This window comes from Pinus tabuliformis, chromosome 2_2, assembly GCF_031772625.1.
Source record: "Pinus tabuliformis cultivar Carrire ecotype Pingquan chromosome 2_2, CPIR1, whole genome shotgun sequence".
Taxonomy (NCBI): Eukaryota; Viridiplantae; Streptophyta; class Pinopsida; order Pinales; family Pinaceae; genus Pinus; species Pinus tabuliformis.
In genome coordinates, this window is record NC_142300.1 from 998,219,489 (window position 1) to 998,280,436 (window position 60,948).

The 60,948-nt window shown below is 35.8% G+C and overlaps 1 protein-coding gene across 1 annotated transcript; it reads left to right on the forward strand.

Moving 5' to 3' along the window:
* The first annotated feature begins 30,402 nt into the window (after window positions 1-30,402).
* Window positions 30,403-36,225, forward strand: LOC149196716 (uncharacterized). The gene is made up of 4 exons (XM_089408400.1): window positions 30,403-31,502; window positions 31,620-31,834; window positions 32,009-32,915; window positions 33,021-36,225. The coding sequence occupies exons 1-4, from the start codon at window positions 30,403-30,405 to the stop codon at window positions 36,223-36,225; spliced, it is 5,427 nt and encodes a 1,808-aa protein (XP_089264526.1).
* Window positions 36,226-60,948: the final 24,723 nt, after the last annotated feature.

Here is a 60,948-nt window from a genome sequence, read left to right on the forward strand (position 1 = left end):
TCCAATCTGCATTTCCAATAAAGAAAAGTCAGATATCTGACATGATTTCCCACATTCAATCTAGGAGCAGAAACTAAATTTTATTACCACATAAAAAACAAGATTTATGCCAAAATCATTTTAATCATAGGAAATAGCTCATCTAGTTGACCAGAGGACATAAAGGTTGGTAACCTGGTCATTGCAAAAAAGAGAAATGTAGTGTGTGTATGTGTTTGTGGATATCTTATTAAAGGACTTAAATCAGTGTTGATAATATCGGCAATACTCGAAAATATCGCGATATTTTCGGCAAAACGATATATCGCCGAGAAAATATCACGATTGAAGGGCCCATACAACTTGCACAAGCCATACAATTCAAGGGCCCAGTTTGAGGTTGATTCAAGGGCCATACGACTTGCACAAGCCAATAGTGCGAGCAAGCCAGAGGGAGGCTGAGTTATTTTACAGAAGGAGAATTTTTCTCCTAATAATTTTTGGCTAGATTATTTGTTGGGGGATTGCCAGTTGGGCATCCAGATATTGTAGTCAGATTTTTACTACTGCATAATAATAAAATAAACCCTCATTTTCTACAACGGTTTTCCCTTCGGGGTTTTTCCGCAGACTTTTCAGTCCTATTGTCACTCGAACTATACACCAAAAGTGACAATGCTCGGAGTAGGGGTTGTCACTTTGATCTCTACCCTCTTTGTATAAGCGATCTCCTAAATGCAGGCTAAGGAAGGTAGTATCTATAGATGGAATGATGAGAGACTCATTGGAAATTGGTGAAGAGGCTAAGGCACATGAGATATCCAAGACCCAAAAATCGTTTGGGAAAATTCCACCCGAATGGAGAAATATTAAAATAATTAATATTTTTAATGAGACCCTAAGTCTAAACTTAAGAAAATTAAATATTAATGTGTATTAATATCATATGGGTGAGAAAGTTCTAAATAACGTGGATCAAGTCAAATCTAATCTTAGCCGTTGATTAGGGACTTAATCTTGACCGTTGAATCGTCAACAAGAAAAGTATAAGAGGAGGCTTGAGGGTCAGTTGGAGACACACCAAGACACCAAGAGAGATCAGTCAGATCGATTTTCTGGGGTGAGGTTTGCTAAGGAAATCGAACCAGTGATCAGTTGCAGCTAGGGGCAGTTCGACAGGAGGCTGAACAATACATATCATAGAAGCAGTAGAATACCGAAAGAGGCAACGCAAAGCCTTGGAGGGCTGACGCAGAGGCAGCAAGGGTTGATGCAGAGGCTGAGGAGGCCAGCACAGAGGACACAGAGGGGCCAATAGGCTGATGCAGTGGATGCAAAGAGATTCAGAGGCTGCGCTGAGGTGATCCAGTGGGACATACTGAGAGCTGATTGCCTAGCGCAGAGCCAAAGAGGATGACGCAGTTCCAGAGAGTGCATGGAGCAGCTTTCACTGTCCAGCACAAGGAATAGCCGGAGTCACTATGGGATCGTTCATCCGGTTGTTGATCAGCCAGAATATCTGTCTCCAGATAGAGGTATTTCTACTAAGGAAACTCTCTGAAGGGTGAGCCATTTCTGGCACCCTAGTTGTATTCAGAAATCTGCATAATAATAAAACCCTCATATCTGTTGCACCGGTTTTCCCGCATTGGTTTTTTCCGGGGATGATTGTCCAAAAATAAAGGTGTCCCTTGTGTTGTCTCAGTTTATTTCAGTTGTTGATCTGTATATATGTGAAGGTTGCATTTTTTATGTATTTAAATAACTTGTTAATGCAAAGAACAAGTAGGAGATAATAAACCAGAAAATGCAGTAGGGGTTTCTGATGTGTTAGATCCAGAAATTTTCACAAATGGCCTAGAAACTTGAATTAAAATTAAGTGACAAGTGAGATTAATAAGCACAACAAGATTAGATTCATTGAAATTATGAATGAGAGACCAGTGCCTTCAACATTAATTACTTGCACAATAGAGATTAATATATCAAGTTACCGAATAAACAGTTGCTACAAGATGTGAGATCTATCCCGGATGAAGTGCAAGACCTAATTTGATGTGAGATACAAGATCTTGGTCAATTTTAGTTAAATGCCTAATATATGTGAAACCTTCCTTTCAATTATTTTGGAGTTAGTCACAAATGCAAGTTGTAGAGAGAAATCCAAAGGAAGGAGGCTAAGGCCTCATTAATAATACTTCCCATGGAGTTCTAACAACCTAAGTGCCTATGTTCCTACAACGGATTTCCCACAAGAGAACTGCAAGGTCACCTACATTAACTGTGAATGAGGATCTAGTCTCCTCAAACTGGATGAAGAAGATGGTCCTATCTTTCTTACAACCAAGCTTATGCTTAAAGGTAAATTTTAAAAATGCACTTCTTGTCCAAGAAGGAAGATGCAAATAATATTTAAGATTGCTTCAATGAGATCACAAATATATTAAATGCTTCAGTATGACAATGTTAAACTACTTGAAATCAAGATGCTCACAATGTTACTTCTCAACTCAAGATTACAAGATGGCAATATCCGATGAATGAAGCACTTAGAGATCACTTTATCTTAATGAAACAAGATTAGCAACAATGATTACTCAATGATCCAAGATGTTAATTAATGAATTAGAATAGCTCTCTTATACTTATGTTATGCAACAATCAAGAACAAGAGAAACTCCAATGTTCTTTGAGCAAAATAACAAGCACCAATAGAACAATGAGATTGCTAACAGTGATATGCAATGTATGAAGAGACTATCAAATGCATCTAACTATGGATGTCAAAAAGAGAAACACAATGCAATGACGCAAGAATGCAAAGGTAGCACTCTCCCAATGGAGTCACTTAGGCCCCTTTTATACCATTTCAAGATGGTTGAGACAATTTTTCATGAGATTTAGGGAGTTACAAAAGTAGTTTTCTTATAAAACCCTCTTAGGAGTGCATAATTTAATGTTCTCTTTTTATAGTTTTTAGCCATTTTTGAAGACATGCACACCTTTGTTGAAGAATACTAGCATGTACACTTTCCTTGTTGAGCATGAGTAGCATGTGGATTCATAGGAAGGGATTTCCAGCTAGGAGCATAGTGGGACCAAGTTGTGTTTGATAAGGGTGTAGAGGATAAAGGCCAAATAAGAGTATCTAATGACATTAGGGTGTCAAAATATGCTCTAACTAATTCCCCCTAATTTGTGAGGTTAAAATGGGAGTTGATGGCAGAAATACATTACTATACTATGCATGAAGCTATCGAGTGTGTTGAGGTGTTGTTCACCATACTTTGAATTAGGAAAGTACCTCCAAATAAAACCAATGCATCATATGAGTTTGTTTTACTCATGTGATCATACCAATGCTTAGGTCTAGAAATGCATGGCCCCAAATCAAGTACATTATGGATCCATGAAACATATATCACTAGAGACCGTGGACACTAATGTATACATGGTGGATCCATGTCTAAAATAGATCATAGCCACAAACAAATACATAGTAGATCCAAGTATTAGTATACATTAGGAGGATAACTGGAACATTGATGTGAATATAATGATTCTCTAGAAATACCAATGTCATAGGGTTGAGTGGTACCATCTTGCATAACTTGGGTAGAAACATAAAGGGGAGATGCTACTATTGTCGCATTTCCTTCAATATAAACCCATTGAATTACAGATCCACACTATATAAAAAGGTGCATTGATGTTGAACATGGGAGAAACCATTTAATCACTAGCCATTGATGTATTTAATTAACAAATGTGAGACAACCAATTGATAATGATAATGGGAATCAAGGTACCTAGTACATTCTAGCAAGTGTGAAAAGATGAACTACCATTGCACACTCTTAGAATCTATCAATTAGGGGACATTGAGGTATTCCCACTGTTAATAGAAAGAGACCCTACCTTTGATGACTACAAGATTTAGTTGTTGTCATGGTTAGGGGATATTTTCCATCATAATAATTTAAAGTTTGATTATGTGCAACTTTGTGGGTCCATGCAACATTACACTCACTCCTTAAATTACTTGCCTTAAAAAGTATTGGTTACAGTTTATTAGTTATCCTTGAATGCATATTATAATTTTGCATGATTATCAAGTTAACTTCATTGATTTGCAGGTTGTTCATATTATTTTCATTGTTTGCAGGCTTAGTTGTTGTTGTTGTCATGTATGTCAAAACATGCTTCAATTCAAATCACCTAATCTTGTGGCTGTAAATGTTGATAATGGAGAAATTCACAACAATTGAATTTTTTGTTTGGATATTTATACAATTATGTCCCTTGAGGTTGGATCTATGGATTGGGAAAATGCAATATGTCATAATTTCATTTTGCATTTAACCATGTATAAAGGGAAAGTCATGATTGATCTATAAGCTATATTGTTTGGCTTGTAACCAAGGGTATCCCACATAATTTGTTATTGAAGGGAATTATTTAAGAATTCGATCTCATTAAAACTTTATTAGAGACTTGTATAAATATTGCATGTGCTACTCGTGGATAATGAATGAATTAATGTTACTAGAAGTTGGAAATGTGAAGAGGTATTGAAGGCATTGTAAGGTCTCATTTTGTAACATATTTTGGAGTCTTCTATTTGATAATAAAAATTTTGCTGTTCATTTTTGGGTTCTGTTTAAAGTGTTCTTAACTAATAAAATAACATTTGTGAAAAGAAATAGTGATTCTTCCCCCACCCTTCTCAGTATTTCCAACAGATAGACAAAACTGAACTATAATGAAAATGGCACAACTGAACTGAACTAAATTGTTAGAAACAACTGAACTGTAATCAAAATGAGACATTTGAATTGTAATCACAATGTAGTTCAATTATAGAATTGACTGAAAAATACAATTTTTACATACACGTGTTGAGATATAAAAAAAGTACTAAAAAATAAAGTGAGCCCATCTATAAAAAATAGAGCTCATATAAATACATAAAAAATGATGGAAATAATGGTTGTTTATGCTGCTACAATATATCACTAGAAATAAGAACACCATAATAGGAGTCCCAACATAATAACCCCAATAGAAATCATAAGAACAATCCATTCATTAACAGGCCACATATGTCGATGCCTGTCAATGGCAATTGGTGGAGCACATGTTGGCTCCTCCACATATGTTGCACATCCGCGCCCATTGGATGTTGCTTCACTGAGTATATCATCAAAAACCCTTTGGATATTTGATCGGTAAGTTATGTTAAAACTTTGAAATTGTGCAACAATGTTTTTGACTTGTTTGTGGAGGGGTTTCAAATTTTTTTTTCTAACTTGGTAAATTCCAATAATTTGATTGGTTATCAACTCTGAATTGGTGTAAATGAAAATGTCACTTGCACCATAATTCCTTGCTTCTCTTAGCCCATCAACCAGGGCAAGATAATAGGCTTCATTGTTTGTGGTTGTCCTAGGAATTTCTACTATTTTGATAGACTTGGCTTAGTGATTCATTATGAAGCACAAATATAGTCTGTGCTTGCCCTGGGTTTGGATGGAACCAAACCTGGATGATCAGTGTCCACTTTTGCACCATCTGCAAAAGAAGAAAACAATTAAATGAAAAAAATGATTTAACAAAATACTATTAGATTGTTAAAACAAGGTTGCAACAAATCACTGTTGCAGTAGCTGCAACTCACTGTTACAGTGGTGGAAACTCACTATTACAGTGGATGCAATTCACTATTACAATGGTGGTAACTCCCTGTTATAGTGGTGACAACTCGCAGTTACAGTGGCGACAACTCCCTGTTACAGGGGAAGACACTCCTTGTTACAGTAGCGGCAACTCCCTATCATAGTCGTAGAAAATCATTGTAACAGTGAGTTTTCGCCACTGTAATAGTGATTTGTCGCCACAGTAACAATGAGTTTCCACTAATAGGATAATAGCCACTGTAACAATGAGTAATAGAACAACACCACTATCAGTTTATTAATAAACCAGATGAACATGATAGCCCATCTTAACATGATATGTACTTCCACACCAGGTTAACATGATATCTCATCTTTGCAGCTCATGTTTCATCTTTAATTCTATAAAGATGATGACTTTTCCAATGCATGCATAATGTAAATATGAATCAATAAAAGTATTCACGATCTTAGCTATAAGAGATATGAGAATTGTTGGACAATGGAGATGTCCCATCAATTTTTCAATTAGAAATTATAAAAAGCTAAGAATTTTCTCATTTGTTTCTATGACACATTAATTCCATGCTCATTTACACAATTTTACTAGTCTTCTCTATATTTCTTTTTTAGAAGCTTCAGACCATTGTGAAGTTCTTTCAATAATACAACATTCAATATGGAAATGAAACAATGTCCTTATGGCAAAGGAAGACTCCTATGGATGTACCTACACCTGAGGTACCTATACTTGAATGGAGGATAAAAACAATATTCAATATGAAAATGAAACAATATATTTATGGCAAAGAGAGACTCCTATTGAAGTACCTATACCTGAATGGAGGATAAAAATGCATGTAATAGAGAAATAACAAAATCATAATGGAATTTATATTAAAGTAGGTATCAAGATAATTAGGCTATCAATGATTTTATATTAAAAACACCTTTTTTTAGTAAGATCCTTTTATTTTTCTTTGAATTCACATTATTATATATAAATATACATACCTAATTTTACAACGAATGTTATATGTAAAAGTTATGAGGGTTATTTTAATTTGTTCAATTGTCTCATTTTTAATTTCATATATTCTTTGATGTATATTGGTTCAAATACTACCAAATTTTGATGTTGAGCCAAACTAGATGACAAGACAATAAAAAGGAATAAAACAATAAAAAAGTTAAAGTAAACTAGATGAAACCAACTTGAAAGAAATACCAAAGAGTTCATGAATCCCACCAACAAATTACAATTAATGGTGACAAACAACTTTCCACGACAGTGACCGGCGAGTTGCCGCAATGACGACCTAGATACATGCCATAGCGGAAACGCACTGGTCACTGTTGTGACAACTGGCTTGTCACTGTTGCGACAACTCCATGGAACAACATCACAAAGCAAAAATAATGCAGATATTTGCAAATAATTTGTAGAAAATGCGTATAATTTGTTAGAAAAAAATTTACCTTTGCAAATGGTAACCATGTCTCGCTTAGCAGAAGAGAAATGCACTCGACAAATTTCTGATAACAATAGGAAAATCTCCCTTATTTTCTCACTCAATGGAATGAAACCAACTCTCCCTTCTTCCCTCGCTCGATGTAATGAAATTGAATTGTGAGGAGATGGAGCTTGGGGTGGAAAAATCTCAAACACGAATCAGACCTTATTTGACCTACCATGTGCGACATATTTGAGAATAATTTCTCGGCAATTAGCTGAAAAAATTAAACTACTCTCCTTTGTTTTTCTCGCTCGACAAAATGATTGCACTCCCTTATTTCCTCGCTTGATGGAACTCTCCCATATTTTCGCGCTTGACAGGAGGGTTGCACTCTCTCGTGTTTCCTTGCTCGATGGAATGAAATTCCCTCTCCCTCTCCCCTATTTTCTCACTCGACGAAATGAAACCCCCTCTCCCTCTCCCTCTCCCCTGTTTCGTCACTCGATGGAATGAAATTTAAATGAAATGAGATGGAGCTTCCGGAGGCAAAATCCCAAACAAGAATCAAGCCTTGTCTGACCTACCATGCGTGGCAGATTTGAGGATAATTTGACTCTACGCAACATTTACAGAGAAAATTTACTCCCCACCCTCTGGTTAATTTCTAATGGATTTTCTAATTCAAATTTGAAATTGGAGCCCTCACTCCGTATACAGCTCGCAGGTGGCCATTGGTGAAGGAGGGTGACCTGTCACTTCAACGAGTGTGTGGTTGCGTGAGTTAGGTGAGTCATCATATCATAATTGGCGAGCTGGTCTGCAAATGGTTGTTGGACGGTGAACCCTGAAATGATCGTTAGCTACAAACGGGAGGTGGACGCCGATTTGGGAAACATACGTTAACGATGCGCAGCTCCATTTTGTTAACGTTGGGGAGGGATGGAACTCGGTCGCTGGAAGGGCCTCACCGACAACGAGGGGGCGTGAAACCCAAAGAGTGTTTTGTTGACCCGTTAGCCCACTACAAGTGAATCTACTTAACTTTGCTGGCTTGTATCGTCCTCCAAAACCCATGATCTGATTGGTATTGATTTGATTTCACCGTGGAATTTATTTTAAGGACATGGCTATTAGAATTTGCTTTTATTTTTATTAGCGATTATCAATTTTTTAACATTTGATTTTTTATGTTAATGGTTTTAAAGTTTATTTAGTTGTAATTAATATATTCTTTTCTGTATCTTAGATGGTAAACATTTTTCTCAAAAAACCAGGTTATACAAATATTTATCTTTCCCAATGTAAGAAAACATTTATATAAAAGTTTAGAGCTATATATATTCTTCAATCGTATATATATATATATGTAGGTAGGTTTTTTTTTGTTATTATTCATAACCCTTATTTTTTATTATTATTATTATTATTTATAACCATACATTATTTAATTATTTATCTATATATTTAATATATTCAAGATAAGATAAATAATTCTTAAAATCATTTTAAGGATCCATTAAAATTTGTAGTGGGTAAGTAAGGATAGCATAAAGATGTAAAGTTATGATTAAATATTAGGGTAATAGAGGGAGATGTCATTTCAATAGGAAATACATGAAGACATTATTTTCCAAGGAGGTGGTCAAACATGATTTAGAAGATGAAAAGTATCTCTTAATTATGACTAGAGCAACAAAAGAGACTACATTGCTAAAATATGAAAAAACTCTCAGAAATTGCATAACAAAATTGGACATTAAATAGTCTGTGAAAAGAAGAAATTTGTCATATTTATAACAATAAAACAATTAAAAATGAATAACACTTTGGCCTATGATACTATGCATATATCCAAATTATATCTCTATTTCACTATATTTATTACAATACTAACATTTTTATCCTATCAAATCACCAAATTTAAAGTGATTTTAAAAAGGTTCTATTTAACATTTTTATAAAAAAAAATAAAATCTTAAATTTTTTTAATGAAAGTTAATCAACACTAACTACCATTTATTATTATTTATTTTAACACGTTATTACCTTAAACTAACTTTATCATGGTAAAAAAAGCTTTCATCATCATGAATACTAAACCTACTCCGCCCATAAATCCAACTTATGTTTTATACATATAAAAATATTCTTTTAAATTAAAATATTATTATTAAAATATAAACTTCAATAAGAGTACATGAAATTAACAGCTAAATATACCATAGAAAGAAATTTAAATCTTACAAGTATATCATTAAATCTTTTAGACCAACAACGATTTGTTAACAAAATTACTATATCGTTAATTAAAAAAATATGATCATCCCGTCTCAGTCTATATGTCCGTTGATTTTTCAATCCTTACTACCAACAAAGCCTGCCACTGATAAATACTTCCATTTTACAACCGACCAACCTTTCAATTTTTTTCTGTTGAGAGAAAGACTAGTCGGACGAGTAACGTTGTACGAGTGAATCGATATCAATGATTCTATAATTTTCCAATACTTTCGTTTCTGTCCATCGGCATAGACGCACTCGATCGTGGAAAAATAGCCCGCCGTTTCGAATGGGGACTTGTTCACAGGCCTTTTTCCTTCACTATAATCGATATCTTTATATATATATATATATATATATATATATATATATATATATGCGCAAGTAGCCATAGACACACAACTCAGAGGTTTTGAAACACTCTGTGGTTGCAAAGGAGAAATTGATTTTCTAGTTCTATTAATGCTTTTTTCTATGCCTGCCTTTCTACTTGCACTGACGCGTATCAATTTCTCAACCCATACTCATCGTTGGGGACATGCTTTATATTATCACATGGCCGGTGGATTAACTTCGGTGCAGCATCATCATTCTGAATCTGAACGTGTGGTGGAGGAAGGTGAATTCATGTTATCCTCAATTGACGCCCATGAGAAAAAGGACCCCCATGTTCTCTTATCCTTCAGAAATGGAATCATATGTGATCGAGATGACTTACTCTCCAACTAGACGACAAAAGACTTGGAGAATATGTGCTCCTGGTATTGCATTAGCTGCTGACGAGATACCAAAAGAGCGGTCGTCATTGACTTCTCTTTTTCTTGGTTGGAAGGTACCCTTTCACAGTGATTCGACAATATCTCACTATTTCACACTTTCAATGCTTTTAATAATGCATTCAATAGAGAAATTTCACTTGAGTTTGGTCAGCTTAAAGCGTTGAAAACACTTGACCTCAGTTACAATATGTTGAATGGTTAAATTTTTGTCGAGTTGGCTTGCTGCACAAACTAGAGTATGTAACTTCTTACCTCTGTCCCATTGGCCCATTCAAAATGACATCAACTTTGGAGGAATCTATTTTCAACTCACCTCCTCCAACAATATGATCCAAGTAAACTAAAGAAGTTTTTCCAAACTCACACTTTGACATTTTAAGATATAGTTCTTTCTTCAACACATCAAGTACTTTTCTTACATGCATGACATGTTCATCACGAGATTTAGTAAAAATTAATATTTCTTCTAAGTAGACTATAGCAAACTCATCAAGAAATGGCCTCAACACATCATTCATCACACTCATTAATGTAATAGGAGCATTACATAAACCAAAAGACATAACTAGCCATTCAAACAAACCTTGTTTTGTTTTGAATGCTGTCTTCCAAATGTCTCCTTCAACTATTCTAATTTGATGGTAACCACTCCTTAAGTCCAACTTGGTAAAATACTTTTCATCTTTCAATTGATCAAGTAAATCATCTATTTTAGGCAGTGGGTAACAGTTCTTTACCGTAATTTTGTTCAATGCATGGAAGTCCACACACATGCGCTATGTTCCATTCTTATTTGGCACCAAGACAATAGGTAAACCACATGGCGAGGAAGATGGCCTGATGATCCCTTTATCCAACAACTCTTGAATTTTCTTCTTAATTTATGCACTTTCCATCACTAACATCATGTACATGCCAATGTTAGGAAGAGGACAACGTTTCTGTAACTGTATCTCATGTTGGATTCCTCTCTTTGGAGGTAACCCCTTTGGTCCCTAAAACATCTCATCATATTGGTTAACTACATCAACCAATTCAGATTTTAATTTTTAATCACAACCTTTAAAAGCTTCATTATCAACATCATTCTTGGGCTTGATCATTAGAAGCACAAAATTCTTGCTTGAATTCACTAGTCTTTTCATCTGCCCCACATTAGGTGGAAGATTTAGTTTCTTGCTATGAGCTCTCACAATATATTCTACTCCATATTTGAACAAATGGTATTTTTTTCATGTCTATGAAATATATCTTTTCTGTCATAGAGGTACGGGTTGCCCAAAACTATGCCACATATGTCTAATGGCACAACATCAAGCTCCACTTCATCTATGAAATTTGCAGTAATGACGAATTTTAGTTTACACTTTCTAGTAACTTGCAATTGTGCATTGTCACACATCCATTCCTGTGGATATGGTTTATGATGTGGAATGGTTTCCAAATTTAAACTGTTGACAATGTTTTCAGAGATAACATTGGCTTGAGAGCCACTATCAAAAAGTATATCAATCTTGCTATGTTTTGAGATCACCCTTATGTGAAAAATTTATATCCTCCTCTTTTCATTTGGAGTTTCATTTTGTTAATTTGAAGAACTAGTGCTAACAATGGATTCTTTTCCTTTTATACCCATGGCTGTAATTTTAATTTCATCGCTTGAATCAGAACCCAAATCCTATTGAGTGGTTGTTGTTGTCTTTTGTTTTCCCTTGTTGTTGAATTTTTTTGGTTTCATTTCGGGATGAAGCTTCTAACAATGAGCTTCATCGTGACCCTATTTGGAACAATCTTTGCATTTTAATTTCTCTCCCTTTTTTATAGATGCATTTTTCTTTCCCTTCCCTTTGAAACCATTTTCTATTCCTTTACTCCTAAATGGATTTTTACTACTTTCTTCTGGAGTGTTTTTCCCTCTTGCCTCAAGCTGAGTGGATTGCACACACATCATATAGATTACTGGGATTAAACATTAAGATATTATGCCTAAGGTAACTGTGTAAACCCCCTATGTACTTCAGCAACGTGTCTTGTGATTACAAATCTACGCCTAACATTAAAGACATTTTTTGAATTCTTGGGTGTAATATTGCAGATTTTGACCTTTAAGTTGTCTAAAGTTCTATCAATTCATGATGGTTTTCTGCATATAGACTAGAGGGTAGAATTGTCTTTTAATTGCAGCAATGAAATCATACCAATAAATTGAAATCTTACTATGTTTTTCTATCTCCTCTTGTGTCTTTGACTCCCACCATACTAGTGCTGCACCCTCCATTCTCAAGGAAGCTAACTGAATCTTTATGTCATCCTCTTGAAGGTTTTGAATTCTACAATAGACCTCCAACTAACGAATCCAATTATCAAGCTTCTTTGCAATCACTTCACCATTGTACATGGGCAGCTCAAATTTAACATCAAGTTTTAAGAAGGGTGATTTACCAATTCCTTTTGAGGTATGTTGATGAGCATAAGTATGAGTAAGGGTTGTGTTAATGGAAGAGGGTGAAGATGCTTGTGAAGAAGAATATGAAGAAGATGGTGGAGAGAGTGGAGGCTTGTCTCCATTTCCATTACCTCCTCCTAAAGAATCTTCTCCTTTGGGAGGTTTGGAACTTTCACCTTGCAGCCTGGTATTCCTCTCCTCATAAAGGACCTTCACCATCTCTGTCATATCAAAGAAAGCATTCCTAAATACCTTCTTATCTTCTATCATGTTTGTAGGTTCTCCTTCATGAGACATGCTCTCTGGAGTCTCAACTGCAACTTGAGGATGAACTAGTGTTGGAGATTGTGGAAACCTTTCCCTCCTTCCCCTTAACCCAACTTCAGGCTTCCACCCAGTGCCCCTTCTCCTCTTTTGAGTTTTAACCTTGCAAGCATGACAAAAACTTGCAAACAGTTAAATCCTTATTACACAAAGCAAACCTAGTGCTCTGATACCAAAATGATCTGATTAAGAATATTAGATTGTTGTGCTAAGATCCTCCTCAGATTAGAAACAAATGTTTTTTCTTATGCTTAAGGATTCACAAATTTTGCAAGTGCAAAATGAGTTTTTATGTTAATTTTATGAGAAATTTTAACATAAATAAGAGATTGAACAACAACATAAAAATGTAAAGAACATCACCAAAAACACATCACAATAGGAACGTGATAAAGGAGTTCACCCCTCTTAGGCTATGTCTCCTTGGTCCAGCTTCCAATGGCTTGGGCCTCTCTATTATGCTAAAATGTGTAAAAATATGTGTTTACAATACTCAAATTCTTCTGAAACCTGCTCCAATGAGTCCAAAATGTCCAAAAATGGCTACCTAGCCTCTTTTTGTGTCCAATTTGGTCAAAGACTAGAGAAGTTATGACCTCTCCTACTTTTCCCACTATTCACTCCACAAATTACCCAAAATACATTGTCATCCTACAATTTCGCCCCATTTTCTGCTAACGGACTGCCAAATACATTGAAATCCGGGCATATTTTTTGGATGGATAACTTCGTTGCCAAGGCCTAAAAATCAGAAATTAGGGGTATATTGGGGGGCCATGCACCGAGGGGTTGCCCCCGATATTGGCCCCCTCCCTACGACGGTTACATACCAAAGCATTGGAGTGTCCACATGCCAAGGCCGTTGGCAGTCAGGCAATTAATGTTTGACGGAATGATTAATGATCGCAGTTACATACGCAGTTGGCTGACGTGTTCACATGGGGGGTGGTTAAGTCCGTCCGCCACCCTATCCCTTGTGGCATTAAAGTTTAACATTAACATGCCACCATATATTGTTAAGTGACAAAGCATTGGCGCAATGGTTAAGTTGTTGGTTTGTGTCATGGAAGGTCAACAGTTTGACTCCCGCTACCTTCACCTGGTCTATAGCCAATTTTTGGTGACCTCCCGAGTTTCCATGTGGCGACCTCCGATTGGGCTAGGTGTCAGCTCGTGGTTGGCCACCTCACCATCCAATAAAAAAACCAACAATTTCAACCGATAGGAGGGTGCCACTTGGCACGATATAACTCGTTGAGAATCTTTGACCCCATCAACTGCCTCATACCTTGCCCAGTCATCACCATGTCAGCAGCACGGACTGTTGAATGGGTTGTCCATTTTTTTTTTTAAATTACCATTTGACAAAGTGAACAAAATGCGTTTTTGGGAGCATACAGTGTTTGTTTTGTGTGAAACACGTTGTGCCAAATTCAAGTTGACAAGCACTACGCAGTCATTCAGGTTCCACACCATTCTGATGACCTTGTTTTTTTAGCGTAATTTTGAGCACCTAATCAATAGGAGTAACTTGTAGCAGCTAAATCTATTTAGAAACCAACCGGAAGGAAAAATGCATGCAAGTTTTAGTGAGATATTTATTTTGGAGCAATTGGACTTGTCAAAAAATAAATTGAGTGGAATAATTCCTCCTCAACTCTCCAAATTATCATTTTTGGCTTACTTAATTTTTTTTTCTAATAACCTTTGTAGGCCAATCCAAATAGGGACACAATTTTACAGTTTTAATAAGTATTTATTTCAAAGGAATAAATTCTAATGTGGGTTTCCTCTACCACCATGTGACCTGAAGGATAACCTAAAGAAAACCCTTGGTGGAGGCGATGTCAGTGAGAGTAATACTAAAAGCCCATGGTGGAGTCATGTAGATGAAAAGGTTTCTTTGATAGCATTAGCAATGAGAATTGGAATTGGATTTGGCGGAGTCATTGCTATGTTCATTGTTTGGGAAAAAGCAAGACATACTTGTTTTTCCTCCCAACAACACAAATAGACACTTTTATGACCTCTATAATTGGCTACATAGCTCAATTTAATGAAAATCCAATGCTTCAATATCTCAATATATGTAATCTCACGAAAGGAAATAATATTTGAATGCCAATTTTATATATGAATTGCCATATTAGTAATGTAGTTCCATTGAATGGTACAATGTTTAAATGTGGATAATTTTTCTTTATAAAGGAAAGTAAAACTAGTGTAGATTTATATTCATTAAATGATTAGATGTCAATGTATGCCATTCCTGTGTGTGTGTGTGTGTGTATAAGCATATTGTTCTTGGTTAATATAAATTATTTATACTAAATATGCAATGAAAAAGCATAATTTTTTAGTCTTACATTACATAAACTCCTATTCAATATTTTGATCAATAATTAATGTGTTTTGTTAACACCTAATCATGGGGATTGGGTAAACAATTGTAAATAATAAATAATGGAAAAGAAAGAGTCATCAGGAGATGAAACTCAAGAGTCACTCCCTCATGTATATAACTATGAACAATCTAAATGAATAAACACAATTTCATTTCAGGAGTTACCTCCTGGCCTGACATTGTAACAGAGCCAAATCCATTTTTGGCTCTCTCTGCCCTTGTAACTCCATCCTACCTATCTTTTGCCTATTTTTCTGAACTGGCACCTCTACCATACCCTAAAACCTGAACCCATCTTACCTACACTGTCAGATGTGTTTTCTATTCCACCGTCGAGTGTCGAATCTTCAATCTCAAATTCGTTTTCTATTGTGCTTGGAGTAGTCCTAGAGGGTGTTCTCTGTCATTCAACTCCATGCACAGTGCTCGGCCTCTAGGTCTACATACCACTGTGCTTGGCCTCCAGCAGACCTCCATGCCTCTGCATTAAATCTGATGAAGAATGTGCACTCTTCCTACAAACATTTCAACTTCAGTAGGCCTTTCAGCGGTCCCAGGTTCAAGTCCTATAACATTGTTGAGTAGAATAGAGATGAGACGAGTGGTGATACCTCTGGTGCAGTATGGTGATACCTCTAGTGCAATGAACTAAATTTTTCTACCAACTCCCGGTTTATATAGCTGCGTTTTTTTGGTAGTTATATGATAACTGTGTTTTTCTTTTTGGTGGTTTCGTACATACCATTGTACTAACACTCCATACATATCACTGCATTACATACCACTCCATACCACTGCAACAAATCTAGGATTCGTAAGTTTGACATATTCTCTACCTTATGGTCCAAGCATACACAAAATCTAAGCTAATACAGTGTTTTTATCTGCGCTCTCCCCACCATTTGCCATACCCACAACAGAAGCATCGTTGACCTCCATTATGGCATCACCCTCTCGGTGTGACAAACCCCATGTTGCGGTATCACAAAGCTCCACCAAACCAAAGTACCACTCCATACTCCCGACTTACCTCCTCCTCTGCCATATAATAGCCTCTGTCATTTAATACCTCCCTCAGTTCTTAACTCAAATAGTTATAACCCCATGTGTTAACGCCTCCCCCATATACTACCTTCCCCTATATAACCCCTCCCCCATATAATACCTTCCCCAAATATATATCTGTTATATACATATCAGAATTATATTTTCACAGTATTGCTACTAGAGTGCAATTTTTCTACTCAGCAAGAGTAGAAGTACATTTCTTTTACAGTACAAAAATTTTACAACGCATTCATTAATATGTATTGTGGGAGTGGTTCTGACCGGGAAGGAGAACTATCCAGAATGGTCGCGGAAGATAAAACACACTCTCATTTTTAATGAGTTGTGGAAAGGAGTGTGTTTTGGAGAAGGAGACAAAGAACTAAAAAAGCCTAACTCAGACAAGGAATTCGCCATTTGGGAAAATAAGAATAGCAAGGCTTATGCCTTGATTGCAGCATCCATAAATGAAAAGGTGAGTTGCCATATTTCACCATTTTCAAATGATTTCGAAGCCTTACAAAAATTGTAGGAACTTTATGACTAACACTCTGCACTTGAAGTTGTTCAACTCATGATTAAATTGTTCAACCTTGAATTACAAAATGATGATCCTCCTTCTCTTGCATCAAAAGTAAAACCTATTATGCATGATATCAAAGTCACTAATGCTGAACTTGACATTCCTTTGATAGTTTTTTCAAGGCACTTTATCCCACTTACTCAAATTATATTCAATCATTGCAAGCAAATGGAAACCTCAAAGAAATTACCTTTGACTCCCTTGTGAATAAATTTGCTGAGAGAGAGAAAGATTTTGGGAAGAAGACTACTACTCAGTATTCTAAAGATGTTATGTGTCTTGCACATAGAGAGAAGAATCTTGCTCAATATTCTTCCAGAGGAAGAGGTGGTCGAAAAGGAAGAGGAAGAAGAAAATTCAGAGGCAGGGGGGCCAGATACTCACAAGGAGAAAAATCAGATTTGCATTGCATACGTTGCAATAGATATGGATCACATGATGCATCCACATGCAAGTTTCCTTGAGACAAAATTGAGCAGGAAAGAAATCAACCCAAAGTAAAACCAATGACAAAGAGAAAGGTAAAGCACCTGAATCCGCTCACTATGTTGTGGCACATTGTAATATTGGAGTTAATGAAGACTTGTTTAATGCTTCACTTGCTTCTTGGAAAAATGATTGGTTACTTGATTCAGGAGCAACTTTCCACATGACTTTTAGAAGAGGATTTTTTGAAGAATTTACTGACAAGATTGATGGAGCAGTATACTTTGCAGACAAATCAAAACTCAAGCCATCAGGGCTTGGCATAATCAAGCTCAAATTGCCTGGCCTTCCAGACTTTCTTCTGCATGATGTTTTATATCTCCCACAACTGAGGAGAAACTTGTTGTCCTTGGTCGACATCCACTAGCAAGAACACTCCATTCATATGTTTGATGGCAAGGTTGAGGTAAGAAAAGCATCAGATCACTCACTTGTTATGACGGGGATAGAAGAAGAAAGGCTTCTCAAGATGCAAGGTACCTCTACTCGTGCACAAAATTTCTCATACAATTCTCATTATGATGAAGGTACATTTCCATGAAGTTTATTATGGCATGCTAGATTTGGAGACTTGAACTATGATAGCCTTCTATTGTTGAAGAAAAATGGTGTTATTGGTTTGCCTACAGTTCCTAGGAAACTTAAGCAATGTGATGCTTGCATTCTAGGAAAGCATAACAAACAACCTTTTCATGATTCACATTCTAGAGCACATATAAAACTTGAACTCATTCATTCAGATTTATGTGGTCCAATGCCTGTTCATTCTGTGAATGGAAATAAATATATGATGACATTTACTGATGATTACACTAGAATGTGTTGGGTTTATTTATTGAAGAACAAATCTGATGCTTTTCAAACATTCAAGAACTTTCATACTTGGATTGAAAATGATGCACAATATCATATTGGCTCTATTCACACTGATAATGGAGAATAATACACTTCAAATGAATTTGAAAACTATCTTCGCCAACATGGTATCAAACATCAAACAATTGTGCCTTATAATCCCCAACATAATGGACTAGCTGAAAGAATGAATAAGACAATCTTAAATATGGTGCGCTCCATGATGTTTATCAAGAATGTAAAATTGATGTTTTGGGCTGATGCAGTTTTATGTGTTGTATATGTAAGGAATAGATGTCCATCTAATGCTACTAGACACAAGACTTCTTATGAAATGTGGTATAGGCACATTCCTTTGGTAAAGCATCTCACGGTGTTTGGTTCCACCTGTTATGCCTTGATACCAAAGGTACTTCGAGAAAAACTTGGTGCAAGGAGTCATAAGTGTATATTATTGGGGTATTCAAATACCTCCAAAGCATACCATCTCTATGATGAAGTTAATAAAAAAGTTTGTTGTATTTAGAGATGTAATCTTTCTTGAATCTTTGAAATTCGACAATGTTGTTGAGCGACAACTTGATCACTTGGATAGAATCGCAAATGAAAAATTATTTCAAGAATTTGACAATCAGATTCCACATATTGAAGGGGGAATTCCCATACTGGATCAACCTGTGGAATCTTCTTTTGAAGCACTCTCCCCCACATGAAACTCTAACCACTGATGATACTTTGAGTAATGTGATTGATAGAATTGGGAGACTCAATCTTGATTCAGTCCCAACTCAATCAACTGAGCAACCTGGACCATCTTAGAAATGTCCCCCAAAGTGGCTAACAAAGACACCTGAAAGTGTTCATCCTGATGAGGTTGGAAAGACAGGAACAAGAAATTCAACTAGGCAAAATGGACGTGATGTAGATGATTCTGATTCACCTATTGATATGGATGTTTCTTATGATTGTGAATTGAATTTGTCTACAGAATTTGAACCAACTTCCTTCAAAGAAGCTGCTTCTCATGATGAATGGAAAGAAGCGATGCAAAAGGAGTATGATGCCTTGATAAAGAACGACACTTGTATGTTGGTCAATCCTCCATTGGGAACAAAACCAATTGGCTGCAATTGGGTATACAAGAACAAGTATAAAGTTGATGGCTCACATTACAAGCACAAACAAGGAAGGGGTCGATTATAAGGAGACTTTTGCTCCCACAGCAAAATGAGCTACCATTCGGACACCGGTTGGAAATTCCATCAAATGGATGTAAAAACTACTTTCTTAAATGGATATCTAAAAGAGAATGTTTTTAGGTCTCAACCTGAAGGATTTGTTGTGAAAGGACAGGAACATAAAGTATGCAAACTTGTGAAATCCTTGTATGGCCTCAAGCAAGCGCCCACGAGCCTGGTATGAAAAGGTAGTTGAGCATCTTCTGAAACTCAATTTCAAACATTATGCTCTTGATGATGAAACTTTGTTTGTCAAGAAAGTTGGTAAAACAGTTGTATATCTTGTGGTATATGTAGATGATCTTTTGGTGACAGGGAACAATGAGAGCTACATTGCATCCATAAAGAAGGAATTGAGGTCACGTTTTGAAATGACTAATTTGGGCTATGTTCATTACTATCTTGGTATTGAAGTAACTCAACATCTGAAATCTATATTCCCTTCTCAAAAGAAGTACATTGGATATCTGTTGAAGAGGTTTGGCATGGCTGAGTGCAATCCTCTAACCACCCCAATGGAAAAAAGCTTAAAGCTCACATCCATTGAAGGAAAATAATTTGAGGATGCAACAAAATATAGACAATTTGTAGGAAGTCTCAACTACTTGACTACTACCAGACTAGACATTTTGTTTGTTGTTGTAATCCTCTCCAGGTTTATGCAAAAGCCTTGTGAGGGACATTGGTTTGCTACAAAAAGAGTTTTAAAGTACTTGAAGGGAGCTCAAGACTTTGGACTCAAGTATACACAGGTGGGCGACTTCAACTTGATTGGATACTCTGATTTAGACTTCAATGGAGATAAAGAAACTGGGGTATTTACTTCTGGTTATGCTATGAATCTTGGATCAGGAGCCGTCTCCTAGAGATCATGCAAACAATCAGTTCCAACAGATTCCACAACAGAGACATAATATGTGGCAGTAGATGAGGCAACAAAAGAAATTGTGTGGCTTAGGAAAAATTTGGAATATTTACAGGTAAAATAAGTACAATTGACTCCACTCATGATTGACAACACCTCTGCAATAAATTTGGCTAAGAACCCAAAGTTCCATGATCGAACGAAGCACATCAATACAAAATACCATCTGATTCGATATCATGTTGAGGCCAAGACAATCCATCTACACCATTGTTCCACTAATGAGCATATTGTAGACATCTTCACCAAAGAACTTGGAAGAGAAAAGCTTGAAAGATTCAGAACGATACTTGGACTCACCAACATCCATTGATATTAAGGGGGGGAATGTTGACACCTAATCATGGCGATCAGGTGAACAATTGTAAATAATGTAAATAATAAATAATGGAAAAGGAAGAGTCATTGGGAGATGAAACTCAAGAGTCACTCCCTCATGTATATAACTATGAACAATCTAAATGAATAAACACAACTTCATTTGAGGAGTTACCTCCTAGCCACATACGCACATAAGGTTTATATAAATGACTTATACTAATATGCAATGAAAAATCATAATTGTTTAGTTTTACATTACATAAACTCTCATTCAATATTTTGATCAATAATTAGTATGTTTATTTTCCAACTTATTACCATAACCATTATAAAACACATAATTCATAAGTTAAAATATATTTATGTTACATATATAATAATTTCGATTTTTCATTTTCCAACTTAACTTATATTAATCATTAAATTATATATGTAATTTTATTATTGTTTTTTATGAATTTTGTGAATGATCAATTTTATATATATATATAAATTTAAATTACGATATTGCTCTTGATTTATGCACTAAAAAAATCACAATTATTTAGTCTTACATTACATAAATTCTCATTCAATACTTTAATCAATAATTAGTGTGTTTATTTTCCAACTTGTTACCATAACCATTATAAAAACAAATAATATATAAATTAAAATATATTTGTGTTACATATATAATAATTTGAATTTTTCATTTTCCAACTCATATATTATATATATATATTATTTTTTTTTGAATTTTGTGAATATAAATTATATAAATAACTCAAAATAAATCACAAATATTTTCTTAAAAAATTAATATTATTATAATTTTATACGTAATAATATTTTATCACGACAATTATATTTATAGGAAGAAAGAATTAAATCCTTAGGAATTAAACGAATGATTTATACTAATATGCAGTAAAAAAAAACCACAATTATTTAGTTTTACATTTACATAAATTCTCATTTATACTTTAATCAATAATTAGTGTGTTTATTTTCCAATTTATTACCATAACCATTATAAAAAGCAGTTGTCTATAATGCGACTTTTTGAAAGCCTTTCCGGCGGGTTTTTTCGGTCGAAATCCGGCAGGAATTTATTGGAATCACAAGTTTGATAGCTAGTTTCTGCACAATGAAAGCATCCCAGAGGTTTTCGAGGGTGCTGAATCCAAATATGCAGTTAAAAACCCATTTTAACTGCAACAAATCAAGATTTAACCTCAATTTCTTCCGCCGGATTCCGTCACCGGAATCTCCAAAAAGTCGCATTATAGACAACTCCTTATAAAAAAACAGATAAGGTATAAATTAAAATATATTTGTATTGCATATATAATAATTTGGGTTTTTTATTTTCCAACTTATGTTATAGTAATCATTAAGCTATCTCATTTAATACTTTGACCAATAATTAGTGTGTTTATTTTCCAACTTATTACCATAACCATTATAAAAACAGATCAGGTATAAATTAAAATATATTTGTATTGCATATATAATAATTTAGGTTTTTTATTTTCCAACTCATCTTAGGTTAATCATTAAGCTATTTATATATAGTATTCATTAAGCCATCTCATTTAATACTTTGATCCATAATTAGTGTGTTTATTTTCCAACTTATTACCATAACCATTATAAAAACGGACAAAGTATAAATTAAAATATATTTGTATTGCATATATAATAATTTGAGTTTTTTATTTTCCAATTTATCTTATATTAATTTTTTATTCTCCAATTTATCTTATATTAATCATTAAATCATATATATATATATATATATTATTAGCAGTAATAGTTTATATTTAAAATAATAATTATATTTAAAATAATAATTAAAAATATTTATATAAGTAAATATTAATTAAGAAATAATTTTTTATTAATTTTTTTCAAATAATAATTTTAATGGTTTATATTAATATATTTATAATACATTTATATTGATTTTATAAGAAATGAAAATTTTATGATTTAAAAAAAATATATATTGAATCAGTTCTTTTTTTCTACAATTCAGTATGATGTGTAATGTAGTTCATCTATCATTAAACTTGAATTTTTGTTAATGTTGATCAAAATAAAAAAATTTAAAAATCTAAAAATAAAAAAAAATTAAATAACAATACAAAACATTTAAATGATGTTAACTCATAAAAAAAATTACACATCAAAAAAATTAAATCTCTTAACTTATATTAAATATATATTTAAAATAGATCTAGGTTGATTAAAAAACTTTTCAATATATAATTTTATTAAAATAATTAATGTGGGAAAAGATAAAACCTTTCTCCCTACTCAATCTTAAATATGGTTGAAAAAGTTAAATATGGTCGAAAAAGTTAATTAAATTGTATTTAAATAGTATGCATCTCGATTTTATAGCCCGACAAAAGTTAAATGGATCGAATTAAATTTAAGGAGATGGATCTCAAAGACTAACAATTAAAACATTAAATTTATTATTAATGAAAAATATGAATATGTTATATTTTAAATTAAAAAACAATATTCGATATATAATTTAAATTTAAAATAAAATAATTATATGACTATTAATTAGAAACTAAATTAAGAAATTAGTGTTAGTGTTGATTTTTTTTCAATTAAATAATGATTTTAATTTATTGAATGGTCTATGTTAATATTTTTGTAAGAAAATTAAGTTATGTAAATCAATTTTATGAATTGTTTATGTTAATATATTTGTAAGAAAATTAAGTTAGGTAAATCAATTTTATGAATTGCTATATAAGTCAATTTTATGCTTTTTAATATTATTATTTAATGGATAAATCAGGCTTTCCTTATTTTCTTGCCCTCCCTCTCATTTTGATTTGAATTTAGGGGAAGCCTTCCTGCCTGATAGAAGTACCCATCTATATGAGAAGGATCTCTGTATTTTTTGTGAAATTAATTTTATGCTTTTTAATATTATTATTTAATGGATAAATGTGAAATTAATTGATTTATTAACTTGAATATATATATATATATATATATATATAGTTTTAAAGTAAGTGAAAATTAATTAATTTTTTTATTATGGTTTAATTTAAATTTTATGTTATATGAAATTAAATAATAATGTATGTTTCAATGATATTAGATTATGTAGTACACAAAATATTTAGTTATATTTGTATTATGAAATTGATAGTGTCAAAAAATTTGCAAATATAAAAGTACCTTCCAAGCTTCTCTCTTCTAAAGTTGGAAATGAAGTAAACTAATAATAATACACTCACACTCATTCTCATGACTTCCAATATTAAAATAATGTTTATGATACATATAAATACATGAGGAAGTTGTCTCAAGATAGTGCATCTATCTTGAACAAACTTGGTTGAGATATTTTCACAACAAAACAGTAATCTAGGAAAGCTAGTTGGAGAGAATCTCTCATCCTAACTAAACTCCCTAGTTGGAGGAACTAACTCCTAATTCTCAAGATTTGATTTATTTAATTATGATTTTTGGATTTATAATTGTTTTACTATGAGAGTGAATCTAACATTCCCCCCCAATGATAAATCCAAAATAAGAACAAGGAACCCTCTTCCAAGTTCTCAAGTTAATCCTCAAAAAACATTTGCCTTAAAAACTGCCAAAGCTGGATGCTGAAGAAACTGCAATATGAAGAGACCATGAGTCAGTTGCATGTGTGATTCATCTCTGAATGGCACTTGAAAACTCCATCACATGCCAAGCTGCAAAAGGATCCAATTGTCCTTTGCTTGAAATCAGCATCCTATGTCCACTGACAAAATGTGATGAATGCCCACTAGCTGAAAAAAACTCACTGTTGCTTTTGCTATGTTTGAAAATGCCCACTGGCTGTTGCAGTGATGTTGTCGAGACTTTCAGTCTGACAACCACTATCAATTTCATTGACATTTTCCCCCCTTTGTCAGCTAAAAGGAGAGACAATTTTCTTCAAATTATATCAAAACTCCCCCCCTTTAGGTGTAGGAGTGTTTCACTGGTGTACTCCCCCATTCAACTACACGAGAGTACCATCTTCATTTTTACTGTTGGTTGCAATATGTGTGAGTGAATTCGATTGTAAAACTTATACAATCTTCTAACTGTGGATGACCATTCCCAGGGATCAATCCATGAATAATCGATCTTCAATCTGCTTGATTGTTGTTGTTTGCTGCATTGTGTTGATGAATGATTTGACTTGCCACAATGGTGACAAGGATGGAGATCAAAACACTGATCTTCCAAATGACTGGTTCTTTGACAATGAAGGCATTTTTGTTTGACTGCAACTTCAATTTGTGCGCATGTTTGTTTGTCTACAACTTCAGTTTGTGTGTATTTCTATTTGTCTTCAACTTTCTCAGAACTAGCCGATGTGATTTGTGCAAGAAACCCTACACTGACAAACTTAATGGGCCTTGAATAATCTGGGATATGCAATTTGGCGTCATCTTTGACATATCCTAAGCCTCGTCGATTTCTGTTACTTTGGATTTCTTCCCATGGCTTGATGAGTGGTTTAGAAGAAAGTTGAACTAGATCAGGGACCACTTCGACAAGTCTTGAAGTTGGTTGGATTAGTGACTTGGAATTAACATCTTTATCCTCGTCTGTACAGATGAAAGATTTGGAAACATCACTCTTCAAGTGCAACTCATATCTTTGAAGTTGTGACTCTAGTTGAAGAAACTCAATCATTTCATGTGCATGTTGAAGATGCACTTGAATATCAGTAAGAGTTGTTTTTCTGATGTTCACCATGTTGCTAATTGATGATAAAATCAAATTTTTAAAAATTTTGGATAGTTGAATGTGTGTCGCCATGTTAGCTTCCTCACTTTGAATTTAGGCTCGTTTTTATTGTTGCTGATTGTTGATGCTTTAAACACTTGCTAGAGTTTTATAACTTGGTTGCTTGAACTCTTGATTTCACGCTCACTTGCTTTGTTGTTTAAGTATCACATTTTCTTTCTTTAGATCTGAACTCGCTCTCTTGATGCTTGCTTCAACCAATTTCAGGCTCGCTTGATTTGTGAACTTTGCACTTGCTTGAACTCACTCTCTTGATTGATCAAAAGAAGGGTGTCAAATACTATCGAAAATTCACGCAAGAGAAACACTTACAATGACTTCAATGACTCAATTAAAAAAAATGGATTCACTTGGTTTAATTGATTTCCTATCCATTCAAAGTGTGGGTGTCGGTTTCAACTGAGAATGCACCCTTACAATTCAACTTAATTTGACTTTGATTACAATCCAACTTACAAATTATGATTTGCAAGTTACAGTTTTGTATTGAGCTTATTAAAAAATGGTGCAAGTGCAATTGCCAAAAAATTGTTGTTGAATTGCTACAAAAATTGTTGATGTAGATGACAACTGGATTGGATGTTGACGTAGAAATGTCTTTGACAACTTGATTATGTATTGTTGCTTCTTGATTGCTTTTAGTTTGCTTGATTACATAAGCTTGGATGGAATTGATTATGTGCATGCAATTCGCTAATTTGTTGTGTGTACCATATTATAAAGATACCACAGGAAGGTTAGTGTCAAAATTAGACACAAAACAAAAACAATATCAAGAATCATGTGCCATCACAAACATACACATGGTGTACCTAAGATCCCCTTATTCAATTTCAGGCGGATCTAGGACACAATCACCACAAAAGGATATGTTTTTATTTAAATATAGGAGTACATCAATCTTCACCTTCACAACATTGTGAATGAAATTTCTCAAACAATGAGAATGCCAAGCTCTCATCCCCTTGAAGCAACTTATCTTCAAAAATAAATGTACACTGACTCAATCTGCTAAAAATAAAGCTTTCTTCAAAATACAACAATGAGCTTCCCTTTTAAAAATCTTCACTTATCACTCCAAATAGAAAATAATAGAAAATTCCTTATGTCTCGAAAAATTACAAAATATGCCCTCACTATTACATTCTTATCTATTCATAAAAATCTTTGAAAACATATTTTTATAATCCACCACATATATCTCTTAATTTTTTCGATCCCATCCAGCCCCTCTTTTCGCAGCTTAATCAGAGGCAGAATAAAATGGCAAAGCACCTGCACAATAATAGATGCAAATATGTATGGACTGATACCCAACTGGAAAACAAAGAGCTTGAGCTCTGCAGACAAGTCACCAAGTTCATCAACAGACCCAGAAACAAACCAAGATAATCTTCAGGAATCAACCGATGATCAAACCCTGGCAAAGGAATAAAATAACCAACACGACTCGCTATAACCAAAACCACTGTTATAAATAATCTCCGTCGAATTTCATTCTTAAAAAATGATTTTGCTACATTGTTGATCTCCGACCCTAACCTCACTAACCCGAGATATTTATTCTTAAACTTCTTTGGTTTATTGCTCAGTGCCCCATCTACAATATTGTTGTACTGCGAGGAGTATGAAGGGGACTCAGTTCCACCTTTACACATATCTAGCGTGGCCACTGAATTAGAATCATGTTCCAGGTGTTCATCTCTAGAACCTGAACACTTAACACATAAGAATTGTGGTGTGTATAAATTTGACTGGTTCTAGAGGTCTTTGATTGTCTGCCAACCCAAACAATATCATAGTCCTTTCTTTTAATAAACAAGAAATGTCTGGAATTATATTTTGGGTGTCTGTTTTAAATCACAAGAGAAATGATTTCTGGAGCAGAGTAATTATTTTGCATGTAGAAGGATATGAGATGGCATGGTTTATGGGTAATGTTCTGGAACTAATTTTCATCTCAAAATTGACATTCACCTACACAAAGAAATTACAACAATGCGATAGCTTTTTTTCTCTTGGGAGTTAAGTAAGAAACGCAAATTGGAAGACCAACTGAACTTAATGTTAGCAAAACATAAGTTTAGATTGAATACAGACGAAACATCTTCAGCTTGTCCAACTGGGAATTCTTGCATTTCTGAATATTCCAAACATATACATTGTGAAACTTCCTGTATTCCCAATCAAGCTTGTGTTCTTCCAGGCAATCAATCTTTTCATCCTCCGGGCAATCTTATTCATGGTGTTGGACGTGATCATTCTCAATGTTCACCACATTATTTAGATTGCCAAGCAAATGATAAAATTACATCAGATGACTCAGACTGTCTTTGTGGAAGTTTAGAGGAGTTCATTTTTGAAAAAGAGAATTTATATAGTCATTGATCTTTCCCGAAAAAAAAATCAATTTAATAGATTCTCCAGCAAAAAAAGTGCAGTACAAGTAAATGAATGCCATGCAGTGGGTTTACTTGAAAAAGATGGCACTGGAACAGATTTTGGAGAATCTACAATCTCGGCCTACAAGCCTTCCTCACGACGCAACTGTGTCTTCCTTTTTTAAATGCACTGGCAATGCTGCACACCCAACATGCCCACACACTCAATGTTCCCACTCACTAACACTGCCTCTGGCTCACGCTCCTCCAACTCACGCTGCTCTCGAATTTTCCCTCTGTGTGTTGCAATGACCAAGCTCTTTTGAAGAGATTAACTCCATACATCAGCGTAGTAAATGTGCTATTTCGGAGCCTATGAATTCCCCTTCTGATTCCATTTCCACGATCATAATATAATTAATAGGTTTCCATGGAAGACTACCATGGAGTCAGTCAGGCCCTAAGAACCATTGATGCTCTGATACCACATGAAGTAAACTAATAATAATACACTCACACTCATAAAATAAATATCAGAAATATAGAAAAACTAAACATGGCAGAAAAGTCATGAGATAATTTCCAGTAGTCTCTCATTCTCTTGAATTCATTATTAAAATAATGTTTATGATACATATAAATACATGAGGAAGTTGTCTCAAGATAGTGCATCTATCTTGAACAAACTTGGTTGAGATATTTGCTCAACAAAACACTAATCTAGGAGAACTAGTTGGAGAGAATCTCTCATCCTAACTAAACTCCCTGGTTTGAGGAACTAACTCCTAATTCTCAAGATTTGATTTATTTAATTATGATTTTTGGATTTATAATTGTTTTATTATGAGAGTGAAGCTAACAAGAAAATTCACTTTGCATGTAAGGTAAACTTAGACTTTTATTTTGAATGTTGATTATTCTCAAGCCTCCAAACCCCCTGTAATGTAATAGATACTTTAGTTTATTCAATCAAATCCTTCCTTTCACTCAAAATTGACTAAAACATTTATTGATTTTTCTTTATCAACCATCCAAAAAAGTTGATTATGCCTAACATGAGAATAATATGTATTATCCACTAAAAGCACCTTATTGTAAATTTGGTAATGATCCACTATATATAATATCTCGATGATTCATTTTTTTTAAATAGCAACAAGAAATGTTAAAAATAGCATCTAGAAATTCTAATTTAATTTTTCTTGAATTAAATTAGGAATTAAAATGTAATTCTATTCTCATAGAAACTTGTAACAGTTAACTAAGTTAATTTGACTTAGTTGGCTCACTAAATTCGAGTTGGCCCTAAATTTTAGGGACTCGAGTTGAGTTCTTATTGAGTTGTAATTATTTAGTTCAATTAAATTCAGTTAAACTAGTTCTAACAGTTGGAGGAACTAGTGAGCGGTCAAGTGAATTAAATTGGATTTATTCACATGCAGTGATCAATGACATAACTGATAATTTGCTCAAAAATAACTCATGCATGTCAGTTCAGAGGAAGAGCCAATTGAGATTAAAGTTTAGAGACATTGTACTATCAGTTGTATAATTTTCCGAGTTGTATAGATGGTGCATGCAATCAGTTGGGGGCCTATGATAGATTGTGCAGCTATGGATGAGGAATTTCCACATTAAATAGAGGCTAATTATCTTAGGAATTACGCAAGGGAGTACGCAAGGGAGTAGGGGCTTGGAAGGCTAGGAATTTGGCCAAGTATTGGCCAAAGGCAGTCTGTCAGGCAGAGGATAGGAAATACTTGTGCAGGTTGAACTCAAGGTTGAGCAGAGCATATTGTATTCATCCAAGGCTTGCCTAGGAAGCAAAGAGATAGATTGTACTTGTGCAGGAATTGTTTGGGTTGAAAAAAGATTGTATTTTATTCTCAAATATTTTGGTTAATGTAATATATATAGTCGAGGTTTTTAGTAGTTTCTTTCCCCAAAGAAATATTGTGTTATGTGCGATTGAAATTCTTCCTTTCTTTCTTATTATTTTCATAGATCAATTTTTGTTTCTGTTGAAGAGTAGAGAAGATTCTTGTCTTTTGTTTTATCATATCACATAAGTTTTTGAATCTACAAGTAAAAATATACATGGTATCGGAGTTGAAGACAATATAAAAGAGGATAATTTGAGTTTGTTGTGTAGGTGAAATCGAATTTTCAAGTTCATACTTCAGAGTCAAAAATATGTCATTGTAAAAAGTCAGCCGGGAGACGGGCGCGCTTGCGGGCTAGGGTTAGCAGACGGCGCAACACCCTGGAGTTGCAGGCGGAAATCGCGGGGTAGAAGGCGAAGAGAGGCACGACAGGCGGATTGAGCAAGGTAATCTCGAAGCATATACGAATTAAGTGATAAGTTTTCAGCAGAGAAACGAGGTTAAACATTAAAAGGGATAGAGCTGAGTAGGAAATGGAAAATCGGCAGGGGAGGGGAGAGATCCCCTCCTATAAAAATGTTGTAGCAGGTGAAACCAGTGCAAGCGGAATGCAGCGTAATCAGAAGGAAAACTACGCACCAGTGATGGGTAACCTATGGCAAAAGAGGATGGGTGGGAAATGCCTTCCAAGGGCACAAAAACAACCTAGATATGTCATTCCCTGCAACAAACTTGAGGAATATAACTGCTACATGAAGGACCATGCACTGATATGCAAGTTCGTAGGGTATTGGCCAACTGAGAAAGAATTATACAGGTGGATTTATCAAAGGTGGAGACCAAAAGGTCATATAGATCTGAAACTGGGAGCAAAAGGGTTTTTTACAGCCATCTTCGCGAATCTGGAGGACAAGGATAGGGTTTTCGAAGAAGGACCGTATTTTATGAACAATGCGGGCCTGTTTATGAAATACTGGGAAGAACGATATAACCCTGAAAAGGAAAAAATGCTAGCCGCCCCAATCTGGGTTAGATTGTTTGGATTACCAGTGGAATTTTGGGATCCTGAAATACTAGAGGGGATTGGGAAAACAATCGGGGGCTTTGTCAAAATAGCAGAAGCAACAAAACGAGGCAAATATACTTCATATGCAAGGCTCTGTGTTTACATGAATATAGCAGAACCCCTTCCGGAATATATTGAGCTGGAATATCATGATGAAATCTGGCAACAGCCAATAGACTATGAACATATTCCGTTCAGGTGCCGAAAGTGCCATGAGTACGGCCATCTATATAGACAATGTCCTCTGAATAAGGAGGAGGGGTTAAATAGAAATCAAGAGGAACATCAAAGAGATTCAGAAAAAATGGAAGAGGCAGATAGGGGCTTTCAACAGGTTACAAGAAGGAAGAAACAAGGCAAAGAGGGCTCTAAAACTCAGACACAAGAAAAGCCCCTTAATACAGCGAGTCAAAACAAGTTTCAAATCCTCCAAGACGAAAACGAGGATTATGAAGTAAACCTGGAGGATGATGAAGATCTTGGAAATACGCCAATGGAAATAGTTAAAGAAACTAAGGGAAAAGAAACAAATACGGGGAAAACAGCTGAAGAACGGGCTGTGGGAAAGTCAGAAACAGTAACAATCCAATCCCAGATGGAAGTGGAAAGCCAGATGGAAAATGAGGTGGAGGAGGAAAAAATCATGAAACAGTTAATTCAGGAATGGAAAAACCTGGATAGCAGATTCATACCAGAGAAGCAGAAACAACTGTACAAAGAAGCATTTCAGAAGTACAAGGAAAAAAAAGGGGAGAACATGGATAAACAGATAACCATAGGAAATGAACAGGAGAATGGTCAGATGGGAATGGACGGCTCTGGCAAAAACAGCAGGAAAAGAGGTCGGAAAACGTTGAGTGAAGCCATTCAGACTGTGGGAGAAACGCTGATAAACTCAGGTAAAGTGATACCTCTGTCAGAGGTATTCTTCCCCTCCTATCAAAAGTTTTAAATGATTATCATCAGCTGGAATATTAGGGGTTTGAATAGTAAAGGAAAACAGAGGTATATGAAAGAGAAATTGAAAAAGGATAAGCCAAGTATTATGATTCTTCAGGAAACGAAAATTACAGTGCAGCAGTTGGAAGGAATAATCGACAAAAATAAGCTTCAATACGAAGTTATGGGGCAAGATGCTATTGGATCTGCGGGAGGAATTGCAATTTTGTGGAACCCAAACGACATCATCCTAGAAGGCTGGACCAGTATGACTAGAATCCTTACAGGCATTGGTAGAATAGTAGGAACGAAAGAAAAGGTAGTCATCTCAGGGGTTTACGGCCCACATTCCCCAGGAGAAAAAGAAAGCTTTATAAAAAACATGAAAGTAATTCGTAGAATTTATCCAGAGGCTGCATGGGTTATAGGAGGCGATTTTAACTTAATCCGATCCCTAGAGGAGAAAAAAGGAGGGATAAGAAAGTCAGATCAATTCATGGATATGTTTAATGATATGATAGATGATTTAAGACTAGTAGACATTCAAACTATCAATGGGATCTGCACCTGGAACAATAGGAGGGGAGGCAAGAATCAGATAGCATTGAAACTTGATCGCTTCCTAGTATCAGAAGCTATTATGAACAAGGACGTTTTCATTGAAGCGAAGATCATGCCATCTCTTGGATCTGACCATTGGCCTATCAGACTAGAGGTGGATATTAAAAGAAATCGTGGAAGGAGACCGTTCAGATTTGAAGCATTTTGGTTAAGGGACCCGGGATTCTTAAAGAAAATGGAAGAATGGTGGACGCAAAGTACAGTTCAGGGTAAAGGAAAGATGCATACATTCCAACTGAAACTTAAGGAGTTGAAAGGGAGAATCAAGAAATGGAATAAGGAGGAATTCGGTAACATTATGGAAGACAAACAAAAACTAGAGGGAGAAATGGAATCACTGCAACAAAAGATAATAACTGAAGGTAGGTCAGAGGAGAGCATTAGAGAAGAAGGGATAATTCTTGGAAAACTAGAGGAAAGGCGAAAGCAAGAAGAAATTCTATGGAGGCAGAAATCAAGAATAAAATGGTTAAGGGAAGGGGAAAGGAACACAAAATTCTTTCATCAGGCAATGATTCAACACAGACAAAGAAACAGGATATTATCCATCAAGGATCAGAATGGTGAAAGAGTAGTGGAGCAAGAAGGGATCGAGCAAGTGCTGGTGGAACATCATAAAGATATCCTAGCAGAGCCTCTAGTTGACAGATCGGAAGCAATAAAGGAAATATGTTCGGCCATTCCTCGTTTAGTTACAGAAGACCAAAATAAGGCTCTGATGAGAGCTGCCAATTTAGAGGAGATAGAAGAAGTTGTAAAATCCATGAAAAAAGGTACTGCTCCAGGTCCAGATGGCTTCACGATTGAATTCTACCAAGCGGGATGGCACTTTCTGGGAAGAGAAATCCTAGAATTGATAGAAGAATCTCGGATGAACCAGAAGGTATGGCCTGCCATTAACTCTACCTTCTATGCTCTGATTCCTAAGAGTGATAATTTAGAAGATGCCAACGGCTTTAGACCCATAGCATTGTGTAATGTTATTTACAAGATAATAACAACCTTGATCGCCAAAAGACTGAAACCCTTGCTGGACAAGTTAATATCTACTGAACAAACGGGTTTTGTAGAAGGTAGACAAATCCTGGATGGCCTTGTAGTAACCCAAGAAGTTATCCACTCTTTAAAAATGAAAAAACAAAAGGGCATGATGATTAAATTAGATCTGTCGAAAGCTTATGACAGACTGAATTGGAAATATTTGGAAGAAGTCCTGGAAAGTTTTGGCTTCAGCAGGCGATGGGTAAAGTGGATTCATAGTCTAATTTCTACTCCGAACTTCTCCATTCTTGTTAATGGAACCCCCTCGAAAACCTTTAATGCGTCTAGAGGAATTAGACAGGGAGACCCATTATCTCCGTTTCTTTTCATATTGGCAGCAGAAGGCCTTGGTAGATATATTAAAAAAGAACGGGCAGCGAACAAAATCAAAGGTTTACAGCTTTGGGGTAATAATTTGCCCTTAACCCATCAGCAATTCGTTGACGATATTATGCTATTTGGGGAACCAACTGTTAAAGAAGTGAGACAGCTGAAGAGGATTTTGGACCTATTTGCTAAAGCTTCTGGACTGGAAATTAATAGAGACAAATCCTGTGTTTTTATATTTAATACTATGGAACAGGTTAAAACTCATCTTATAAGACTGATGGGCTTTAAGAGAGGAGAGCTGCCTACGAAATACCTGGGGAATTTATTGGACTTCACATCCAAAAAATTGAAAAATTGGCAAGGAGTCTTGGACAAATTGAGAAACAGAGTGGCGAATTGGGCTTTTAGAACTTTAAACATGGCAGGAAGGGTAGTATTGGCGAAATCAGTCCTCCAAGCTATTCCCATATATCCTCTGTCGATAATGGCGGCCCCTTTAGGAGTCTGTTCAAAGATTAGAGAGATCATAAGAAAGTTTATCTGGGGAGGGGCGAATCAACAGAAAAAATGGGCCCTAGTTTCTTGGAATCACCTAACAGAGAGGAAGGAAAAAGGAGGATTGGGTTTACGCGACCCGGAAAAACTCAACAAAGTGTTAGGAGCGAAGCTCTGGTGGCAATGGTTAAGAGAGGGTAATGACCTGTGGAAAGCCATTTGGAGACTCAAATACAATATGCCTGACACAATAGTTGACATTTTAAGACAGAGAGAAACCCCCAAGGGTTCAGCAATCTGGGATCTAGCTCGTCAAAACAGAGATATAGTTGAAAACCATACATTCTGGGAGATTCGAGGCGGAGAGGAAGCCAACTTCTGGGATGACAAATGGCAGCAGAAGGAAAAAATGAACAAAATTCAGACGGTCCAACAGCTTCAGGAAAGAGTAGAGGGAAATCGAAAATGTGTCAAAGACTATTGGAAAGATAATGAATTGGACGGAATCTGGAGAAAATGGATAGAACCAGTTGAATGGGACGGGGAGCTAAATCAAGAACAACAAGAAGCTTATATGAAAGAGGTGGATTCCAGGAAAATTAGAGCTCGTACAGGAAGGGACATTCTTAGATGGGGGAACTCCATGAAAGGATCTTTCACCATCAAAGAGGCATACTACTTAGCGGACACACAGGCTATAAATGAGGAGAATCTCGAATGGAAGATTATTTGGGGAAGCAACTGGTGGCCGAAAGTATCCCTATTCATATGGCTTGCAACTAAGAACAAGATTCTAACTTGGGACAGAATTCAAAAAAAAGGCTTCAGTGGTCCCTCAAGATGTTGTCTCTGTAATATCGAAGAGGAGACCCGAAATCACCTCCTAATTAATTGCTCGTTCGCTAAGAAACTTTGGATGGATACAAGAAGGATATTCGGCAAATCTGAGATAGGTCCCAGAGACTTTAACGCAATAATTTTCCAATGGAATAAAGAGAAATTCCAATGTAAAGTTGTCAGCAGAGCTTGGAATCTTATTGCAGGCTTCGTGCTATGGATGATATGGAAAGAAAGGAACCGCCGATTGTTCCAGAACAAAATAAAGGATTCGGAAATGATATGGAGACGAGCGGTCAATCTAATGAGGGAAACAATCTTGGTAGAGAAATGGGACGTGGAGGACTGGAAGGCTAATCAAACTGAGGAGTTGATCCTGAACAGTTTAAACTTAAAATATGAGATGGTGTATCATAAGCAGGACATCAGACATAATGTGCGAATCCAAAATTCAGATAAATTTAGTTATCCCAGAGATAACTTCATCAAATTAAACTTTGATGGAGCATCGAAAGGGAATCCTGGCAATGCTGGTTTCGGTGGCATATTCCGCGACAGTCAGAAGCAGGTAAGGTGGATTTACGCTGATTGGGGCGGAGAAATGACGAATAATGAGGCTGAATTTTGGGCGATCCACCAGGGGTTGCGAATTGCAATCCGAAATGGTTATACAAACTTGGAAATAGTTGGTGACTCCCAGATCGCGATTGAAATGTTGAAGAAGCTTAGCAATGGAAGAGATTGGGAACGAATTACAAGCAGTTGGAGAACTGCCGGAATTGTCCAAGAGATAGCGGATCTGTTAAAAAGGATAGAATACAAACTAGTTAATCATGTTAGGAGGAATGGGAACCGCGCGGCCGACTTCATGGCGAACTGGGGTTGTAAAGGACGAGGCAGCATTGTAGACAGCCAATGGAAAGCGGTGTGTGACAGCAGAGATTGGGCAGACTTGGCAAAGATTATAAATGAAGATCATGATCAGGCAACGAGCGAGAACGCCGGGATTAATGAGCTGGATAGGTGAGCGGGTTTGGAGATCTCATTTAATGAATGCAGGTCAGTATGGACAGAGGATTGATATGATGGCAGGGCACAATGCAGTACAGTGGCGGCGTGCGTGGAGAGCTTCTCAGGATCACCCCCATTGTGATATAATTAATGCGCGCGATCGGAGAGGATGGTGGAGCGGCATGTCAGATCCTCAGATGGCAAATGTTAATCATGGTATGATGGCCAGTAGAGGCATCATCCCGAAAAATAAACGGCGGCAATGCAGCGCCGATTTAGTGGCATACTTCGAGGGCGGAAAGTTGATAAATACCCAAACGGGCAAGGAAAGGCAGCTGATTAGTTTTTCCCCAATTCAGCGAGCAGAGGTCAGCACAGCAGTGAGACAGCGAGACAGGAGAGTTTTTAGTCGACACCAGAGCATACCCCGCGGCATAATTGGAGATAGCATGGAAACCAGGATGAAAACCAGGGTGGCAGAGGAGTTGAACAGTGCAGTTGATAAGAGCAGGGACCAAAAAGGCAAGGCAATAGCGATAGAGGAGCTCCCGGCCGAGATTTTTGAGATTGCGGACGAGTCTGAGGAGGAGGAACCCCGACGCGAAGCAAATAGGAAGTCTAACGTACAGGGCAGACTAGCAAGAGGTGGGAACCAGCAGTCGAAAGAGGACCAGCCAGCACCGCAGATGGAGCGAGTAAGACGATACGGCATGAGAAGAAGAGATAGGGGAATGGGAAGTAGGGTGGATACGGGCGGTAAGAGAGGTCGGGGGCAGAGCAGGAAGGAAGACGAGAAAGGCGAGAACACCAAGCAGGAAGCGGGACTAGCCAAAAAAACGAGGAGGTCGATGGAATAGAAAATTCATCAGGAGGAGAGAGCCTATCAGCAGAATACAAATACAGAGGTTAGAAGAATTATGCAACACTTGGAGGAGGAATCTCTTCAAGGCCAATCTGATGAAGAAATGGAGGACTGGGAATTCTTTCTATATGACCCAGGCAACACCAGGGGCAGAATGTCTCTGTTCAAACAATATCTCCACATTTACTGGGTAATGAAAAGGTTATTGGCAAAAGCATTAGAGCAAGTTGCTACTGAGATGGTGGAGATTGCGCAGGGAGGCCCTGATTTGCGTAGGGAACTGAGTTTCATTCACATTGCTCTAGAGAGGCAAGAGGAGAAACTGGATGAATTACATCAGCTACTGAAGGGAGAACATCAGGGAGCAGCTGGAGGAGCAAACCAGCAACCTGCAACTGAAGATTTCTGAGAAAAGATATGTATAGGAAAGCTCATAGTCTTGTTAACTATAGTTTTTGTATGCTCTAGATAAGGAAATATATTTTATGCAGACCAGTAGGATTAGAAGGTCTCAGGACTGTCTAGTCCATCTTGCTAGGATAATCAGACTTTGGGCCTTTTATTTTTGGTCAAGCATTAAAAACTTTAGATGGCTTAATTACTCGGTTTCCCCATGAGGGCGAGTTGATATGTTTTTGATACTATGTTTTGTTTTATTTTCTATCCAGTAATAGAAAGAGTACCACCTCAGCTTACAAAAAAAAAATATATATATATGTCATTGTATGGTTTGAGACTTGAGTATGCCCTGGAGGGCAGCTCGAATTGCATAAAAAGGAAGCATAGGATGGAGGCAGTGCTCGAAGGCAATGGCCTCAAGGAATTCATAGATCATGATATTCTGAAGCCTCCATCATTTGATGTTAAAGATCGAGATGAATGGAGAAAGTGTTTGGAAAAAGCGAGAAAGATTATCCTGGAAGGAGTTTGAGATCACATTGTCTCGAAGATCCACGCTAAGGACACTCCATTTGCAATGTTGCAGGCATTAACGCACCTGTTTCAAAACAACAGTGACAATAGGAAGCTGGCACTGAAGGACAAACTCAGAAATATCAAGTCGAGAAGGACGACCCAATTCTGAAGTATTTAACCAAGTTAACCCAATGTCGGGATGAGCTTGGAAGTGTCAATATTACTATTTCCAAAGATGATCTAGTGAGCATAGCACTCCTAGGACTTCCTAAGAGCTAGCACAGTTACCAGGTGATCCAGATCCGGGTGTGGCAAAGGACCCTTCCAAGACCTTTTACTTTGGTGATGTATTAAATTGCATTTTTAAAAGAACATAAATGAATACATTTGCATGTTGTAAATAAGAGGAAAATCATCAGCAACATAAATCTCAAGACGTTGATAATGGAGTTCATCCAGGAGGGACTACGTCTCCGGGCCCTGGTGTCAAGATGGTGTAGGTCATTGCATTAAGTGTTGTCAATAGTGATGATGTACATAAGAGGTGATATCACTATCAGACAAGGAAAATGCCCTCACGCGGGAGTGGCTCCAAGAGATGTTCCACTACAGGAACTCTCAGTAAGAAAGGACTCCTTTCAGTATGAAATAAAACTCATGCATGATGAGCATCCCGCCAACATGGCATAAAAGGGATCTCAATGAAAACATACATGACGACAACATGAGTATCCCATCATCATACAACAAAGTGATCTCAAAACACAACATGACGAATCATGACAACAAGTACATCACACATATGATTCCGCATCACATCAAGCACGAATCATGAAAACGAGTAAGAAACAAGATCCCTCATCAAACATCAACCAGGGATCTGTGTAGCACAACGCATAGAAAAAGAAGTACATGAATACACTGCATATACCTCACATCCTGGGGCCATCTAAAGAAGTGAATGTCAAACTGCTGAAGTTGTTCGGACTATCGATCTCACGGCGTCGAAGATCATGGAAATGGTTGCTCACGCATGAATGTTGACACCTACACTCCACTTAGAAAAGTGGCTAGAAAATAAAATGAGCAAATGAAAAATTTGAACACATCATCATATTTGTGGCGTTGAATAGTGAATAATCTACTGTCAAATTTCTGAATTTTGAGAAATTGAGGATCTGGGGCTCAAGGAATATTTTAGATTCCCCCTAGATTCCTGAGAGATTTTGCTCCACTGGTGGACTAGAAATATGCAACTCAAAAGGCGAATCGACCTCGCCATTGCGATCCCTACAGAAAACCATGAAAAACGACTGTAAACTTGACTATATTCCGACATGGAGAAAAATTACCTCCAGGAAAATTTCAAGGATCATGGTTCCGCTCCATGTTTCTACAGCAGTCATGGTTCCACCTACATTGATTTGCGTGCGTGCTACTATCCTCCTCCATCTGCACCTTTCACTGAGAAAATTTGGTTTATATAAGTTTTCTCTGGAGGATTTAACAAAGAGGTAGTTTGGAATGTTAGTAAACAAGGTAAATGGTTGAGGAGGGGTTGCTGGATCAAATCCCGCCCCTCCCTATTTTAACACTTATTCGTTTGGTTAAAAATAAAATGAATTTAAATGGGGGATCGGGCTCGCATTGGGCAGCCTGCCCCCTTAACTCCCGTCGCTCCTCGTTTTATGTTTTGATTGGTCGTTGGTACCATGGTTCGGTGGTACTCCATACGGTACATCACATGAAGTCGCCCGCTTGGGGGCCACCCACGTGGACCAAGCGAGTTCAACCCCCGCCAGCTCCCTTAACAGACTTTTCTGGCGAGTTATGTGAGGTTTTTGGGAGTGTGTTTGGAGTTGATTGGGTTTGGGCCGGGTCCACCGGAGGTGGCCTGTGCCCACCCCATATACTTAACCATATGCAATATTTAATGGAGTTGGGTGGGTGCGGTTGGACTAGCGGGGTCATGGCCGTTAGTCCTTCCAATATTAATTTTTTTTAATTTTAATTTTGTATGTGATATGGGATTGGGGGTGGCGAGGGTGGTGGCCCGCCACCACATTATTATCATTATATATATATAGACCCTTTTTAAAATATTTGGATTTTAGGCTAACGGAGACAAATTAATTGGGCCACAAATTCGCCTGAAATCTAGCCCAGGTTAGCTGGAATCTGGTGGCCGAGTTCTATCCAAATTGTGGCCTCCTTAAGCCTGCCTAGTCAGCAAAAATTCAACCGAACTTTGATTGTTTCTAACTTTTGCATACGGACTCGGTTTGACGAACCATTCACATCACCTCGATCAAGACGATGAGATCTACGCTCTGGTCCTAGTCCAGAATCATTCTGATCACTTTGATTTTTGAGCATTCATAAGCCCTCTTTGTCTTTTGTGTGTTTCTGGAGCCACCTAGATCAATCCTCCCCACTGAGGAGCTTTTGGTCCTCTAAAAGCATAAAACAATCAACAACTTCTTTGTACCTTGCCTACATCACAAGTGTCCTAAAAGGTCTCGCTTCCATCTCCTTCACCTTTTTTCTTTAGAGCCTTAAAAGATGAGTCGACACCTACAATCTATGCAACCTATTGTACATTGTTTTGAAAATTACTTGCTCGAATTACATAACCAACTAATGACCCAAGAATCCCTTACGTGCCACAAGTTTATAACTCATACTCAGTGGTAAAGTTTACATCAAGAGGGACGCAATACTCTAATAAGGCCAACATATCATTATTGCTTCAACAAGTGATGGAAAACACATCATCACTGCAACACATGATTTACAAATATAAGGCCAAACACTGTTTTTTCTGACAAGTAATGGAAACACGACATCACTTTCAAAGTGTAAAATGCAACTCAAAATAAGACTAGACATCATTGTCGCTAAACAAGTGATGGAAAACACATCATCACTTTTACATTTTAAAATGCAACAAATGATTTACAAAAGCACGACCATGAAACGCTAACATATCTAGAAACCATTTTTCACTTATCAAGGTGAATGGGTCGCCTCCTTGTGGCGATTTTGCTTGTCAAACAATTGTTTCATCTGGTTCATGCACTGACACTTTGTCTTTAAGGCATTGTTTTGGATGGAGCCTACAACAAGTGGCTCTTTGATGGCCTTCTGTCGTAATGACTGCAATAGGTTTTCTTCCTCCAGATCTGCTTAACATGTTTTTTTACCTGCTATTGAGGGGGTCTTTCACGCCTCATCCTTTTGTGTGGTGCCATTCTTTTTCAACACTTAGAAAATGTATGGTTATACAATCCACAAAAGGTACATGTTTTTCGATTCCAATTTTTACGCTCATCATTAACAACATGATCAAAATTGAAATGAACATTCGAATTTCAAGAGTGGTTATACCTTTCATTGATGTCTTTGGTGTAAGTATGGCAATGAGAGCTTGCCTCAGCTCTTTCCGTGCAATGGAAACTTCCATGGAATGATGGGGATGTGTTCCCATCGTTCTCTTTCCTCGATGATTTTGACGATGTCTCAGAAGAATCTAACACCTTCGAGCATTCTCCTTTGGTGTATCTCAAGCCTGCAAATTGAGGTCTCTGCATAACCTCCAATGGTTGAGTCATGTCTTGGTTACCAAGTTCTTTTTCCTCCTTGTATCTCATCTTGGTAACGAGCCTCGTGTTTGCCCCTGTAATTGGAATTGTTGAAAATAGCAACAAGAAATGATAAATATAGAAGTGCTAAATTTAGCACTGCTATAAATAGCATTTCGGGATACCTTCCTATTTTAGTTAGTCCCTGAACTAAAATAAAGAAGTAAAATTCGAATTTGATCTTAGCAGCTATTTGTAAAATAATTAATTAATTCATCTTGAGTTAATTAGTTGTGGAAAATCAAACATGAAGTCTATGTGAGGACATGCAACAGTTTCTCCATTGATTGAGGAATTTATCCATCAGTTAAAGAGATAAGGGTGAGTTGTAATTAGTTGGCTCAGTTAACTGTGTCAAGTCCAGTTAGATTAGTTCAAATGGTTTTTTGAATTAATTGTGAGTTCAGTTAGTTAATGCATGCATGCATGTAACTGCTGAATTTCAGATAACCGAATATTCTCTCATAAATAACTCATGCATGTCAGTTCAGACAGAGACCCAATTGAGATCAGATGGAGAGATAGTGTACTATCAGTTGTAGGAATATTCCATTTTGAATATCTCTTGCATGTAGAAGGAATTCATTCCTTGGAGATTGTGCAGTTACTTCTTTAGTTTAGTGAGTGTGTGATGAGGCCAATCACTCAGGTGGCATCATTGGACCCCAAGAAAAACTGCACAAGGAAATAGGAGGCTTGGAGGGCTGAGGAAAGGCATATCTTGTGTCTACTCAGTCTGTGAGCTGTATTGTTCTAATTGCAGAGAGAGCAAGATAGCTTGAGAGTTGATTCTTTTTGTAACTTGAACATATTTCCACTTGTATGATAATACATAGATTGGGGTTTTAGGCTGAGGCTTTCCCTGGGTTATTCTTTTGTGTTCATGTGTGATTGCATTCTCATTCTCAGTCATATGTGTTCTATTTGATCTTGCTCATATTCGATTAAGCTTCTGCAAGTTTGTTGTAGAAGTAGATCTTCTATTTTGCTTTATTATATTGCATAATCTATTGATCTATAGTGGGAATTTCTACATGGTATCAGAGCAAAGGTGATCAAAGGCGAAGAACAATATACAAGAAGGGAGAAGTTTCAAGTTTGAGGTTCTGTTGATGCCTCGAAAATCGCTGCAACAACATTGGGGGATAACCACCCGGTCCGGACCTTAAAGCAGCTCCTTTTCCGTTTGGTGTGGTGGCTCCGACTGGTTTAACTAGGTCCAGTTACCTTCTCCCTATTTCTATTGATTTATGATGTATCTTTACATACCAATAGACAGGGATATCAGATCACTTCTTCTTGCTGATCAAGCAAGAGAATGACCCTTAAGCTGATTTGGGTTCAGCCAAGCCACAACTAAAGTTTTGCCTCTTTGAGGAGAGGACTTGAAAGAATGTAGAATTTACCCTAAATGCAAGCTTATTCTATGATGCAAGCAAAAGAAACTAATCTAAAACCTATCTTAATTACGCAGATATAGATCTAACCCAACTAAGAGCAAGATAATTAAAGTATTGGGATTTAAATATGTTTTGTTTATAATGAATATCAAGTTAATGAAGTAGTTCAATTAACGGATATTATGGATATCAAAACACATCCTATTGAGACCTCTTAACTGAAATAATAAACCAACAACACTCAGGAAGTAGTTCACATAAATGATATTGATTATCAAATTAACAAATCCAATAACTAAACAATAATATGTGGAAATAGTTCACAACATATTACCATTCAATAAATCAGTTTTAATAAGGCAGATTTCTGAGTAAATAGTTACTCAGAAATCAGAAATTAATCCATAAGAACAGAGATACATGATAACAACATTGAGACAAACTACCCATATTAACAATAGTGCACAAACATGAATAAAATGACACATTCATGTTACCATAAAAATGAAACTGATATTTGAAATAGTAGTATTAAAAAATACCAATTTATTGCATCCATTTCTCTGATCTTGGTCTCCAACAGTCCTTTACATTGCTTGAACTTCTGCCTTTAAAACTAGAGCCACAATAGTGCAAACTCTGCCCCTCATACATAATTCAAGATACAAAGGAAAAATCCTCAATAATCCCCAGATCTGAGATTTTCTCTCCTCTCTCCTACAACTTTAAATTCCTATTCCAATAGTGCTTTTAGAAGTCTAGAATTGCAGAGGAGAGCCCTTTACTACATTCTGCAATCTATTACTTATACTATCTGTGAAGGAATTCTTGAGAGGAAAGTTTGGTGAATAGAAATCCGCTAAATCCAATTGCTGGAGCATTCTCATTGATTGAGATCCTTTTCTCCATATTTCTTCCACTGTTTTTCTGCAAAAAGAAATCAAAATAAATTAAAATGCAACAATAAAATCAACATGGCATTGCTGGCATTTAAATCAAATCCAATCAAATTCTATAAAATATAAATTCTCTATTGATGCCTAGGATGATTTAATTGGCCAAGAATATCATTGACGAGTGAATCTGCAATTAGAAGAGGCCTGGACCAATGAAAATAAAACTCAGAAAAATGATTTTGTTTTCAAAATTCAGAGCTTGATCTTCTGCCTGATTTTTGACCCAATAAATGACCAAATCTGTCAATGAAATCTCCTCAGAAATATTCTCCTTGATTTTATCTTTCCAATGAGCCGTCCTGAGCCTCATTTGGCCAAGTATAACTCATTCTATGAGCTTCCAAAGTTGATGAGTCAAATCTGGCATGAATCTGGAAATTCTGTTGCTGGGCTAAAAAATTGTAATTAAAAACTAATCCTAAATTAGAATTCTAATTATCTGATAATTAATTCTAATTTAATTCCTAATAATAAATTAAACTAATTATTTAATAAACTATTATTAATTAATCTTAATCTAACTAATTAATATAATTAATTATTTTATAAACTAATTAACTCTAATCAAAATAATAATTAACTTTTAATTTAATTAAATTAATTAAATTTTATATATTAATTAATTTATCTAATTTAAAATTCAATATATTAAATATTTAAACATTTTTAAACTAACCTATTCTCACCCTATGTTAACACATAAACCATTTTGAAACAACGTATGGAGATTTTGGCATAAAAGTCAATGCTTTGACGTATCGGATGGGAAAAACTTTGAGTCGGGGCAATAGACCTTATACGAATGGATGGTTCCCGATCGGATCGGGAAAAACTTTGAGTCGGGGGCATAGACCTTATACGAATGGATGGTTCCCGATGCGATGGAGTAATCGCATCAAAACTCAAACCACTGCATTTTATTTTGAACTTTGGTTAATGCCCCCATTGCCCTTCGGTTAATCGGCGATCGGAGGTATGAAGGGATATCGGGGGTTTGTAAAATGTGTTGCGAACAAAACTTCCGATGCGATACAAACTCCCGATGCGATTAATTTTGTTTTATATATATTAATTTTATATATTAAATTTTAATTTAATTAAATTAATTATATTTTATATAATAATTAATTTAATTATTTTGAAATTTAATATATAAAATTAATGTTTTGTTTTGATTTAATTTTAATGAAATTTAGTTATAATTAAACTACAGCCACTTGGAAAATAAATGAAAAATAAACTACAGCCACTTGAATGTTTGGATTTTTGGGATTAGGATTTGATTTGGAAATTGGAGTGAATTTCTTAAAATCCTGATAATTAATGGTTTGGCTGCATAACTAAAAATGGAAAAAATGTTAGTAAAAACTCACTATGGGTTAATATTTAAAATGAATGCATTATTGAACTAATTTATTTACAAAATGCAATATTGTACATTTTATGCAATTTTGATCCACGCTACAGAAATAATCAAATTTTCAAAGGAATGTCATTTTCAAACCAGTTGACCAAATGAGGCGAAACAAGCGTCAATGGGAAGCTTATAAAAAATCGATTCTAACAAAGCAATCAAAACAAGAATCTAAGGAAAACGAAAAATTAACAAAAGCGTAGGGCAATCAACTAAATAAAAATCCAAAAAGGTGTTTAGCCAAAAAAATTTATAGAAAGGGTCCCCATTATTTGAGTTGTGCAAGTCAAAAATGGGGGGTTGTGTTTTTACCACAACAATGACGACACGCAGGAGAAGAACCAGTTATCTCTATTTAATGAGATTTTCCTAAAATTAAAGTAAAAATAATTAAAGAAGAGAGAATTATTTTTTGGAATGCTTGACTAGGTTCATTAATCTTAATAAAAGCAAGAATCATCTGATTGTAATTTTTCTTAAAATTCCTCATACATTAAAATATTTCAAAATTCTTCATCAATCCTTAATTAGTTGTAGAGATAAAGCAGGGGTCACTTTACAGCTTAGCTTTTAAAATATACTCCTTTGTCATAGGTAGAGCCACTGCTGCCAGCAAACATCTATAGTTTCGACAGGGTTACCTTTTAATCATAAATGATTCAGAATCTCATCTGTTTAAGAATTATTGATCTAGAGATAAATCTATTTATATATGTATTATTTTTTATATTTTATATTTTTATTTTTTAAATAAATCTTAAAAGCCATTGTCCTAGTATGATAGCCAGATAGTTGACAATTCCATTCACTGGTTAAAATTGGGCTGAACAAGCTGGCTCGTGATGAGACCCCTTGTCTTAAAATTGTTTGCAATCATAAGCCATTACCCTGATTTGTTTAGCAGTATTGGTAATGTCAGCCTATTTTCCTCTATGATCATGGTAAGCAGGCTCATGATGAGACCCCTTATCTTTTAAGTTTAAATATATTTCTGGATTATACTCTAGAAAATAAGACTCTTTGGGACAGGGAGAATCATTGACTCCTTAAGAGTTAAGAATGACAATTTCAGAGTTAAAGGTGCTTTGCTGTAACGTGTCTTTACTTGGTTAAAAATAACTTTTCTTGACTGATAATAGAACTTTGAAAGATCCTAATGAAATTTTGAAATCTCAAAATGATTACAATTTGATGAAAAAGAAAATTTTCAGATTTTATGATACTTTGCCAACTTCTCTTGATTGGTAATCTCTTCCTTAAGTATGTCTACCTCTATAATAAGAAAATCAAACTTCATTAAGAGATTTAAGAAAAAGCTAATAGGTGACTATTAACAATTTTTCTCCACGTATCCTGAGCATTGTTAGGTAACAAATAGGCCTTCCATATAAATAATGGCAAAGTCACCAAAATCAACGCTGAAATCTGAAGGAAAAGAATTCTTATGCTAAAATGAGAAAGAAATCAGCAAACAAAAATAAAAATGAAGAAATTTTAAAAGTGGAAAAGAAAATCCAAGTTTCGAAAGATAAACTCAAACAAGAATGTTTATACCAATGTCTCAACAATATGAAGAAAAGAAAATAATTGTGTAATCATTCCTTCTTATGTTGAGATTTAGAAAAATCATACCTTGCAGGATTGTAAGTGTTTTAGGCCTTTTGGATAGCAGTGACGATAAAATTCAGCCACAATGAAAACTTTCTGTATGATATTAATCTTCTTGTTTCAAAGCATCATCTTGATCATTTTCTAATAAAATGAATGCTTAAATAAACAAACTAAAGGTTCAGAAACTTCCTGGTGTAGCTGTTTCGATGAAGATTATTGCTGCTTATTGAAATAAAACTTGGAGAAAAGTATGGACTTCGAAAATATGATCTGGCGGAGGATTGGAAACTTCAAATGGAGAGCTGCAAAAGAGAGTTTTATATCAGTATAATTTAAAAACAAAAATGAAACTAGAGTGATGAAATGGAAATTAATGAAAGTGGGCACATGAATCTTACCATTGGATAATTGCTTTTGATCTTACCTGAAAGGTATCAGTTTCTCCAAACTGGCTGACTTCTTATTTTAATTAACATTAAAACATGAAGAAGTCAAACTAACCAAAATCCTATAACCCAAGATCATTATTTATTTTACTTACACTAAAGCAAGCGGTAAAATGTAAAAATGGAATGCTTAGTGTTCAAGGAAATTGAAATTAAAAGAAATGCATCAGAGATGAGAATGAGAATTTGCAGTAATGACTATTTCTCAAAATATTATCAGTTTTATATAAACTCCATGATTTTATAAATAGTTCAGAATCAAGCCCAAATCTAAGATAATAAAATTTAAATATGAAGCTAGAGGTCTTGAATTCCATTTTTAATTATGGAATTATATATTTAAAACTAAAATGTATGAGAAATTGAAATGATTTTTTGTATGCTGCAAATTTGTCATCAATTGCCTTTTTCCCATAGTGGTTACCCAAGCTCGCTTTTAAAATAACACATCGTTGTATCGGATGATTCACATAACATGTTTCTTCACCATGCTTCAATTTTAATTTGCAAGACTTCACCTTTTGTTGCTATGCCATATATTGAGTAAATGTTAATAGCTTAGAGGCATGCATTAGAAGCTCTCGCATCAAAGGTTGCAATGGCGAATCGCCGATATGAAAATATGCGATGAGAAGTTGTGCTATGAGATGTAGTGATCGCATCATTAAAGAAATATTATATCGGGGGTCGGGGCATATTTACACTGTGCTTCCCACATCGCGCATCGCACATCGCAGAATCAGAGATTTGATGTAAGCATAAATAACAATGCGACGAAGCGATTGCGATATCGGCGATTGGCAAACTTTTGGTACCCGATGTAACACGATATGATTCTTGCGATGCCGATATCTGATGAATGACATGGCTAATCGGCGATCGGCAATTTTAAGCACATGGTGTAACAATATTTGATATGTCGATATGCGATGAAGAGCGGACCCGACAATTTTTTATGATGGGATTTTAATAACATATCGGATCCGAGACATCGGCCCCTTTTAAAGTTATGCTCCTACCATTACTGAGATTGAGCGGACGCGATATCTCTTGTGAATTTGATTTGGATTTCATATCGGGTCCGGAATTATGTGTTTATCGCAATATCGGTAAAGTCGATTATCGGATATCGGCGATTCATGTTAATGGAAGTATACTTCAACTACAAAGCTCCGATATGTGAAATACGATATGGCATATGAGTAAGATAATACATCGGAGGTATTTTATGAACAATTTGTTATCAAAAGAAATGCTAAAAACTACTTCCGATGAACTCTTATGATGTGCATGGTCTTATGATATTCCTTGAAATTTCAATTGGGTTTTCTAAGTGAATAAAAGCAAAGTTAAAGAATGTTCAAATTCTAATGAATAACGAATAAAATTTCCCTGAACCTGTTGCAACTTTGAATTGGGTTTGCTGCTTACTTCAAGTTTTGAAAACAAATGAAAACATGCAAATAAAACAAAACACAAATCAAAAATAAACTAAGGAAAATATGAACTAATAATGGATGAGAATAAACTTGTAAATGCGTACCTGAAAGGAATTTGTCTGTAAATTTTACCTTATGAATCTTCAAATTCTTCCTTCGATTTATCAAAATTTTGACTTTGTTCAAAATCATCTCATCATTTATTCTAAATCTAAGTGTGCAATCAGCCTAAATAAAATCTGTTTATTCATGTCCAGGGAATATAAAATTTATCAGAAATAAATATTAAACTATGCTTCCCTTTCGAAGTGAAACAACAATTTATTACCTCTGCTCATTCCGAATTAATCTTGAGAAAAATCTGTATTGTTATAGTGACTGTTCAATAATGCCTTTAGTAAATAAAGATGATGCATTTTACAACATCAAATAATAAACTAAATATTAGAATGAGATTAAGCCACTAATTGTAGAAAAATATCAAAACAGATTTGAATGTGTGCACTTGGAAAAATGGACATCCTTAAAATCAGCTTTTAGCAAACTCCGAGGAAGATAATATGAACTTCATATGATTACCGTGAAAGGTTAGACTGACTAATAATGATTGAATTAGAATTAAGCTTATGATAGACAGTGATACATTTCATGGGATAATGGGATCATGAAGCTTTTTTATCCTCAAATCCTTACCATATAAATTTCAAAAGAAAATCTTAGAAGGAAATCCCGAAATTAAGAAAAGTGGCTTTGAGGCAATCGATACCAAGTGCAACTTTAATTTAATCAAGACATTATTCGAAATAGGCAGAGTAGAGGTATTGCTGTAAAGCAAGAATTAAAATTTTATGATAGGGAAAAATGTTTTCACTGAACATGTATGAGAATGGCTGATTGCTTTGTTTTATTTTTAATTTACAGAACTGTTAAAAATAAATTATCTATACAAAACAAACTAACTAAATTAATTCTACTCCTACTCTAACCATATACATGAAAATGACTAGGTATAGTCATATTTCCAATGTAGCCATTTTCTCATTTTAATTCCCGCGTTTATGTACAGTTCAAATTTTAGTAATAAAAATACAGATTTGACTAAACTAAGGAAAATAAATATGAAATCAAAATGTACAGTTATTGTTAGGAACTTAATTAAAATCTCTCTCTCCTGAAATTTCCTTTCCAATTGACTACCAATTGGATCATAAAAATCTGGATGGATTTCTATTAAGGATTGAGAAATGTTCAAAGGAAGAGATAACAGGCCAGATTGTGAAGATGAGCTTTTAGATTCTTTGACCTGAAAAAATTTGTTAGTGTTATGTACAAATGTTAAATCATTGACAATTTTCCTTGAAGGAAAAATTTCCAAACAATTTTCAAATGAGTCAATGAAAAATGGATGGAAGCCTTTCAAATAAAATGGCAATTTATTAATTGAATTGAATTGCTGGCCAAAATGCAAAAATACATTCTCTTGTTGATATTGCCTTTGAAAAAATAGAAGCTTTTGATGAAACATTAGCATTGATTGAAATTGAAATATTAATATCTTTCGATGCTGATGATTATAATATGAAACTTCAACTTCCCAATCGGACAATGCATCAATTGAGTGTTTGATAGTAAGGTGTACAATATGCCAGCGAAAAGTGTGAAAAAATTGAAAAATTAAATTTGAAATTAAATCTGATTTTATAAAAAATAAGTGAGGAAATAAAAATAAAATGAAATTATTATTTTCACAATTAATGTTACAGCACAATTGGGATCATTTTGAAATGATTTCATTTTCACAAGGATTGGCCAGAATTCTGGAATTTGGGTAATTTCGAATTCCAACTTGTGAAATAGAAAACGAATTATGATTATGAATAGGAATGGGAGTTTGATCCTCATATGAATCATAAATTGGAATGATTTCTTGAATGGTGAAATCATGAAGATAATTTGCTGCTCTAAAATGAGGATTAGTTGAGATAATTCCTAAATTGCAGCGTTCTTCATCCTCAGATGTTATTTGAATTTTGTCATAAGGATTCTCTTGAGAAAAATTAAAATCAACATCCTCAATATCAGAGTAATCATCATAAATGACCTCACAAGATTGTCTGGAATTCCCTTCGATTTCATCCAATATACCAAAACAAGGAGGAACAAAAATCTCATGTTCATTAGTGGCAAAAGAATGATCAATTATTATTTCTTTATCTTGATAAAAATTTAATGGTAATTCATTTAAATGGTCCTCTTTAATTTCTGAAATATCATTGATACCAAGAGGAGAAAAATTACTATCATTAAAAATATCAGGATAAAGGGAAAAATGTGAACCTGAAACAATGCATTTAAAATTGTCTCTGTTTGAGAGCTCTTGTGCATTATACTCATTGTAAATTTCAGATTGCAGATCATTCCTTTGCATATTCATGCTTTCTTGAAGAAGGCTGCTTTGCTGCTGTGATTTCGACATTTGTTCATCATGGAGAAATTCAGAAATTTGTACAACAGTTTGCATTTTATTTACTTTGATTGCTGCTTGTACTTGCTGATTTGCGATTTGATTTTCCGAAATTACTTCAAAGTAGCATTCAGATTTCAAGGCGGTTTTTTCTCCAAAATTGTTATTGTTGTCTTCTTGCATTTGAATGGAAATATTTTCCAAGCTTTGTGAAACCACTTCATCACCATTTATTTGCACATCCATATTGGAATTCTCATTTATATTAGAAGGGGATGGAACAAAGCTCGAATTAATTTCATATGGATTGAGAATGGTTGGAAGAGAACAAATATGTTCAAACCAATCTAATGATTCTTCTTCCGTAGGTTTATCTTCGTCTTTAAATCTTAAGCAATTCAAATGAAATCGAATATTAAAATCATTAACAGACTCATTTTCAAACCTACGTAGATATTCAATTTCTTCACATACCTGTTCATAATCATAGCTGTCGAATTTACACATGAAAGTTGTAACAAATTGATCCCAGCTGTGGATTGAAGCAACTGGAAGAGTTCTACACCAGTTTCTGGCTTTTGCCGCAAATGTGAGAGTAAAAATTCTGCATAAAATGCCTTCATCAATTCCTTGAAAATCGTAATTTGAAACATTTTGAATAAATTGAAAGACATGATTAAAAGCAGAAGAATTTCTCTTACCATTGAACTTTACCTGAGACAAGAGTCTTACCACTTCGGGTGGAGTATTGGAAGATGCACGTCCATGGATACAACTCCAAATTGGAAGTTTAGGAGGAGCCATCACAATAAATAAAATATTAAAATTGAAAAGACTCCAACAGACAAAAAGTCTCAGGCCCTCCTTCTAGCGCCAAAAATGTTGATGCCTCGAAAATCGCTGCAACAACATTGGGGGATAACCACCCGGTCCGGACCTTAAAGCAGCTCCTTTTCCGTTTGGTGTGGTGGCTCCGACTAGTTTAACTAGGTCCAGTTACCTTCTCCCTATTGCTATTGGTTTATGATGTATCTTTACATACCAATAGACAGGGATATCAGATCACTTCTTCTTGCTGATCAAGCAAGAGAATGACCCTTAAGCTGATTTGGGTTCAGCCAAGCCACAACTAAAGTTTTGCCTCTTTGAGGAGAGGACTTGAAAGAATGTAGAATTTACCCTAAATGCAAGCTTATTCTATGATGCAAGCAAAAGAAACTAATCTAAAACCTATCTTAATTAGGCAGATATAGATCTAACCCAACTAAGAGCAAGATAATTAAAGTATTGGGATTTAGATATGTTTTGTTTATAATGAATATCAAGTTAATGAAGTAGTTCAATTAACTGATATTATGGATATCAAAACACATCCTATTGAGACCTCTTAACTGAAATAATAAACCAACAACACTCAGGAAGTAGTTCACATAAATGATATTGATTATCAAATCAGCAAATCCAATAACTAAACAATAATATGTGGAAATAGTTCACAACATATTACCATTCAATAAATCAATTTTAATAAGGCAGATTTCTGAGTAAATAGTTACTCAGAAATAAGAAATTAATCCATAAGAACAGAGATACATGATAACAACATTGAGACCAACTACTCATATAAACAATAGTGCACAAACATGAATAAAATGACACATTCCTGTTACCATAAAAATGAAACTGATATTTGAAATAGTAGTATTAAAAAATACCAATTTATTGCATCCATTTCTCTGATCTTGGTCTCCAACAGTCCTTTGCATTGCTTGAACTTCTGCCTTTAAAACTAGAGCCACAATAGTGCAAACTCTGCCCCTCATACATAATTCAAGATACAAAGGAAAAATCCTCAATAATCCCCAGATCTGAGATTTTCTCTCCTCTCTCCTACAACTTTAAATTCCTATTCCAGTAGTGCTTTTAGAAGTCTAGAATTGCAGAGGAGAGCCCTTTATTACATTCTGCAATCTATTACTTATACTATCTGTGAAGGAATTCTTGAGAGGAAAGTTTGGTGAAGAGAAATCCGCTAAATCCAATTGCTGGAGCATTCTCATTGATTGAGATCTTTTTCTCCATATTTCTTCCACTGTTTTCCTGCAAAAAGAAATCAAAATAAATTAAAATGCAACAATAAAATCAACATGGCATTGCTGGCATTTAAATCAAATCCAATCAAATTCTATAAAATATAAATTCTCTATTGATGCATGGGATGATTTAATTGGCCAAGAATATCATTGACGAGTGAATCTGCAATTAGAAGAGCCCTGGACCAATGAAAATAAAACTCAGAAAAATGATTTTGTTTTCAAAATTCGGAGCTTGATCTTCTGCCTAATTTTTGACCCAATAAATGACCAAATCTATCGATGAAATCTCCTCAGAAATATTCTCCTTGATTTTATCTTTCCAATGAGCCGTCATGAGCCTCATTTGGCCAAGTATAACTCATTCTATGAGCTTCCAAAGTTGATGAGTCAAATCTGGCATGAATCTGGAGATTCTGTCGCTGGGCTAAAAAATTGTAATTAAAAATTAATCCTAAATTAGAATTCTAATTATATGATAATTAAATCTAATTTAATTCCTAATAATAAATTAAACTAATTATTTAATAAACTATTATCAATTAATCTTAATATAACTAATTAATATAATTAATTATTTTATAAACTAATTAACTTTAATCAAAATAATAATTAAATTTTAATTTAACTAAATTAATTAAATTTTATATATTAATTAATTTATCTAATTTAAAATTCAATATATTAAATATTTAAACATTTTTAAACTAACCTATTCTCACCATATGTTAACACATAAACCATTTTGAAACAACGTATGGAGATTTTGGCATAAAAGTCAATGCTTTGACGTATCGGATGGGAAAAACTTTGAGTCGGGGCAATAGACCTTATACGAATGGATGGTTCCCGATCGGATTGGGAAAAACTTTGAGTCGGGGGCATAGACCTTATACGAATGGATGGTTCCCGATGCGATGGAGTAATCGCATCAAAACTCAAACCACTGCATTTTATTTTGAACTTTGGTTAATGCCCCCATTGCCCTTTGGTTAATCGGCGATCGAAGGTATGAAGGGATATCGGGGGTTTGTAAAATGTGTTGCGAACAAAACTTCCGATGCGATACAAACTCCCGATGTGATTAATTTTATTTTATATATATTAATTTTATATATTAATTTTATATATTAAATTTTAATTTAATTTAATTATTTATATTTTATATAATAATTAATTTAATTATTTTGAAATTTAATATATAAAATTAATGTTTTGTTTTGATTTTATTTTAATGAAATTTAGTTATAACTAAACTACAACCACTTGGAAAATAAATGAAAAATAAACTACAGCCACTTGAATGTTTGGATTTTTGGGATTAGGATTTGATTTGGAAATTGGAGCGAATTTCTTAAAATCCTGATAATTAATGGTTTGACTGCATAACTAAAAATGGAAAAAATGTTAGTAAAAACTCACTATGGGTTAATATTTAAAATGAATGCATTATTGAACTAATTTATTTACAAAATGCAATATTGTACATTTTATGCAATTTTGACCCAGGCTACAGAAATAATCAAATTTTCAAAGGAATGCCATTTTCAACCCAGTTGACCAAATGAGGCGAAACAAGTGTCAATGGGAAGCTTATAAAAAATCGATTCTAACAAAGCAATCAAAACAAGAATCTAAGGAAAATGAAAAATTTACAAAAGCGTAGGGCAATCAACTAAATAAAAATCCAAAAAGGTGTTTAGCCAAAAAAAATTATAGAAAGGGTCCCCATTATTTGAGTTGTGCAAGTCAAAAATGGGGGGTTGTGTTTTTACCACAACAGGTTCCTGAATATAGAAATTGATTTCTTATCACATCTCAATTTCACCAATGGCATTCAACGGTTTAAGACTTGAGTATGCCCTTGATGGTAGTTCGAATTATATAGCCTGGAAGGATCGCATGGAAGCAGTATTAGAGGATAACAGTTTAAAGGACTTCATTGATAAAGAAGTACCCAAGCCCGCAGCATCTGATGCTATAGAATTGGTGGAATGGAAGAAATGTGTGGCTAGAGGAAGGAGAATCCTCCTGGAGGGAGTTTGAGATCACATAGTCTTGAGCCTCCATGGGAAGGAGACACCATTTTCAATGTGGAAAACATTGAAAGATCTATATCAAAACAACAGCGATCAGAGGAAGATGGCACTGAAAGACAAGCTTCAGAAAAGCAAGTATGTAAAGGGCAACACGATCTCTACATATCTAAACAAGCTCACCACCTGCAGGGATGAGCTCGGAAGTGTAGGGATCATGACAGCTGATGATGACATGGTGAGTCTTGCACTCCTCGGTCTTCCTACGAGCTGGCATAGCTACCAAGACTCAGTTAATGGAAGAGACAAACTGCCAGATTATGAACGACTTTGGTCAGATCTAATGCAGGAGGAGATAAGAAGAAGCATGAGAGATGGATCCTCATCAAATCAAGATGATGAGGAAAATATAGCCTTATCAAGTAAGGTGAGGAAGGGGAAAGGGAAGGTGTCCCATTCCAAATACAGTTCTTCCCATGGTGGGAAGAAGTTTGAAAAATCGAAAGTGCGATGCTTTCATTGTCATGAAGTGGGCCATTCTGTTACAAATTGTCCACGAAAGAAATCCAATAAGGGATCCTCGAAGGGATCTGATTGTGAGGCAATGGCCTCACAAGTTTGAGTTGGATTTCTCTCTTATCGCTTGCATGGTTTCATCCACGATGGGATGTGTGTGGTACCTGGACAGTGGAGCTTCATTCCACATGTCAGGTGACAAGAATCTTTTCAGTACTTTGGAGGAGAAGGATATCCAGATGCGGATCGAGATGGGCGATGATGGAAAGTATTGTGTTTCAGGTGAAGGTTCGGTTGTGTTTCAGAGGGAGCATGGAGCTCCTCTGACCCTGACTGATGTAAAATATGTACTAGGTCTGAAGAAGAATCTTGTGTCTGTTGCTATGCTAGAAGATAAAGGCTATGATGTAGTCTTTAGTAAAGGAAAGGTATTCCTGAGGCATATCGGTACTGGACAGACAAAGCGAATCGGGATTCAAGTAAAGAATCTCTACAAGCTAGAGGTAGACGACTGTGTTGCATTGAGTTCCAAAGCTGAGATGGTGTAGAGCCAAGATGTTAGTGAGCTATGGCATAGAAGATTGGGCCACTTGCACCATGGAGCCTTGAAGATCATGCAACAGATTTCTACCGGGCTACCCAAGGGAAAACTGGAGCAGACGAATACATGCAAAGGTTGTACCTTGGGTAAGTATGTGAAATCTTCCTTTCCGGATCGAGATAGTAGAGCTGGAGAAATCCTAGAGCGAGTTCACTCAGATGTTTGTGGACCATTCTTTATAGCCTCCACCGCTAAACAAAGGTACTATGTTATTTTTATTGATGGTTTTTCTCGTAGATGCTAGATCTACTTTATGCAAAAGAAGGATCAGACCTCTTGAGGTTTTGTGAGTTTAAAGCCTTGGCAGAGAAAGAATTTGGAAAGAAAATAAAAGCCTTGCGTAGTGAAAATGGTGGAGCATATCTCTCCCAAAACTTTAAGGACTTCTACACTACAGAAGGAATTAAATAGGAGTTGACGGCACCCTATAACCCACAGCAGAATGGGGTGGCTGAAAGGAAGAACAGATCAATTGTGGGAGCAGCTCGAGCAATGTTGCATGACCAAAGCCTACCACTACATTTGTGGGCTGAGGCATGCAATACAGCAGTATACTTGCAGAACAGAAGCCCGCACCGTATACTGGGAATGAAGACACCTATGGAGGCCTTTTCCGGGAAGCGACTAGATGTGAGTCACTTCCGAATCTTTGGATCATCAGTTTATTGTCATGTGACCAAAGATGCCTGGAAGAAGCTAGATCCAACAGTTGAGTTGGGAATACTTGTGGGGTACACGGATACACCCCACAACTATCGAGTGTACCTGCCTACTAGTCAGAGGACAGTGGTACACAGGGATCTGAAGTTCGACAAGCAGAAAGCCATGCGATTATCACTTGAGAGGGAGCTCAAGTTGCATGCAGAGGAGGAACTTTCAGTTCCTAAGGAGGAGGACCTCAGATTAATGTGGAGTAGCCGCATGCAGAGGATCCGAGAGTGGAGACATCCACTCATGCTAAGACTTCCATAGATGGGCGAAAACGCTCAAGGGAAGTTGACAGGTTGATGCTGGATGCGCAGGAGAATGTGGGACAACCATCTTCTCAGCACAGATAGAGGAGGTCGCCCGAGCGGTACACTGGATACATGGCCCTAGTTGGGGAGTGTGTAGATACTAAACCTTCTTCATTCAAGGAGGTAGTGCAGCAACCAGTCTGGGTTGATGCAATGGTGGAGAAGTATGACTCTATCATTCGGAACAGTGTGTGGGATGCTGTCCCAAGACCTCAGGGTAAGTCAGTGGTGAGTTCCAGATGACTTTACAAGCTAAAACAGGAAGCTGATGGTAGTGTTGAGAAACATAAGGCAAGGTTTGTTGCCCGAGGTTTCTCAAAGGCCGACGGGATCGACTACAATGAGACCTTTGCTCCTATAGCAAGGTACTCATCTATCAGATCGATGTTGGCACTATCAACTCAAATGGGTTGGAAGATCCATCAAATGGACATGAAGACAACATTTCTCAATGGGAAGATTGAGGAGGAGGCGTACATTGAGCAACCAGAGGGTTTCGAGACCTTTGATCGTGAGTCGCATGTGTGCCGACTCAAGAGGGCTTTGTATGGGCTGAAGCAAGCACCCTGTGCTTGGTACACTAGGATCGACATCTATTTCATTGGGTTGGGATTCACCAAGAGTGAAGCAGACGCAAACCTTTACCACATCATGGTAGAAGGTAAGCCATTGATCATTATTCTTTATGTCAATGATCTGATTTTGACAAGTGATGATCAGTTGATCCAGTCTTGCAAGGAGGACCTTGCAAGAGAGTTCGAAATGAAAGACATGGGTCTTATACACTACTTTTTAGGCATGGAGGTGTGGCAGAAATATGGTGAATTATTTGTGTCTCAAGGCAAGTATGCCAATGAGATACTCGAGCGCTTTCACACGGAGAAGTGCAAGCCCATGCAGACTCCTCTAGCTCGGAACTGGAGGAAGGAGGATGCTACTTCAAGTGAGGTAGTAGCTACTACTATTTATCGGCAGCTGGTGGGTTCACTTATATATCTAGTGAACACACGACCCGACTTATGTTGTGCGGTGAACCAGCTAAGTCAAGCTATGGTTAAGCCTACGAAGCTGTTTTGGAAGGCAACGAAGCATGTGCTGAGATACCTCAGAGGCACATCTCAGTTCGGATTGTGGTACAGACGAACAGAGGGAGTGAAGCTTCAGGGCTTCACAAATGTGGATTGGGTAGGGAGTCCATCAGACTGGAAGAGCACTTCTGGAGGAATATTCAACCTTGGTTCAGTTGCAGTTTCCTGGTACAGCAGGAAACAAAGATTAGTTGCACTTGCTCAGCAGAGACTGAATACACAGTTGCTAGTCAGGTTGCATATGAGGCCATTTGGATGCAGAAGATTCTAGTGGGATTGTTTGATCAGAGGATGGATCCAACCATGATCTACTGCGATAATCAGAGTTGTATCAAACTCTCTGAGAATCTAGTTTTTCATGACAGGTCCAAGCACATTGATATCCGATATCACCATCTTTGAGACTGTGTGGTCAAGAGGATCATGTTGTTGTTGTATGTTTCGACTGAGGAACAGGATGCAAATATTTTAACAAAGGCATTGTCAAAATGCAAGTTCGAGTTCCACAGAGACAGGATTGGGGTTACTGATAATCCATTTCTTGTTGAGAGGGAGTGTTGAAAATAGCAACAAGAAATGCTAAATATAGAAGTGCTAAATTTAGCACTGCTATAAATATCATTTCGGGATAACTTCCTATTTTAATTTGTCCCTGAACTAAAATAGAGAAGTAAAATTCGAACTTGATCTTAGTAGCTGTTTGTAACATAATTAATTAATTCATCTTGAGTAAATTAGTTGTAGAAAATCAAACATGAAGTCTATGTGGGGACATGCAACAGTTTCTCCATTGATTGAGGAATTTATCAATCAGTTAAAGAGATAAGGATGATTTGTAATTAATTGGCTCAGTTAATTGACTCAAGTCTAGTTAGATTAGTTCAAATAGTTTCTTGAATTAATTGTGAGTTTAGTTAGTTAATGCATGCATGCATGTAACTGTTGCACTTCAGATAACTGAATATTCTCTCATAAATAACTCATGCATGTCAGTTCAGACAGAGACCCAGTTGAGATCATATGGAAGGACAGTGTACTATTAGTTGCAGGAATATTCCATTGTGAATATCTCTTGCATGCAGAAGGAATTCATTCCTTGGAGATTGCGTAGTTACTTCTTCAGTTTAGTGAGTGTGTGATGAGGCCAATCACACAGGTGGCATCATTGGACCCCAAGAAAAACTACCCAAGGAAATAGGAGGCTTGGAGGGCTGCGGAAAGGCACATCTTGTGTCTACTCAGTCTGTGAGTTATATTGTTTTGATTGTAGAGAGAGCAAGATAGCTTGAGAGCTGATTCTTTTTGTAACTTGAACATATTTCCACTTGCATGATAATACAGAGATTAGGGTTTTAGGCTGAGGCTTTCCCTGGGTTATTCTTCTGTGTTCATGTGTGATTGAATTCTCATTCTCAGTTATATGTGTTCTATTTGATCTTGCTCATATTCGATTAAGCTTCCGCAAGTTTGTCGTAGAAGTAGATCTTGTATTTTGCTTTAGTATATTACATAATCTGTTGATCTGCGGTGGGAATTTCTACAGGGATCTCCAACAAAACTCATACTATATGAAGACAAAACTGAAAGGAAAACAACATCTTTTACCTCCTCTGTCGATTTGGAAAGAAATGACGAGGGCTTCTCATAATCTATTATTGGTGGTTCTCTAGATGTCTTGGGGCATCCCCAACTTCATTCTCGACATACCCAAGTCCTATTCGACAGGGCAATTCTTCTACTTTGATGGGGTTGGCAATGCCTTGTCCATTAACGCCCAAGCTTTTCCCTTCATACCACATTCTCTTCAACAGTTTCGAGCCAATTCCTGTGGTATGATTTTTAAAAACAACAAAATCATCATCAGAACACATACATGAATTCAGAGAACTACTTTTTACCTCACATGGGTCACGTTGCAGCTTTTCCAAGGACTCGTCCTTTGCTTGCCGCTGTCGTAGAAAACTATGTTTCTCCTCTTTCTCTTCATGTAGATGCATCTTCAATTCAACTTTCTTTGTTTGAATATTCTGGTTGCTGTGCTTTAGTTCTTCCATGGCCTCTTCTCTGGCTTACAACTAAAGCTACAATCACTCCTTTTCCTCTGTCTCTTTCTGTAGAGTTTCATATATTATTTCCACTCTTTTGGAAAATTTGAGCATGGTCTCGTACATCGCTTTTTCATCCTCTGTTGCTGCACATTCCATTGTTCATGCTACAATTCACATCAACGCAAAGACTGCT

Excerpts from the sequence above, each read along its gene's own strand:
- LOC149196716 (XM_089408400.1), top strand. The coding sequence starts at position 30,403 with ATGGAAAATCGGCAGGGGAGGGGAGAGATCCCCTCCTATAAAAATGTT. Across the intron at positions 31,503-31,619 it reads GAAGAACGGGCTGTGGGAAA|ATTCATACCAGAGAAGCAGA; the intron begins GTCAGAAACAGT and ends CCTGGATAGCAG. Across the intron at positions 32,916-33,020 it reads CTTGGAAAACTAGAGGAAAG|ACAAAGAAACAGGATATTAT; the intron begins GCGAAAGCAAGA and ends GATTCAACACAG.